At 47.6% G+C, this 67992-nt stretch overlaps 6 protein-coding genes and 1 long non-coding RNA gene across 27 annotated transcripts in view; 3 read left to right on the top strand and 4 right to left on the bottom strand.

Moving 5' to 3' along the window:
• The window catches only part of Usp39 (ubiquitin specific peptidase 39), a 26533-nt gene extending 25859 nt beyond the window's left edge, over positions 1 to 674 (bottom strand). Inside the window, exon 1 of one of the 3 annotated variants that reach the window (NM_138592.4) lies at positions 351 to 641. In NM_138592.4, the coding sequence (NP_613058.1) occupies positions 351 to 615 (265 nt within the window). In that variant the 5' untranslated portion in view covers positions 616 to 641. Of the gene's footprint in view, positions 1 to 350 lie in introns of all 3 variants that reach the window. The other 2 variants (XM_006506216.4, XM_017321609.2) reach the window with 2 other exon arrangements.
• Positions 675 to 2499: 1825 nt separating this feature from the next.
• On the top strand, positions 2500 to 8628 carry 0610030E20Rik (RIKEN cDNA 0610030E20 gene). Of its 2 annotated transcripts, NM_026696.1 has the most exons (4): positions 2783 to 2981; positions 3059 to 3177; positions 3995 to 4146; positions 4463 to 8628. In NM_026696.1, exons 1-4 carry the CDS (start codon positions 2875 to 2877, stop codon positions 4583 to 4585), a joined length of 501 nt encoding a protein of 166 aa, NP_080972.1. In that variant the 5' UTR covers positions 2783 to 2874; the 3' UTR covers positions 4586 to 8628. The 2 variants fall into 2 exon arrangements, with proteins under 2 accessions (XP_006506597.1, NP_080972.1); XM_006506534.4 differs by having other exon boundaries at positions 2500 to 3177; positions 4463 to 8620.
• Positions 8629 to 10948: 2320 nt separating this feature from the next.
• Positions 10949 to 15228, top strand: Tmem150a (transmembrane protein 150A). Its single transcript, NM_144916.3, has 8 exons — positions 10949 to 11010; positions 11597 to 11778; positions 12188 to 12235; positions 12516 to 12602; positions 13415 to 13482; positions 13774 to 13901; positions 14045 to 14222; positions 14472 to 15228. The coding sequence occupies exons 2-8, from the start codon at positions 11714 to 11716 to the stop codon at positions 14711 to 14713; spliced, it is 816 nt and encodes a 271-aa protein (NP_659165.1). The 5' UTR covers positions 10949 to 11010; positions 11597 to 11713; the 3' UTR covers positions 14714 to 15228.
• Rnf181 (ring finger protein 181) lies at positions 15178 to 22460 on the bottom strand. Of its 15 annotated transcripts, none has more exons than NM_001331167.1 (6): positions 22366 to 22438; positions 17987 to 18187; positions 16878 to 17005; positions 16583 to 16692; positions 16341 to 16415; positions 15178 to 16108 (listed from the first exon to the last, which is right to left on the bottom strand). In NM_001331167.1, the coding sequence occupies exons 3-6, from the start codon at positions 16987 to 16989 to the stop codon at positions 16049 to 16051; spliced, it is 357 nt and encodes a 118-aa protein (NP_001318096.1). In that variant the 5' UTR covers positions 16990 to 17005; positions 17987 to 18187; positions 22366 to 22438; the 3' UTR covers positions 15178 to 16048. The 15 variants fall into 15 exon arrangements, 12 of the variants coding, with proteins under 12 accessions (NP_001318096.1, NP_001318098.1, NP_001318099.1 ...); XM_030255540.1 differs by having other exon boundaries at positions 15180 to 16108; positions 17707 to 18187; positions 22366 to 22460; XM_030255542.1 differs by having other exon boundaries at positions 15180 to 16108; positions 17742 to 18187; positions 22366 to 22437.
• Positions 22461 to 23514: 1054 nt separating this feature from the next.
• On the bottom strand, positions 23515 to 35934 carry Vamp5 (vesicle-associated membrane protein 5). Of its 2 annotated transcripts, NM_001080742.2 has the most exons (4): positions 35847 to 35934; positions 25660 to 25797; positions 24756 to 24936; positions 23515 to 24645 (listed from the first exon to the last, which is right to left on the bottom strand). In NM_001080742.2, exons 1-3 carry the CDS (start codon positions 35847 to 35849, stop codon positions 24769 to 24771), a joined length of 309 nt encoding a protein of 102 aa, NP_001074211.1. In that variant the 5' UTR covers positions 35850 to 35934; the 3' UTR covers positions 23515 to 24645; positions 24756 to 24768. The 2 variants fall into 2 exon arrangements, with proteins under 2 accessions (NP_001074211.1, NP_058568.1); NM_016872.4 differs by having other exon boundaries at positions 23515 to 24936.
• Positions 34747 to 40684, top strand: Gm52494. Of its 3 annotated transcripts, none has more exons than XR_003956311.1 (3): positions 34747 to 35239; positions 35363 to 35570; positions 38706 to 40210. It is a non-coding gene; the product is annotated as a predicted gene, 52494 (long non-coding RNA). The 3 variants fall into 3 exon arrangements; XR_003956312.1 differs by having other exon boundaries at positions 38727 to 40210; XR_003956310.1 differs by lacking the exon at positions 38706 to 40210 and adding an exon at positions 40610 to 40684 and having other exon boundaries at positions 34748 to 35239.
• Positions 40685 to 40686: 2 nt separating this feature from the next.
• Positions 40687 to 46133, bottom strand: Vamp8 (vesicle-associated membrane protein 8). Its single transcript, NM_016794.3, has 3 exons — positions 45940 to 46133; positions 43728 to 43886; positions 40687 to 41119 (listed from the first exon to the last, which is right to left on the bottom strand). The coding sequence occupies exons 1-3, from the start codon at positions 45940 to 45942 to the stop codon at positions 40976 to 40978; spliced, it is 306 nt and encodes a 101-aa protein (NP_058074.2). The 5' UTR covers positions 45943 to 46133; the 3' UTR covers positions 40687 to 40975.
• Between the last annotated feature and the right edge of the window lie 21859 nt (positions 46134 to 67992).

A 67992-nucleotide genomic window follows, 5' to 3' on the forward strand; every position in this document is an offset into this window, starting at 1 on the left:
CTGACTCTTAGGAATTTGTGGGGGGTGGGGGGGAACGGAGAAGGGTCCATCTGTACAGTCGTCAGTAGAGCACCTGACCCACGTAGGCTATACGTGAATAGGGAGATGCTGTGATGTATTATGACAGGCAATCCAGCCTGCTGGATTCAAGCCTGGTCAGGGAGGCAGAAGAAAGGAAAAGTAAAAAGCAGACAAAAACTGGGCATCTCAGACTTCAAGAAGGGGAAGCAAGAGTCTAAGGCCATCTCTGGTTACAACTTCAAGTTCCTGAGACCCGTCTTTAAAAATATAGGAGGAGAAAGAAGAAAGCAGGCGAAGGAAGAGGACGCGCCCGGCCCGGCCCCGCGCACCTCGCACCTCCCGCTCGGGCTCCGAGTCTTCATCGGCCTCGCGCTCACGCTTCACCCGCACGACCGGGAGCGCGGGCGCCGGGACCTCTCGCGCAGCCGGCTCGGCCTCCCGCTTCACGCGGACCGGGCTACCCCGGGAGCTCGCCGCCTCGGGCTCCTTCTCACGGTCTCGCTCCTTCTTGATGCGACCCGAGCTGCCACGAGACTCGGACTCACGCTTCCCGCGGGTGGAACCATGGGACTGCCGCTTGGACCGGCTAGACATCGCCACCACCAGTTAGGAGCTTCCGCGCCGGCGCCGAGCACGGGCAGCAAGCAGCCAATCAGAAGTCGAGATGGCCTCATAGAAACGCAGCGCGCTACGAGTCGCTGTGAGGGACAATACAGGCTTATAAAACGTTATAAGCGCTGCTGGCCCAACCGAGATAGTTTCGAACATATTGTGTCCTTGTCCAACATCTCTTCACGGCTTAAATAGGAACCTTTCACAGGCTACTTTCATTTTAGGGAAAAGGAAGCTAGCACTCCACCCGAGATAGCTTCAGGACAATTTGTGTCTCGAAACGACGATCCAGAGATGTCCCCTGATCAGGGACTGATGACCTACACAGGAAAAGGAGTCAGTATTCCCAAATTAACTCCTTCATTCAGGCTTGTACCTGGGAACTTCAATTAGTATCATATTTAAAGGGCTCTTGAAATGAGTTTGCAAATACTCTGCTAAGGCGCATTTATTGTTTAGCTAATAAAACTTCAAATTCAGCCTTACCACTGAGTCATGCCTTAGTCCCTGCCTATTTGAACAGTTCCATCGAAGTATAATTGATATACAAGATAGTACACGTTTGATGTGTCTAATTTGCTAAATTGCGATGTATGAACACTTACAGATTCAAGAGAAGAAACTTGTCTCACCCCAGAAATGTCCTGTGCCCACGTGGAATCCCACCCAAACCACAATAGTGACTACATTTCCTAGAATTTTATGTTCAAGTATGAGTCGGTGTTTCCTCTTTCTGACCAGGTCTCATTCACGTCTAGGGTAAGGCAGTCTGTTCCTTTACTTTCAATATAACAATTCCATCAAGCAGATGCACTTGATTCTGTCACTGCTCTAATAAGTTTCTGATGTTTACATTTTAAACTGAAAACTTGGAAAGCTATACTCTCAGGATCAGGCAAAACAAATCCCAAAGTTTAAGGCCAACTGAGCTACATAGTTAATTCAAGACTATCCTAGGCTACATGCCAGAAGGAAAGAAACAAGAGAAGGCTATGCACTATTAGACCCTCAAAAGCCTTGGTTCCTCTCATGGTCAGTTAAGCAAGTGGTCTGGACACCAGCAGTGCAGCTCCAATGTGGCTGAAATAGGGACTGGGTATGGGTGGGGAAAACTTACCTACGTGAGCACTTGTCTGCCTCATTGCCTATCAGAGACAGATGTTTTTAGTATGTCCACTAATAAGCAAACAAACGGAGGAGATTGGCTCAATTGGTGAGAAAGCTTACTGTCCAAGCATGAGTCCAAAACTCCAGCACCCGTGGAAAAAGCTGACAGTGGGCTCATGCCTATAGTCCTAGCCATGTGGGAAATGGAGACAGGAGGACCACTAGGGCTTGGTGGCTGTCAGCTGAATTACAGGTTAAGTGAGAGGCCCTATCTCAAAGGAACAGGTAGAGAATACAGACAAGAGCACCCAGTGTCGTCCTCTTGCCTATACACACACACTACAAAAACAAAATTAAGGAAACCTAGGCACATTTAGATTAAAGAGTCAACCAAGTGGCATATATTAACATGTCTTCTTTAATTCTGCCATAAAGAAATGTCATTTGTAGGGAAATGGTGAACCTAAAGATGTTAAGCGAATTCAGTATAATTTAGAAAGAGTAATCACCAATATTGCATGTTTTTCCCATATGTAGGACCTAGATTTTAAGTGTGTATGTGTGTGTGTGTGTGTGTGTGTGTGTGTGTGTGTGTGTAAGAGGGGAGAGAAGGGGAGAGAACTATAGGAGGCAAGGAGGGGGTCTAAAAGAAGATGGAGCAGAGGTGATGGAGATGACAAAATATTTCTCATGAGCAGAATCTAGCTTTAAAGACAGGAGCAAAGTAGATACACACAACACATAGACACACGCATATGATCTCATAGTGAAGTTTATTATACTAAAGGGCTAGGAAAAGAAAGTCAACATCTCTAGACTAATAGAATGCATTTTCAGTATTCGTGGATGACTCGAATTTTTAAAAATAATTTCCTGGTATTAGCTATATATACTCCTTCTTTCGTTCAGGTGATACCACAAAGTAAGAGGACCTCCAGCTCTACGGGCGCTCACAGATGAAGGTTCTCAAATTTCGAAAGCATCTCTGCTCCGCTGCGCCTGGCCCTACGCAACCGGAAAAAGGGCATCGGAGCCGGAAGCCGAGGTCGGCGGCCGGAAGTCATGGTCCGCAGCCGAAGGCCCTAATTCCGCGGCAGTTGTGGCGGTTACGGCGGTTCTGTACCCAGCATACGAATGGAGGCGGCCCAGGATCACGGGCCGGGGTTGTGCTGCAAGCCCGGCGGGCGTCTGGACATGAGCCACGGCTTCGTACACCACATCCGTCGGAACCAGCTCGATCGGTACCGCCCCGCCCCAGGCCCGGCCCGGCCCGATTCGGCCGGGTGACAGCGCCTGACTCCCGCTCGGCTCCCCGCAGGGACGACTACGACAAGAAGGTGAAGCAGGCGGCCAAGGAGAAGGCGAGGAGGCGCCACACGCCCGCGCCCACGCGGCCCCGCAAGCCAGACCTACAAGTGTACCTGCCGCGCCACCGAGGTGAGCCGCCGCCTGTCGCCCGCCCGCCCGCGGTCCCGCCCCCGGGCAAGCCCCTCTCTCTGCGTCAGGGCTCCTGCCCACCTGGCCCTTACAGCAGCCACTGCATCAATAGCAGCGCCCCCTGGGCCAGTGACCCCAGTTAAACTGCACTGTTATATAAGGTAGCTGGGACCCGGCCAGGAAACGCTGTCCACCAGTGTGATCTATCAGGCTGGGTTTTAATATTTCTGCCACCTGGAAGAGAAAGTGTGGCAGGGATTTAAAAAAAAAGAAAAGAAAAGAAAGATCAGTACATAAAATGAAACAAACCCAGTAAATGGCCTTTTCTTGGGCTTTCTGTGACCATGAACTCATGTTGACTAACATATGACACTAAGTTTGTGGGCTGTTCTTTACAGAGGGGTTAGATCTTGAGTACATTATTGAGTCCGTAGGACGCTGTTAAGCTGAGGACTCTTATGTCTGTTTCCCTAGCCAGAGAGGTGAATAAGGTGTCCAACATCACAGACCTAGTAAATGGCAGAGCCTGGATTTGAACTGAGGCAGAGCTCTGTCCATCCTTTCAGCAGCTTCCAGTGATATTTGCAGGAGACATATGCAGCTTATACTTACTTTTTAACAGATTGTGCTGGAGTGGAGGGAAGAAGTTAAAATCCTGATTGACAGCTACATACATAACACACACACACACACATACACACCCAGGGTCTGTTGGAAGCTTGGAGGCTTTCTTGGTGCTGTTTTTCTGATCATTTCTGTGGGCAGGGGTTTTAGCAGCATACCCCCTCTTCCCTCTCACTCTGGTTTGCCCTTACAGATGGCTCCACCCACCCCGTGAACCCAGACTGTGAGGAAGCCAGTGAAAGCAGCAGTAGTGGAAGCTCCGAGCTAGAGCCTCCTGGCCGCCAGCTCTTCTGTTTAGACTATGAGGCGGACAGTGGCGAGGTCACTTCAGTTATTGTCTATCAGGTACGCCTTTTGGAAACAGCTGCAGCGTGACCGTCCTGGGCCATGACGGAAACTACCACCAGTTCCTGAACCGCTGTTAATCTCAGGGCCAGTGGGAAAATATGTCTTCCCAGCAGATAGTCTCAGCACATAGAGATTCCTAGTTGGGGGAACAGGGAAAACTTGTGACCCTCAGTTGAGAATCACTGTTACAGGGGACTCCTGAGAAACAGAAGCCTTAAGCCAAACAGTTCTGTGAGCGTGCTGTCTAGGAACAGAGCAGCACTTGTTTGAGGGAGAACCAGGCTCTGAGCTTCCTGACTCTTCCTCCACGTAGGACGATGATCCTGGAAGGGTGAGTGAGGCAGTATCAGCACACACACCTCTGGATCCAGCCATGCGGGAGGCCCTCAGATCGCGAATCCAGGAGGAACTTGCAAAACGCCAGAGCCGGCACTGACGGGGCGGAGGCAGGATTCACTGCACTTGGCAGAATTTTGCCCAAGGAGCTCACCCCTAGTTTGGGGGGTGTCAGGATGAGTCCATGTGATCTTCAGGGAGCCTGTCCTCCTTCTCTAAGCTGCTGTATCCACAAAGGTCTTGCAGGACCACATCTGACCTGTCTCTCAGCAGCCATTTTTCTTGTCTCATTCATCTAACCTAACATTCTGGAATTTTATGACAGCTTTGGCTAACTTGGTGTTTTGGGAGCAGAGACTTTAGGGAGAGCCAGGCTTTCTGAAGCTTTTGCCTGTGTGGTGCTGTCTTGATGAGGTCGTTTGTCAGGCCCCTTCATGTTTCTGCTTTCTTCCACTCATCTTTGCCTAGGCCTGTTTTCAGCTGTCACTTTTCCTTTCTCCTATCTTTTTGCCTTAGGTAGAATCTATGTCCCCCACCCCCAGCATGACTGTTTCTCTGCCACTCAGGAATTTAGCATGGGACTTCTGGGAGCCTGCCTTCCTAACAAGGTCTCCAAGTACTTCTGATGCCAATAAACAGGAGAGCTTTGGTTTTGAGGCCTCTTTGGAAGCACATGTCCTTCCCCTTTTGTGGCTTGCCCAAGCTCCTCATAGGCCTCACTGCTTAAAACTGTCTACGTAGGAGACCCAGGAAGAAGATGCTGAGCTAAGCTGCAGTCCTTAGTTGAAAAACCTGTCCTGCTACTCGTGGTGGCACATGCCTTTAGTCCCAGTACTCAGGACTCAGGAGGTAGAGATGGGTAGATCTCTGTGAGTTCAAAGCCAGCCTGGTCATATCAACACATCTAGTTCCAGGACAGACAGTGGTTGAGAGAGCCTATCTCAAAACAAAACAAAAAAAGAAGAAGAAGAAGAAGATGAACCCGCCTTGGCTAGGCTTACCAAATTCACCATCTAGCTGTAAAGCAACTACCTTCTGCTCAGACTAAAGGGGAATTATCAAAGCAGTCTTAAAAGTAACTCTTCAATTGTAGTTTAGCAATCTTGAATGAATGAAGTTGAGAGAGTTGACAATAGCTATAATTGTTCTGGGGCAGGAGGGCTCTAGTTGCAAAAAAGAGAGAGTTGTGAAGAACATCACAGAGGAAGTGAAATGGCCCTTTCTCTGCCCCATGCTTTCTTTCCTACCTCCCAAGAATATGTCTGAGCCTGATGAGACACACTTTAACCCCAGCATGAAAGAGGCCAAAGTATGAGGACTGCTGCAAGTTAAAGACCAACCTAAGCTGTCTCAAGAAAAAACTAAATAAATGTAACTTAGGTCCTTTGGGTAAAGATCCCCAGACATAGCATTTTTCCAACGGGGGACATGTTTTTCAACACAAGCTTAGGCTAAGGTCTGAAGTCCACAAGACATCCTGTTCACAGAATTCAGGTGCACCTACGATTTCCTGACATAGGAACCTAACTTCAGCATCTTGAAACATGAATCATAAAACAGCCTACAAGCCCTGAGACTGCCCACAACCAAACCTCCTACCCCAGGGCTTTGTCTTCTAGGATTTCAAGATCATTCTGACTGTATGAGTTCAGTAGCTTTCTCTTCAGGGACACTTGCGATCCCTCCTGTGTTTTATCCCACTCTGCTGAAAACATGTAATATAGTTGGCCATCTGCTTTACGCCATTAAAACAGTGAGTCACAGCTTGCCATGCCAGAACTCTGGGACTTGAGTTAGGTGGTAAGTTAGAAGGGCCTGGTTCTAGAGGTGGCCGGAGACCTGAATGCTCTAAACCAGGAGAGCTGGTCTCAGGGTTCAGTGCCTTAAGCATTGTCAGTCCTAATCCCAGGATGCTGTCAAAGGGAAAAGCCTTCATCCTGTACTTGTGCACTAGTGCTGTAAGTGCCTGTGGACTTACATGGTTAGATACCATCAGAGCCTCCCGGGTGAAGGAGGGTCTGCCAAACTCCATGCTCTTCATCCTGCAAGTCACTATAGTCTCCAGTTAATCAGTCCATATTCTGACTTGAAACACAGGATTCACTGGAACGCTGGTCGGGACAAAGAACATTGGAACTTTTTGGGGGTCTGTGTTCTTAGAGCTGTGCTTCCTATATCCTGATTCTGTTATTGAACCAAAAAACACCTGAAGAATCTGAGGACCCGACACCTACAAATTTGCCGTTATTCCCACTTCTTGATGAAGGAATAGCTAGATGAACAAAGTGTTCTGCAGAGGCCTTTTATGTGTTTATGTGGTCCTCAAAGACCTCAGATAGGAGACTGGTGGAAACTTCTCTAAGTTCTTTTTCCAGAAGCACTTTGCTTATCAGTGTGTATGAAAGATTTTCTAGCTAAGAAAGCTCTCTTGATTCTTGCTAGTTTATCCTGTATGACTACCTAAAGCCCCAAGCCTGTGCCTAAATGAAGAGTGGTCATTCTGAGCCAGCCTGTTAGAGCTGATGTTTCTAGGCCTCCTCCCTAAAATGCCTCTTGGGGCTGCCCTCAGCCTTATGGCTTAGCTTGATTGCTCTGCTGGCCTATTCTGGGGTCTGTAATAATACTGGCCAGTTTATTTGGCAGACCTGCTTCCAGATAGATGTCTCTTAACCTATTTCAAAACTCACGGGCCATAGTGAGTTCTCAGAACTGCCCAGTGTTTTTGCACAGTAGGCAGGACTTAACTACAAACTGCCTCAGAATCAACATTCATTTGAATAGATAAGTTCTTATCTGTCTTTTGTGTGTGTGTGGGGGGGGGGGAGATGGGGGCAAGGGAGACTGGGCTACAGGTATGACGGTACATGCCAGTAATCCCAGCATTTGAAAGGCTGAGATAAAAGGTTTGCCCCATGTCCCAGAGGCAGGAAGGTCTTTTAGTTTGAGGCCAGCCTTATCTACAAAGCAAGTTCCAGACAACCAGGACTATGTAGAGAGACCCTGTCTCAAACCCCTACCCCCATTTCTTTCTTTCTTTCTTTCTTTCTTTCTTTCTTTCTTTCTTTCTTTCTTTCTTTCTTTCTCTCTCTCTCTCTCTCTCTCTCTCTCTCTCTCTCTCTCTCTCTCTCTCTCCTCTCCTCTCCTCTCCTCTCCTCTCCTCTCCTCTCTCTCCTCTCTCTCTCTTCTCTTCCTTCTCCTCTTCTCTCTCTCCCCTCTCTCTCTTCTCTCTCTGGAATGGTTTTTTCCCCTCAGTTCTTAACTAGAATTAAGCCTGTATTTTACAGTTTTGTGATTCCTGAACTGAGTATATATTATTTATAAGAGAGAATTGGTTTTGCAAGGGGGTTTGGGCTGTGCAAGAATAATGATAAAAACTGGGGTTGTACCCCACTGACAAGCATGAATGACTTTGAAGAGTGTGGAGCAAGAAGGGAAAAGATATATAAGTGTATATGATGAGAATAAAGTATATACTGGCTGCAGTCTAGCCAGCAGGGGTGGATCTAAAATAAATGTGAAAGAACATTCCATCTCTCTGATCATCTGGGGTGCATTGCTAACTAGAGAGCAGCCCAGACAGGTGGGAAGCTCTTTGGGTGGTGAGTATCTAGCCTGCTGTGTGTTTGACAAGACCTGTGTCAGGGTGGTGCTTCCCAGATAACTCGAATTTAAATGAGACCTTTGTATAATGAGCATTCGACTTTCCTACCTCTGAGCCTTTTGAAGAAATTGCATATGGAATGTTGACAGTTATTTGAAACCTTAACTCTTTTGAATTCCTGAGGAGCTGTTGGCATCCAGCCCAAATTTCCTTGGTGTTAGAGTACTGCTAGAAGTGAAAGCCTTCCTAGTTAGGGGTTCCTCCTTTCCCAGAGCAAACAGAACAAGAGGTTGGGAATGGTGGTGAACAGCTCAAGAGACAGAGATAGGAGGATCACTGTATGTTTGAGAGTAGCCTAAGCTACACAGCAAGCATCAGCGTGTCCTGGCTATGTCATGGTGCTAAATGCAGAAAAAGCCATACATTCTTTTTCTCATTTCCAGTGTTTCTGTATAAAAAAATGAATTATGCAAACTGTTTGAAAATCATGGACGGTACTTTTTAAACCAATAAACTATTTTTACAGCATTTTTTTGCCAAAAGTTGTGAAATCACTTGTGTACTTGGGGGGAAGGGAGATTAAGTGCCTGCCCTAAAGTTACTCTGCTACCCAGTCAGCACTGGAAATCTCTCCTCTTGCTGTGCTGATTATTTTAAGAGCTGTTCTGGTTGGAGTGTAACGGCTAGACTCATGTAACCTAAGAGTTGAAACTTTGAAAGACATCTGGTCTCACTTTTGTCCTCTTAGGCAGCTTCCTCTTTCAGGTGTCCTTAAAGCCTGGGCTTCATTAGACCTTCATCTTAAGAGAGTTGTTTTAGGGATTATTCAGGTTGGCATATTAAACCTAAAAGTGCCTGCAACACCACCGCCCGGGAATTCTAACACCTAACAAGTCAGGAGAATCAGTAGAGCTCGTGAACAATCTTCCAAGACCTTCCCCTAAAGGTGAAACAGAGAGACAAACCCAGCTCAGTAGGATACAATCAATAAGTTAGGAACCACAAAGTGAAACGGTGTACCTATATAGGCCTATAATGGCAGTACCAAGGCAGAGGCAGGATGAGAATCAAAAGACTAAGCTGAGCTTGGTGGAGCACACTTTTAATCCCAGCACTGGGGAGCCAGGCAAATCCAGCCTGAGGTATGTAGTGAGACCTTGTCTCATTCGTGTGTGTGTGTGTGTGTGTGTGTGTGTGTGTGTGTGTGTGTGTGTGTATGTATGCTCGCGCACGTGTGTGCCTAGAGAAATGGCTCCGCTGTTAAAAAGCACTTGGTATTCTAACCGCAGGACTATATATTCCCTCTCTTGAGGGGAAGAAAACAAGCTAACCAGGCGTGTTGCCTGTAATCCTAGCACTCTGGAGGCTAAAGTCAGAAGGATCATTAGTATGAGGTTAATCTGAATTATATAATAGGACACTAATCCCCCTGCACCCCAAGATAGCTTTCAATGATGGTTCACAGCCTCACATAAAAGAGAAAAAGGTACCTGGTTAGTTGTAATGTAGTGGGACAGGAAGATGTTCTGTTACTGAGAGAGTCACCTTTGTCCCAAAGGTCAGAAGCTGGCCTGGATTTTATACCCACCTCCACCCCTGTCAATTCAGCCAGCTAGTCTTGTCCAGTGATCATTGCACAGCCATATTTCTTGGCCCTGTTTTCACTAAAGTTCTGATGGTAGGCGAGAAAAGGCCATTAGTAGTTTCTGTACCATTCCTGCCCTCCATTTGGATCCCCCAAAAGGTTTCTCCTCTTAAAGGTCCAGTTCACCACTTGTTTGGCTCTGTTTTGTTTCAGCACAGGACTTTGTGCAGCTAGCCCTGGTTTCACTAGGGGTGGCTATCTCCCACTCTTACCAGCCTGGGATCATATCCCCTTGGGATAATGATTCGCTGTCTCATGGGGGTCCCACTGCTTATAGGGAGAACCAGGAACAATTGTCCTATGTAAGCAGAAGTAGCCATGCCCTTTCCATCAAGAAAAGAATATCCAGGGAGCACACTCTTTCCATTAAGGAGAGACTAATAAATAACTTATCCCCACATAGTCCTGTTTTCTCTTCCTAGATTCCACTTGAGTCCCTCACCTTCCCTCTGCTAATGAACACCTGGCTGCTTTAATCTTTATCCGCCCTACACAGGCACCTGCATGTATTTAGAATGGATATCCTTTAGGACCCTATACCATATTTTAAGTAAGTGTTGTTGAGTCAGGAAACATCTTGGACACCGTGACTTATGGCCAGTTCTCGTGTGTCCCCAAAATAAAATCAAAGCCAGCCCTTTCCAGAGTTTGCTAAAAGGGACGGGCCGGAGGGTACAGAGTTGGGTAGCAGAACCCAGCCAGCTTTGGGTTTCCCAAGCCAAGCCTAGGCTCGGTGCTTGGCTTCTCACCCACCAGCCTCATGCCTGTTCAGACAGTGGCAGGCTTGGGGCGCCACACTGAGAGAGTTGAAGGAGCTTCCCCCAAAGTCATATAGTCCACTGAGACAGTGGAAAGCTTCTTCAAGCCACGTGCACGATGACAGCCACAGGCGACATGCACAGGCAGAGCTGCCGGGCTAGCCCGCCCGCACTCCCTCCGCAGGAATGACAACTGCCCTCTAGATCTTAAGTGTCAGAGGTGTCCGGGTCATAGCCTCGGGCGCCCAGGTCCCTTAGACTTGGGGCACCGCCCATGTTTCCCCCGTGACATTGCCGCGGGGGCTCGGGAGTTGTAGTCTCGGGCGGGGCTCTGGCACCCGGGCCCGGGCTGCGCGGACTCCACGTCCCGGCGGGCGGCGCGGCGGGCCTGGGGCCGCCAGGGGCGGGGCCGTTCGGCCCTTTAAACCTTTCAGGGCTGCTCCGAGGGCCGCAGCTGGAGACGCGGCCACGAGGGGGCCGAGCAGGGAGAGGCGGCAGCGGCGGCGGGGAGCTCCGGGGAGGTGCGTACCGGATTCCTTTTCTCCCGCGGCCTCCGAGGGATCGCCTTGGGGAGCAGGGCTCTGGAGGGAGGGGGTATTGTCGCTGGCTGCACACTCCTACCTAAATTGGGGTCCCCGTACCCACGCGAACTGGACCCGGTCAAGCTTCCCTCGAGAACCCGCCCCTTTGCCGGGGCGCGGTGGTCAGGTGGTTTGCCCGCCCGGCAACGACTCAGAGCCGCTCTCTCGGCCCGGCGCACCCTCCCAGGCTTTCCTTGGCATGATCCCCTTGATTGTCCTAGCTCCAGCCTTCACCAAGCCGACGTCCCTCAGGCCGGGGAGCGTGGCTCTCTTTCCAGATGTTACAGCCCTGCCCGAGTCTCTCAGCGCGCCCGTGGCATTTGGGTAGACCGCGGAGGCCCCAGATGGATAAGCCAGAGGGTGCCACGTTCCTGCCGGGGCTCATCCCAAAGTCTGGACAATCAAACGCCCAAGGAGAGCTCTGGATGAAGTGTTGCCCACCATCCCCATCCCCCTCCCAACCCCCCCCCCCCGCCCGCCCTGGTCAGTCACCAGACCCTGGACCTTGATCTCTCTCCCCAACCAGGCCAGGGCAGCTGATGATTGTGACCGAAATATCTCAAAGTAGCTGGGCCTGCCCCCTTTTCCCCACCTACCTGTTGTCCTTACCCCCAAACTACCACCACCCTGGCTCCACTCCCTCATGACCGCCTGGATCCTCCTTCCTGTCAGCCTGTCAGCCTTCTCCATCACCGGCATATGGACTGTGTGAGTAAGAGGGGTGTGGAGGGGGGGGTCTAATAGAAACTTGATGGCACACACACAAAGTCCCTTGTCCCGTTTGCAGGCTCCAGAATGGTACCCAGGGTCACTCTTTCTGTCTCCAAAGCTTGGCCTGATTCCTGGGCACACAGCCTCTTGGGACAAGCTGGCACCACTGCGGTCCAGCAGGACAGCTCTGACATACACTTGTAGACAGGGCAACTTCCAGAGGCTCTCTAGTGGAGGCAATTGTGCAGGGTCTGCTCCAGCATCAGTAACTACCTCCCTCTTCACCCCACCAAATAAATTCCCAGCCAGGGCATTGAGGCTGAATGAGGTCAAAAGTCAAAGAGCCAGGAGGTGGTGGTGGGGTCTGAAGAGCCATGAGGACAGGGTGACAGTTGTGCTCCCACAGGTATGCCATGGCCGTGATGAACCGCCACGTGTGCCCAGTGGAGAACTGGTATGGAGCACTCTACAGATGGCCTCACTCTAAAGCTCCCTTCATCTCTGTCCCTCCTTGAGCTCACAAGCTACACGGAGACCATAGGCTGTTCTCTGACATTGGTCTCCAGGCATGACATCCTGTTCATCTGCCCACTTCCCACCATCCCCTCATCTTCTTTGCTTCTGCTTCAGGAAGGTCCTGGGGATGTCTGAAAGATTTCCTCTTTGGAAAAAAAAAAGTTCTAAGATGCTCCTTCCCCCAATCTCCCCCCCCACCCCCGTGTCCCACCTGCCAGGTCCTACAATGAATCCTGCTCTCCTGACCCTGCTGAACAAGGGGGCCCTAAGAGCTGCTGCACCCTGGATGATGTTCCTCTCATCAGGTAGGTCCCTCCAGACTGTCAGAAATCCCCTCGGAGCTGTCTCTGGATCTTAAGAAGAAACATTAATATAATGTCAATTAATACTGCCAGGCCAGGCTTAGTGCCAAAGCTATAATCCTAGCTCTTGGAAAGCAGTAGGAAGATGAGCTCAAGGCCTGCCTGTGCTATATGAAACCCTGTCTGGAGAGGAGAAAAGTGGGAGCCTGGGCATCGGGCATGTGGTTCAGTTGGCAGAATGCCTGCCTAGCGTGCACATAAAAGCCCAGCACCACATAAAACTAGGTGTGGTAGCACATGCCTGCAATCCCAGCAAGAGCATCAGACATTCAAGATCACCCCCCAGCTAGTTTTTGGCCAGCCTGAGCAATGTAAGGCTGTTTCAAAGAAATAAGTGCACTACTTGCTATTTCTAGGAGCTGGGCATCCCACTGAGTTTTATATGCCAGTGGTGCCTTTTAATCCATCCTGCAGGTTAGGCTCTGTTCTTTTCACCCCCTTTAGCTGTGGAAACAGGCTTGGAGACACTTATTCAGGTCACACAGTCAATGAAAGTATGTGCATTTAAGCTCAGCACCTCTGAGTGGCCAGCACAAGTTCAAGAAAATCAGAGCAGCTGCAGGCCTCAGCAAAGGAGGCTGAGAGCTGCCAGCCACACTAGGGCATGTCTTTATCTCTCATACATATGTGCTCTTTAAATCAGAGGCTTGCCTGCTGCTGACCAAACACAGATAAAGCCCGGGAGAGGGGAGGAGCTGGGAGGGGTGTGGAGGGCCCCTGGTATGCCTGCCTCATTGTCCCTACCCCTCCCTCAGCAAGTGTGGCACATACCCCCCGGAGAGCTGCCTCTTCAGCCTCATTGGCAACATGGGTGCTGTTATGGGTGAGTGATACCATCAGACCCCTACCCCTCACCAGAAAAGCCCCACAACCTGTACTCTGCCCCATCTCCAAGGGTTAAGGTAAGAGGAACAACTTATCTTCTGTTCACTGAAGGTGGTAGTTTGTGGGCAGGACCAAACAGGTAGGTGGGAAGAGGGGGCAGGCCCAACTACCTTGCTATTTAGGCCCCAATCAGCTAGATGCTAACTAGTTTTCCAGGGTAACAGCTGTCCTGGGTAAAAGCCTGGGAGGAAGGCAGAGAACTGGCCCCATCACTACTGTCTTCTCCTAGTGGCCCTCATCTGCCTCCTTCGGTACGGGCAGCTCCTGGAACAGAGCCGGCACTCCTGGATCAATACCACTGCACTCATCACTGGTTGCACCAACGCTGCAGGCCTCGTGGTGGTCGGCAATTTTCAGGTGCCCCCGCCCCACCCTCCCTTAATAGGGCCTGGATGCCTGTAAGGGCAACACCTGGAGGTTGACCAAGGAAGGAAGGGAGAAGTGATGGATGGGGCAGGAGAGGTGGGGCTGCTTCATGGATTGGCCTCTGTCTGGGCCAGGTGGACCATGCCAAGTCTCTACACTACATCGGAACTGGTGTGGCCTTCACTGCTGGGCTGCTCTTTGTGTGCCTGCACTGTGTTCTCTTCTACCATGGGGCCACCACCCCCCTGGACATGGCTATGGCCTACCTTCGAAGTGTGCTGGCTGTCATCGCCTTCATCACCCTGGTCCTTAGTATCCTTTTGGGATAGGGAAGCCAGGAACTCATCCCCTAGCTGAATCCTTCTCTCCCAGGTTGGGGTAGGGGTGGGACCTTGAGTCCAGTGACCACTGCCCTAGTCCTAGTCTGATGCGGCCCGGTCCTTTACCTCTTCTACTTGCTTGGGATGGCCTACAGGTGTTGCTGGGTGCACACACCCTCTAGGTGCACACACCCTCTTAGGTGCACACACCCTCTCGAACCTTTCCTTAGCTCTGCTCCAGGTGGAGTCTTCTTCCTCCACGAGAGTTCTCAGCTCCAGCATGGAGCTGCTCTGTGTGAATGGGTGTTTGTCCTCGATATCCTCATTTTCTATGGCACCTTCAGCTATGAGTTCGGGACAATCTCCTCAGACACACTGGTGGCCGCACTACAGCCTGCCCCGGGCAGGGCCTGTAAGTCCTCTGGGAGCAGCAGCACCTCTACCCACCTCAACTGTGCTCCCGAGAGTATTGCCATGATCTGAGGTCTGGAGGGTGGCTGGCCCAGCCTCCAAAACACCCGCACCCTCTACCTTCTTTGCATTTATTTTGTACCAAAAACAAGTTTTAGAGAGTATTGTTGGGATCTAGGCTTCCTTACTTCTGGAGAAGTGGCCATCCAACACCCACCTGTGCCATAGAGGGACAGGGCCTCCACAGCTGCCTCTGCTGCTTGTCCTGTCCCCTCATACCAGAGTAGTATTCTGTGTTAAAGGTCACCTGTCCTCCCTTGCCCAGCCAGCCCTTCAGGTGCCTTCTACTCCCAGTGCCAGAGCCAGACCACTGGGGCCTTCTGCTGCAGGAATTGGGGCTGGGGTGGCAGGGGCTCACGAGTCTGGATGATGGGAGGAGCATGCCTTAGCCTAAGGGAAGGCCCACCCAGCTGCACTTGGGTTCTTCACTCTGCCCCTCACTTCCTTTAGGGCAAATAACACAGCAGAACCACACGAGTATTTTAGTACTTTTTTATATCTATTAAAAGAATTCTAATTTGCACGTCTGCAGTGTGTTCTGGAGAATCACGGAGGGTCCGATCCAGTGGGCAGGGATGGACAGAAGTCCTTTCCCCCAGGAAAGATTCTTGAGGTTGCCAGAAACTAAGAGTGACAGATGCCATTCAGATACATCGTAAGGGTGTGTACATACCAGTAATCCCAACACTGGGAAGACAGAGCAGAAGGATGTCCTAAGTACAAGGCGAGCCTGGTCTATATAGTGGGTTCCAAGACAGCCAAGGTCACATAGTGAATGAAACCCACTTTCAAAACTTCCACAAGGACTGTCCCCCTTTGAAGAGTCTCTAAACAGCCTTGCCCTACTTGGGCTGGCTTGACCTTTGATTCCTTGATAATGGCGCCTACAGGAGTGGGATACAGAGAGCAACTTTTACAATGTTAAAAGTTTTCTATGTGGAAATAAAGAACACCCCCAGGATTCCACGGTTAACTAAAGGTTCCAAGGTTAACTAGAGATTTCCGGAGTGGGGTGGTGCAAGTTAATTTATCAGTTTTAAACAGCTACAAAGCGCCAGGCTCTGACACAGTTTGACTTCTAAAAGAACACTCAGACCCAAGCCCTGGTTGTTCTAGGGCCCCACCACCCAGAGTCTAGAGGCTGGCAGAGGGAATTGCAGCCTGGCACCTTCGGACATTTGACACCTTTGACATCTTTCTGGCTAGCAGCAGGGTGGAGGATTCGGAAGGAGCCCCTGCTTCGGCTGGTGAGCCGTGCAGCTGCAGGGTGGGTAAAGAAACCTTTAATGATTCAGAGTGCAGAGGGAAGGTATCAGAGAGGCTGAGCGCTCAGCCCTGGCAGCTGCCTCACGTGTACATGGCTCCGTGGAGGTTCTCCAGGCGGTGCTGCTGCTGCTGCCTGCGAGCCTAGAAGAAAGACGCCAGGCTTAGGCAAGGCTGGGTCTGAATACTCATGGATAGGACCATGCAGAGAGCAGCTGTCACGGGGTCTCTTTTCAGGCTTCTAACATTAACAATGCTGAGACCTTTGCCCTCACCACACTGACTTGGAAGGGAGCCCAAGTGAGGGGGGCGTTCAGAGGCCTAGCCAAGCCTGCTGAGGAGTGGGGAGTGTGCAGCAGGGGTGGGGTGACCAGACCTTGTCTTTCTTGTGCTCTTCATAGCTGTCATCATCAGTGGGCAGCTCATGGCGGCACAGAGGGCAGGAATTTGTCTAGAGAAATCAAGAGCGGTATTCCGGTCCTTTCCTGCTCCTGCCTTCCAGCCCTGCTCTCTCCCTTGATTTCACCCCAGTCCATTACCAAAAAAAAAAAAAAAAAAAAAGCCGCTTAGGAACTGGCGGGAACTGGTGTTGGGGCCGGGAAGGGATGGACCGAGTACCTTACTTAGCCAGGGCAGAATGCAGTTGGAATGGAAGAGATGATGGCAGGGCATCTCAATCACAGTCTCCTCCGCCTCAAATTCCAAAAGGCACACGGGGCACTTGAGATCTTGAAGAGGAAGTGTCGATCAGGAGAGCAGTTAAGGCCCAACCCAACCTCCCACTCAGACACAGGCTTGGCCTAGAACACTAACAGGCCAGATTGTTGGTGGCTAGGGGGAGTCGGCAGGCAGGCAGGTCTGGCTTATCTGCCCTAAACAGAAAAAAAAAACAAAAAAGGCCTTGTGTCCTCACCAGCCTTGGCGCTACTGATGACTGTTCTAGGGAGGCTCTCCACCACAGCCTTGGCAGCTGGTGGGGGAAGGTGGTGTTCCCAATCTACCAATCCCAGGTCCTCAAAGTCCATCCTATTAAAGAGTGATCTGAGGGAGAAAGTATAAATCAGAACTAAGGAAATCATCTAGTTCCGGCCCCCATAATCCACTGGGAAATACCTGTCCTGGCTAAAATAGTAATAATAACGAATAGTGCACAAGAGCTCCTCAGTAGGGTGGGAGCCAGAGGTGGTGGCCCATGCATTTAGTCACAACACTTGGGAGGCTGTGAGTTCGAGGCCAGTCAGGGATACATAGTGAGATTGTCTCTAAGCAAAACACACACACACGAAACAAACCCACCAGCACAGCTCTCAATCAACCCCGGCTCGCTTTTCCCTTTTTCTTTCTACCTCCCAAGTAGTTGGATTAAAGGTGTGCACTATCACTCCAGGCAACTTTCCCATTTTACTAGAAATAGCAGTCTCAAAGAAGTCGTTCAGGAATAAGCCAAAGTTGATTCCAGGACAGCAGTGAGTTTCTCTCCTTGCTTATTACTAGCAAAACACTACCCAGTTTACACACTTGGGCACAGGCCGTGTCCGCCCCCATGACAATCTTGTCCCGTGCCTCCCTTTGCTACACCCACCCTTTCTATCTTCGTCTTTCCCACGATCCCCTGGCGGGCCCTACTCATTAATAGCCCAAATTAACGACTCCGACTCGACTAATCGCGTCGCCCTGACTAACATTATTTACCCCACCTCCCAGGTTAACCCGCCCTCTCCGCCAAACCCCAACCCAGAAACCTGCCGCCCGGGGCCCAGCTCCAAGCCCCGCGCACTCTTCTCGCGAGTTCCAGCAACATATTGTTGCGGGCCTCACGCTCAGGGTTCAACGGCTCGCAGTCGTGCTCATCAAAATAAGACGCCATGGCTCCTGGGCTGCCGGGCTTGTCTGACACAGCTTTAGGTTGCCGCTGGAGAGCCGAATCCAGCGCTGGCCAATAAGCGATCGAATTTCAAGAGGAGAGCCAATCAGAGTGCTCCTGGGGTGGGCATAGTGACTCGCACACAGAGGCGGAAGTACCGATGCAGCCGCCTCTCGTTGGTTGGATAAGTCAGGTGACCAAAGACTAAAGCCAATGGGGTTGGAGAAAGAGGAAATTCCGGGGACTTTTCGGAGCCAGGATCTGAGGGCTCTCGCCGGTTTCTAGAAGTGCCAGTCCAAGCCGGAAGTATCTCTACTGTGTCTCCTTGGCTGAGTTTACCTGCATGTTCCACCTACTCCCTGAAAGGAAAATTCCCACGCATTGATTATGTTTTATGCATAAAAATGGGTGAAGGGCCTGGAGAGATGGCTCAGCGCACCCAAGTTTTAGTCCCAGCACCCACTGGATGGCGCACAACACTATTTCCAGAGGGTCTGATGCTCTGCGGGCACCAGGCAAATAAGTGACAGACAGACAGACATGCAGCAAGACACCCACTCGTATTATAAATAAATAAAGCAATCGATGGTGCATGTCTTTAAGTCTGGCACTCAGGAGGCAGAGCCAGGTGTTTTTCTGTGAGTGGGAGGCCAGCCAAGGCTAAAAAGTTGAGACCTTGTCTCAATCAATAAAAATAAAAATTAAAACAAATAAATATAAACAATAAAAGAAGGAAAATAGACAAAACCATGCATGATTAGGAGTTCAACTTGGGCAGTTTACTGTAATTCCAGCTCCAGGTAATGCCTCTTTGCTCCTCCTCCCCGGTACCTACATTCACCTGACAAAGCACACATAGTTATAAAATAAATTTTTTTGAAATTTTTGAAAAGGGGGGGAGTGACCGCCAGAGGATTGCAAACTTAAGACCAGCGTGGGCTACATAGTAAAATCCTGTCTTTAAAAAAATTCAAAGGAGAGGCATATTCAGGAAAAGAGCATTCCATAAATACCTGATTGTAATTGTCTAGTACTGTAGTGCGGCACCTCAGAGGGGCCTTAGAGTTCATGCTGAGCATCTGCTCTACCACTGACCTGGGTCTCAGAAGTAGCTTGCCCAAAGTGAGTGCTGCTGACCCACCTAGCAGGGCAAAGTGCTATCCCCCCATCTTTCTCAGAAGAGGAAGATGATAATAAACCCAAGGAAGGTAACAAGTGCTTAGAGCTCTCAAGGTGGCATACACCCATCGTCTCAGAATTTAAGAGGCCACTGGGCTTTTAGGGAAACACTGCCTCTAACAAACAAACAAACAAACAAACAGTATTGTCTTAAGCCCTGTATGTTTGTTATCTTTTTGTCAACTTGACATAAGCTAAGATCATCTGGGAAGAAGGACCCTCAAACCCTGAGAAAATGCCTCCATTCCATTGGCCTGTAGACTAGTCATTTTCTTGATTAATGACTGATATAGACGGGCCCAGCTCACAGTGGGAAGTAACACCCCAGGGCAGGTCCTGGGGTGTATAGGAAGCAGGATGAAAGAGCCGGTCAGCAGTGTTCTTCCATAGCCTCTGCTGCAGCTCTTGCCTCATGTTCTTGCCATGATTTTCCGTCCTGACTTACCTTCATGGTGGAGTATAATTTTAAGATGAAATAAACCCTCTCCTCCACAAGTTGCTTTTGGTCATGGTGTTTTAACACACAAAACAAAAAGGAAACCGAGTACCAGGACTGGGGTATTGCTGTGGACATATTATTCTTAGGAAGACCGGGAAGGATGACGAAGAGGAGCTGGGAAAGTTGTTCAAGTGCTTAGATCGAGCTGTCTTCAGGCGCACCAGAAGAGGGCATCAGATCCCATTTCTGATGGGTGTGAGCCACCGTGTGGTTGCTGAAATTGAACTCAGGACCTCTAGAAGAGCAATCAGTGCTCTTAACTGCTGAGCCATCTCTCTAACCCAAGTGCTTAGACCTTAATGAACTGTTGTGGGAACTTGGAAGATAATGCTGAGAGCACTGCAGATGACGGAGGCCTGGCTTAATGACGTTTCAGAGGGAAGCTTGTGAGTCCTTTAAAGACTCTGTTGGGGCTATTTATGAGATATATTTTCATTGAGAATCGGTGGCTCTGGGAAGCTGGTGCTAAAGAATCAGCCATGACTGCCAAAAGGCCAGTACCATTAAAAAGTGAAACCTTAGCTCTACTGGGACAATCCATGCTGGTTAGCTAGAGATGAGAAATCAGCAGTGATTAAGAAGATGGGGTCTGGAGAAATGGCTCAGAGGTCAAGAGCACTGATTCTTCTTCCTGAAGTCCTGAGTTCAATTCCCATCAAGCAGTTGGTGGCTCACACCCATCTGTATGGGATCTGATGCCCTCTTCTGGTGTGTCTGAAGTCAGCTACAGTGTACTCATATACATAAAATAAATAAAATCTTTAGAAGAAGAGACAAGCATCATTGAGGTGAAATCTGAGAGTATTTCCTCAGAGTTAGCACACAGAAGCTATGTCCCCAAGAGAGGGCCAAGGCTCCATCTCATGGTGGCAGCCAAACTTGGGAATGTGGAAGGGTCAACCCAAGTGGAACTGATTTTGAAGACTGAAGGGGTCGTGGGGAGTGGCTGAAGTTTGGTTCCATGTGGCAAGAGACTGGCAAGGTCAGAGTCCCTAAAGGGAGATGGAGAGGTCGTTGATGAAGATCACACGTGGAGATCCCATAGTATTGGAGATGCCAGGGCTGTGGAATGACTGCCCAGGGCAGCAGCAGCTGTGCATTGGAGTCCGTCTGAGCCTGGAAGATGAGCTATGTGGGCTGTGGACTGCAGAGCCCGAGCTTCACAGGCCCTTTGGAACCCAAGTGATTGTGGGTGGGTCCCAGACGTCAAGCACTGGACTTTAGACAGTGTTGAATGTGGGTTTGATTTGATTGTCACTATGTCCTGGCTCTTTTCTCTAAGTGTGAACTTATAAACTGTGAGTAAGAAAGTATGTAACTTATTTTGATTTGACGGGCCCACAGTAAAAAAAAACTTTGCATATTTTAAAGAGACTCAACATTTTGTAGTATTTTTCTAAAGACCATGAGACATTTAATCCTTCTAAGGAGTTAAGCTCTGTATGATTCTGAGATCTCCTTTTCTTGCTTTTCTTGGTAAAACCTCCGTCACCTTAGCAAGACCTGCTTATTTTATACACTTGACATTGAATTGCCCTTGACCTTCACACTTGTTTGAACGGCAATGAAGTTACACAAACAAGCCTAGTGTAGGGGCACACGCCTTTAATCCCAGCATTCAGGAAGGCAGAGGCAGGCAGATCTCTGTGAGTTCAAAGCCAGCCTGGTCTACAGTGTGAGTTTCAGGACAGCCAGAGCTCCATAGTGAGACACTGTCTCAAGAAAAAGGAGGGGGTGGCTGGAGAGGTGGCTTAGCGGTTAAGAGCACTGACTGCTCTTCCAAAGGTCCTGAGTTCAATTCCCAGCAACCACATGGTGGCTTGCAACCATCTGTAATGGGAATCTGATGTCCCCTTCTGATGTGTCTGAAGACAGTGACAGTGTACTCACATACATAAAATAGATTTTAAAAAAGGAAAGAAAGAAGCCGGGCTGTGGTGGTACACACCTTTAATCCCAGTACTCGGGAGGCAGAGGCAGGCAGATTTCTGAGTTGGAGGCCAGCCTGGTCTACAGAGTGAGTTCCAGGACAGCCAGGACTATACAGAGAAACCCTGTCTCAGAAAACAAAACAAAATAAAACAGAACAAAGCACCAAAACTCAAACAGGATTGGTGGGCCTTCTTATCTTCTTTCATGTCTTTCTTAGCCCAGTGAATGATTGTTTTGTTTTTTAAGGGGTGCCTTTCCACTTTGTGTGTGTGTGTGTGTGTGTGTGTGTGTGTGTGTGTGTGTGTGTGTGTGCCACAACACTCATGTGGAGGTCAGGGGACAACTTTGGGGATCAGTTTCCTCCTCCCACCATATGAGTCCCAGGAATCAAACTCAGCTCATCAGTTTTGGTGTCCCATTTAGGTTTCTCTTACCTGCAGGTTTACCTGCCAAGCCATCGTGCCAGCCCCACGTGAGTGATCCTTCCTATGCCATTGAAGGCACTGGCACCATGGTAACTATGCTAAACACTCTGGCCAAGGCAATTGAGGGAGTAAAGGGCTCATTTCAAGTTACAACTTCCAGGTCACAGTTCATCACTGAGGGAAGTCAGGGCAGGAAACTGTAGGAGGGAACTGAAGCAGAGAGTACAGAAGAAAGCGACTTACTGGCTTTCTTCCCATGGCTTACTCAGCTTGTTTTTTATATAAGCTGGGACACCTGTCCAGGGTGGCTACATCAATGGTGGGCTGGGCTCTTCTACATCAATGATTAGTCAAGACAGTGCTACATGGACGGCCTACAGGATGATCTGGTTGAGACATCTTCTCAACCCAAGTTCCCTCTTCCTGGAAGACTCTTGTGTCAAACTAACAACACACACATACAGAGCCCTAACCAGTAATAGTTGACAACAAGTACCTTTACCTGCCAAGCCATCGTGCCAGCCCCACATGAGTGATCCTTCCTATGGCATTGAAGGCACTGGCTTTGTAGTCCTGTGCAACATGGAACACTAGACTGCCTTAATTCTTTCCTAAAGGGAAACCTTTATGACTCTGTTTATAGCACCATGGAAGCAGTAAAGGCTTTTGAGTGTAGTGTGGTGGTATGTAACATTCAACTAAGAATAACACACAGATTAAGAAGTTAGGAAGAAATATCAGGTGATAAACCCTTCCTTTGTCTTGTCTCACGTATGTGAGTATGTGTACTCATGTCTGTGTGTGTGCATCTATGTGTCGAGCCCAGAGACCCACCTCAGTTGTTGTTCATGCAGGAATTGTCTGTCGTTTCTCTTCTGTTTTCTACCCCACCTTTCTTTTCTTTTCCTTTCTTTTCTTTTCTTTTTTCTTTTTTTCTTTTTTCTTTTTCTTCTTTCCTTTTCTTTCTTCTTCTCTTCTCTTCTCTTCTCTTTTCTTTTCTTTTCTGAGACAATTTCTCACTATGTAACTGAGACTAGCCTCAAACTCAGAGAAATCCACCTGCTTCTGCCTCCAAAGTGCTGGGATTCAAGGCATGCACCAGCATACCAGCCCACCCCCAACTCCACAGTCTTTATTTCCAGCTAACTTTCTGTTTTTGAGACATCTCTTATTGGACTAGAGCTCACCCAGGCTGGTGGCTAGTGATCCCCAGGACTCTGCCTCTCTCTACCTTCCCAATTCTGGAAATACAAGAAGGCCACCACATTAGGGGCTTTTGTTTATGTGTTTTTGAGAAAGGGTCATTGTGCAGACCAGGTTAGCCTCAATCTAACAGAGATCTGCCTGTCCCTACTTTGCCAGTGCTTGAATCAAAAGTTAATGCTACCACATTGGACCACACACCTGGCATTTAAAGATGGGTTCTGGGGAGTAACTCCGGGCCTTGTGCTCGAAAGGCAAACACTTTGTGGGATTATCTCTCTGTCATGTTTTTTGTTGTTTCTAAATGTTTTATTTTATAAAATGGTGTGTGCGTGTGTGTGTGTGTGTGTGTGTGTGTGCGTGTGCACAAGTAAGTGCAGGTGCCCACAGAGGATGATCTCCCTGAAGCTGGATTTACAGTAGTTATGAAGTGCCTGACTTGAGAGATGGAAACTGAACTTGCAGACTTGGATCCTCTGTAGAGCAGTACACCTTTTTTTTTTTTTTTTTAACTTCATGTTTGTTTTTTTTTTTGTTTGTTTGTTGAATTTATTTTTATTTTATGATTGTTGATGTTTTATCTGCATGTGTGTCTGTGTGAGGGTGTCAGATCCTTTGGAACTAGAGTTAAAGACAGCTGTGAGCTGCCATGTGGGTGCTGGGAACTGAACCTGGATCCTCTAGAAGAATAGCCAGTGCTCTTAATCTCTGGACCAGCTCTCCAACCATTTTTTTTCCTTTTAAGACAGGGTCTCTCATATAGCCCAGAATAGCTCCTAACTAACTGTAGCCAAGGATGATCTTGAATTTGTATTCCTCCTGTCTCTACTTCCTGAGTGCTGAAACTATAGATGTATGCACCACCATCAACCCCAGGACTTTGTTCATACAGGGCAGGCATTTCTGTCAACTGAGTTATACTCCCAGCAAGCCCTTTCCTTTTTATCCTTCTATCTGGAGTTCCATTGGTCCTCTGAGAATGTTCAAGATATCAAAGATGATGGATTTCATTTTCATGGGAATGGGTGCAAAGGTCTGGTTTGTGGACTACTGTGCCCTTGGCCCACATTCCTTAAAGGTCCATCTGTGTAGGACAGGATCAAGTTGGAAAAGGAGAGGAAGGGGCTGTCTCCTGAAATATAGTCCTTTGGATGAGGTGATAGGTTTTCTTTTCTTTTCTTTCTTTTTTTTTTAAGAGATTACATTAATTTGGGGGGGGGTCATATAGTATGTTTGTGCTACAGGGTCTGTGTCTGTAGTGTATATGTGTGTATGTGTATCTGTGTGTGTGTGGGGGGGGTGTATATGTGTAATGCCTATGTCTGGTGTCTGTAGGGTGTGTGTATGTATATGATATACTTTTGTGTCTGTGGTGTGTGTGTGAGTGAGAGAGAGAGAGAGAGAGAGAGAGAGAGAGAGAGAGAGCATTTTTAACCAAAGAGCAGCTTTTACTGAGCTCCAGTGGTGTGGCCTAATAGGGCCAGTGCAGCAGTCCACTCTCAAGGGCCAGTCCATGGCATGATGGGAGATGCAGAGGTGCACATAATCCTGGATGCCCTTCAGCAGTCATTTGGGTGTCCTAGATGGAAGCAAACACCAGGATTCTCTGGAGACCAAAACAGGCCAGTGCAGTCATTCAGCCTTCCCTTCAGGCCGGGCTGGGTCAGTCCCCAGTCCCTAAGGCATCACCTGCATCCTAGGCCTATGGTTTACTACTGTCCCCACCACTCGGAAGAAAGACGACCAGCAACACAATCAGGATGATGAGCAGGCCAACAGCCACTGCTAGCCCCAAGTAGACCCGGCACCGGATATTTTCCCAGCGCTTCTGCTGGGCTAAAGTCTTGGTTGTCTTGCTGAAGGCCGAACTCTGCAGATACCAAGAGATATGGGGAGGGAGTGAGGGAAGAGGGTGGGGGGAGGAGAGAGAGAGAGGAGAGAGAGAGTGTTAATGGTTCCCACAGGGCCTTAAAGCCAGCTCTCCATTCCCATGCCTTCCCGTGCTAGGATGAACTATTCCTACACCCTCCACATCCTGTCTGCTGCCTCTCCTCCACTCACTGTTCCCTGTAACCATTCTAGCCTGGCTCTTGATCTCAGTCACTGCTATAACACTTGACTCTCCATCCTGCTAGCTCACACCCACTTAGCAATACCAGGCCGTGACCACTAGGGATGCACACATCTCCAAAGACTTATTTGTTTATTTCTGTTTGGGTGTTATTGTTTGTAAGACAGGGTCTCATGTATCTCAGCTTAGACTTACTGTGCACCGGAGAATGAGCTTCTGAGCCTCTGGCCTGTCTCCTGAGTGCCGGGATCCTAGGTATACTACCACTCATGATCCATGCCACAGTGGGGTGTGAGCCCAGGGCTGTGCATGCTAAGTAAGCACTCTATCAGCTGAGCTACAGCCCCAACCCAAAGGCATCTTGGTGAAACCGACTTGTAGGAAACCCGGAAGTTGCACACTGATAAGCAGGCAAGCCTAGGAGCCCACCTAGGGCCTCACCTCCCCAGCAAAGCCTAAGCGCTCCCTCTAAGGGTCAAACTTCTCCTGTCTCTCCTCCCCCTGCTCCCATCGGTCACACACCATGTCCAGGAGCTGGTCTGAACGCTGCTCCAACTCCGCCAGCTTGCCGTGACGCTCCAGGACCTTGTCGAAATTGTTGAGCATGATTTCCGTCACTTCGTCCGCCTGCTGCTGGCATTGCTTCAGTTCTTTCCCTGCCTGAGCACCAAGCCCAAGGTCAAGGCTGCGAGGGTTCCCCACCCAGCCTTCCTCTGGCACAAAAGACCTAAAAATCCCCTACAATGTCTGTGTGTGGTGGATGAGTAATAGCCTCCTTGGTGTGTAACGACATGAGATATTCAGGTTAAAGGGCTGCCTTCTGAGCAGTTTGCTTCCAGGTTCCTACCCTTATCCGTCCACCCTGGATTTCAGCATCTCAGCTTCTTCCATGTTACCCCAAACTGGGAGCTTCCCAGGTCCTCACCTTCCCACAAAGCAGACACTTTGCTCATCTGCTCCAAGATGGCATCTACCCCATGTTCACCTTTCCTATGGCTTCCTACTGACCCCCAAGAAGTAGTGAAGACCAGGGAGCCAGGCAGGAAAACAGTCTGCTCCACAGAACTAGGAAAGTCATTGGAGACCAGATCACAGCTGAGTCTCTAGAAGTGCTCACAAACTCAGCAGCTCAGCTCTCCCTCTTTGGACCTCTGACCAGTCAGGCCAGTTCTGCCTCTGAGCTAAGCTGCTCTCCACCTTCTAGTGACCACCTTCTAGTTCCTCTCCTGGGAACCTCAGATCCTCTGGCCTTTGGCTCCCAGCCTACTAGTCAGCTGGGATACCGTCTTTAATAGGACCCAAGTGACAGACTGGCTTCTGAACCTGGGCAGCACAGCTTCACCTAACCAAGGAACCCAATCTGTTTTGAAGGGTTGCGGGGAGGTGAATACAAGTTTCAATCTGGGGGAGGTGAAAGGGAAAGAGGAGGAGAGGGGCAGAGGGAAAGAGGGTGCGGCAAAAGCCCGCTGCCTCTAGATGCTATGTGCTAAGACCATGAGCAGGTCTATTCAGGAAGATGAATTCCAGAGGATTAGCAAACCACAATTCCCTTCCCTCAGCCTCGTCCTTCCCAGCCTATCCCTATTCTGTCTCCTGTGCATAGCAACTGTCACCCACTACCCCGCCCCCCTTTCCGGTTGGCCCATATCTCCAACTGTTTGCAGCAGACAGTTTGGCACTTAACAGAATTCCACCTAAAACCAGAGGATTTCTGTTGGAAGGGACCTGGTAGTCACAGAGGATTCCCTCCTACTCAAGCAAGAATCCTCGCCCAGGATCTTTGCAGCTGCCTTATACACAGCCTCAGAGCATTCCCAGGGCGTGAGTCCTGTCTAGATCACAAGCTCCCAGTGGGAGGGCAGGGGGCAGCTCCATCCTTCAGCATCCAGAAGCCCGGGAGGCCAACACAGGGACCCAGTAAAGGGACCAGTTGCTTCATTGCCTATCCTAAAGGAACTCTGTCTCAAGAGAGGTTCTCCTGGTTTGCCTATCTAGCCCAGCAAGAGTTTCAGGGGACAGGCATCTGAAACCCAAACAGGTCAATATTTACCCAAGAGCTAGAAAAACAGCCTGTTTTAAGTGTGGGGCAGGCAAACCAAGGAGGCAGAGGGTGTTCAGACGCTGGGACACAGGGCAGCAGAGAAGAGAACAGGGAATTCATACTTCCTCCCATTCCTGAGTCACTTGTCATCCCCACTGTGGTGGCTGCATGGTTAGACAAGGCTCCATTGTTTGAACTTCTCCCACATTGCAGGACTCCACAGCATAGACTTGGGAATAGACAAAGATTTAAGCATGAGAACCATTACTAGAGATTGGTGGAAATCTGAGGGCTTTTTTGTTCTTTTTTATTGTAGAGGGACACAAATGTGGAAGCCAGAGGACAACTTTGTGGAGTCAGTTCTTTTTTTTTTTTTTTTTTTTCCTTTTCCTTTTCCTTTGAGACAGGGTTTCTCTCTATAGCCCTGGCTGTCCTGGAACTCACTCTGTAGACCAGGCTGTCCTGGAACTCAGAAATTCGCCTGCCTCTGCCTTCCAGTGCTGGGATTAAAGACGTGCGCCACCACACCGGGCTAGTGGAGTCAGTTCTTGCCTTCCGTTTTTACAATGGATTCTAGGGATTGAACTCAGGCCAGCAGGCTTGTATGTAAAGCACTTTACCTGTTAAGCCATCACACTGGCCCTTGTCTGTCTGTCTCTCTCTCTCTCTCTGTGTCTCTCTCTCTCTGTCTCTGTCTCTGTGTGTGTGTGTGTGTGTGTCTCTCTGTATGTGTACAGCGTATGAGTGTGTAGTGAACATTAGCATGTGCTTGCTGGGATGCCTGCCTGTAATGCACCCAGATGCCAACAGATGATGCCCCGCTCCATCACAACCTATCTTAACTCCCTTGAGAGTTGGTCTCTCACTGAACCTGGAAGAGTCTGGCAGCCAGAAAGCCCCACCAACATTTCTGTCTCTTTTCCTGTCCCCCAGGCACTAAGATTATAGGCATGTGCAGCTATACCTAGCTTTTCACATGGGTTCTGGACATGTGACCTCAGGTTCTCTTGTGTCAGTGACAAGTGCAGATAACCACTGAGCCATCACCCCAGCAACCTCCTCCTTTATCTTTTCTTTTCTTTTCTCTTCTCTTCTCTTCTCTTCTCTTCTCTTATTTTCTTTCTTTTTTCTTCTTTTTGACAAGGTTCTGACCCAGATTGGCTTCTGAAATGACCTTGAACATCTGATCTTATTAGTTTCATTTCCTGGTACTATATTACAAGTGTACCATGCCCTGTTTATGTGGTGCTAGCGATTAAAGCCCAGGGCTCCATTCCTGCTTAGGTAAGCACTCTACCTACTGAACTACATCTCTAGCTCTGTCCTTCTGTTCTGGATGCTACAGCTGTTGCTATCTTATTCCAATATAAGGGTCACGTTCTATGGAGAGTGACTGTGCCGCTAGCTGCAGTCTGGAGCCTTTTCCCTTCACAGAGAAGCCAGGCCTATTGCCTATTGGGAACCAAGATAGGCTCCAGGAAACACAGCCACCAGATCCCAGATCACATTGTTCCCCTCAGCCAAAGGAGAAAGGACCCTGACTATGTGCACAGGTTTCTGCTGGCAGTATAAAAGTTAAATTGCTAGGGAATGTTTTAGGGAAGAGCTGAGCAAACAGAGGGCAAGGGCCAGGCTGCCACTTGTAACGCAGCCAACGGCCTGGCATCTGGGAGACATGTGACATTTTCTGAATGAATCGTACCTGTTTCCAGGGAGATCTCTCTCCACCAGATACCATTGGAGAATTACACAGAGACATAAAGTGCCCTAGCCATGAAGTGAGTAGATTACAGCGGTCAGAGAATTGTAATCAAAAGGGCAGTTGTTGGGTTAGAACTCAGCTATTCTGCAGAGACAGGGACATGGCCCACTAGTGAAGAGATGTGACAGAAGGTGGAGAGGCTGGGTGGGGCTAGGGAAAGCAGTGGAAGTCAAGGGGTAGAAACTAGTACAGCAGAAGTGATGATAAAAGCCAACCAAGCCAGGTGAGGCACCTCTGAGTTCCAGGCCAGCCTGAGTCTCAAAAAGCATCAGGCGTGACACAACTGTAATCCCAACATTCCACAGGCAGAGGCAAGAGAATGAGAGAAATTCCAGTCCAACTTTGGCCTGGCCTACATGAGACCAGATCAAGGTCAGGGCTGGGGCTGCATGGGCTATGAAGATGGCTCAGTGGGTAATAAGAGTGCTTGCTGTATATTCATAAGCTCCTGAGTTCGGATCCCAAGCACCCATGGAAAAGGCTAGTCGTGGCTGCACACCCCAATAACCACGGCTCTGGGAGAGCAAAGACAGAGGATCATTGGGTCTTACTGGCTGCCATTCTGGCTCCAGGCTTGGTGAGAAACCTTGTCTCAAGAGAATTTGGCAGAGAGTGATAGAGCAAGGTAACACACACACACACACACACACACACACACACACACACACACACTCCTCACAATACACATGAGTGGATAGACGTGAGAAGTCCAGACGGTGAAGCCCAGCCAACAGGGAGAAGCCATGCATTAGCAAGGATATGAAGCGATGCCTACAGGGTCAGGAAAGCACCGAGGGAGAAGAGGAAGGGGGTGGGTGAGAAAAGTATTTCTGAGACCTGCCAGAATCCAGCAGGACTTGGGGGTTTTGAGCCAAAGGGAAGCAGAGGGGAGTGGTTATGAGATATCGGGCGCTAAGTACACAGGGAATGTTCTTGTCAGACTGGTACCATCTGCACAGGCTACCCCCCTGCAGCACGTGTGCACACCACACACAGCCCATGCTAAGAAGTAAGCCCAGAGCCACAAAACACGACATAACAGGGCAGTTGCTCTGACAGCGAGTGACATACTTGACACTCTAGAATCCCTTTCTGGATTTTCTGGGCTCATGTGAAAACACACTCTCAATCCTCTGTGTTGAACTAGACCTGCTCAGGGACAGCACTCACCTTGTGTGTGTGGTTATAGGGTCAACTGCCAACATTGCAAAAAAAAAAAAAAAAAAAAAAAAAGAAAGAAAGAAAGAAAGAAAGAAAGAAAGAAAGAAAGAAAGAAAGAAAGGGAGAAAACAGAAAAATACACTTCCTGTTGCTGAGGCAGGAGGAACAGTTTAGCCCTTAAATTCCAGCAACATATTGCAAGTCAGCACTCCCAACTCCCCTGTTTTAGTTTGTCTTATATACACCTGGTTTTCAGGGAATTCAATATATCGACCAGCTAGGCTGCTTGAACTCACAGATATCTCCGTGCCTCTGCCTGAGACCATGTCTCTTAAAAATCAAGAAGTAGGGTGTGGTCGTGCTTGCACATAACCCTAGCACAGCGGAGGGCAGAGCACGTGACACGACAGAGGAAGATTCCCAGGACTTGCCCATGTGAAAACTGTGTGTACTGGTGAGCACTTGTAACCTCGATGCTCGAAGCATTGCTTGGGCCACGGGAGACAGGAGGACCCCTGAACCTGACAGAGGATGAGGCCTGGCTTCAGCAAGCAAGCCCCTGTCTCAAAAACAAAACAAAACAAAACAAAACAAAACAAAACAAAACAAACAAAAAACAAAACAAAACAAAACAAAGAACCCAAGATGTGCTGCCTCCCTCCCTCGCTTCAGATTCCGCCTCCGCCACTTTCCATCCTGTAACCGACACTGGGAAAAGTTACCTCTCTGACCAGTCACTTCCTCTTTTGTAACGTTGTGGTGATAACAGTGCCTACCTCATAAACCTCATCATATTAGCTCAGATTATGTGACACGGTATAGACAAAAGCCTTAACAATACCTCACCTGACTGAATGCTAAGTAAATAGCAGCAATTAATATTCACATAGACCAAATTTTCATCTCTTTTTCTATTAAGGACTTATTTATTTATTTATTTATTTATTTATTTATTTTCAGGATGGGTTTTTTTTGGAATAGCCCTGCTTGTCCTGGACATCTCTCTGTAGACCAGGCTGACCTCAGAGATCTGCCTGCCTCTGCCTCCAGAACACGAGGCTTAAAGGCATGAGCCATCACAGCCCAGCTGACTTTTTTTTTTTTTTCGATCCAGGGTTTCTCTGTGTAGCCCTGGCTGTCCTGCTGTCCTCGAATTCACTCTGTAGACAAGGCTGGCCTCGAACTCAGAAGTCCCCCTGCCTCTGCCTCCCGAGTGCTGCGATTAAAGGCATGTGACACTACTGCCAGGCTTCCAGCTGACTTTTTTTAAACGTGAATTTTTTTTTTTTTTTTTAGATTTATTTACTTTACGTGAGTGAGTGTTTTCCCTGCACATGTGTATGTGTACAGTGTGTGTGCCTGGTGCCCAAGAAAGTCAGAAGAGGCTGTCAGATGTCCACAGACCTGGAATTATGGTTTGTTGTTGGCCACCATGTAGGTTCTGGGAATCAAATCCAGGTCTTCTGCAGGAACAGTCATCTCTTCAGCCCTAAAATTTATCTTTAAAAAAAATATTTATGGGTGCTGGAGAGTTGTCTCAACAGTTAGGAGCACTGGTTGCTCTTCCAGAGGGCCTTGGTTTCTTTCCCAGCACCCACATCCGTAACTGCAGTTCAGGGGATCTGACTGTGCTCTGGCTCTTCAGTCACCTACCATGTGGACCACCCATAGTGACTACTGAAGGCTGGATGCAGGTCCTCTGGAGGAGCAGCAGTTGCCTTTAACTAATAAGCCATTCTGCAGCCCATGCTTTTTTTTTTTTTTCTTCTTGAGACAGGTCTAAGGTAGTCCTGTTTGCAGCTGGTCTTGAACTAATTTCATAGCTGAATACAATCTTGAACTCCCAAACTTCCTGCTCTACCTCACAAGTGCTCGGAGAACAGATGTACACCATCATAAATACTTGGTTCCCCTTACACCTCACCTCTTTTTTCCCCCCAAGCTTTATTTATTTTTATTTTATGGGTGTGGCTGTTTTGTCTGTATATATGTCTGTGCACCAGGTGCATACAGGGTCTGAGGAAGCCAGAAAAAAGTGACCAACCCTCTGGAACTAAACTTTCAGACAGCTGTTTGCTGTTGTGAAATCTGTTGTGGAAATCAAACCTGGGGCCCCTGTAAGAGCAGCCAATTTTTAAAAATATGTATTTTATCTATGAGTAAGTTGCTTACATGCTGGTATGCACACCACATGTATGCCCAAAGAAGTCAGTGTACCAAGGCTGCTTGGAACTAGGGATCTGGAGTTAGGGATGGCTGGGGGCCACCATCTGGGTGCAGGGAATCCAACTCAGGTTCTCTGAAGTCGCAACAAATGCTCTTAACCACTGAGCCACTGCTCCAGCCGACCCCTCCACCCCCTGCTTACACAGAAGTGTTGGAGACCTTAGGAAGGGTTTCTCACGTGTGGAATATATATATATAAGTTCCTCAAGAGAGTCATCTTTTCTCTCTCATGGGATCCACAACCAGCCAAGGTCTCTCTGTTGCACACTCAGGCTTTTACTTCCTCCTTATTTTCATAAGGAGTTGGCTGTAGATCTTTGAGAATTAGCCTTTAGCCCAGTGGTTCTCAACCTCCCTGTTACCCTTTAATACAGTTCCTCATGTATGGTGACCCCCCAGTCATAGAAATTATTTTTGTTGCTACTTCATAACTTTAATGTTGCTACTGTTATGAATCATAATGTGAATATTTTTGGAGACAGAAGTTTGCCAAAGGGGTGGAGGCGCACAGGTTGAGAATCAGTGCTCTAGCTCCAATCTCTGCTGTCTTCATCGGATGCTACAGGCTACCGAAATCTGTGTTTATTTGTGTAGCACTGGAATTTGAACCATGTACGATGACCCATACTGCAGTCCTTTCAGAAATTTTAAATTTCTATTTAAAAAAAAAAAAGCTGGGCGTGGTGGCGCACGCCTTTCATCCCAGCACTCGGGAGGCAGAGGCAGGCAGATTTCTGAGTTCGAGGCCAGCCTGGTGTACAAAGTGAGCTCCAGGACAGCCAGGGCTATACAGAGAAACCCTGTTTCGAAAAACCTAAATAAACAAACAAACAAACAAACAAACAAACAAACATGAAACAGACTCCCATTAAATTGTACAGCCTGGCCGGGGACTTGGGGGTCCTCCTGCCTCTGCCCACAAGTGTTGGGACTACAGGCCTTAAGTGTTGATCAATAGTAACAGCTGCTACCTTTCCGTGGTCACAGGAACCTGACCCAGCACTGAGCTAGCTGTGCATGTGGGTATCTGGCTAAACCTTTACAATAACCCACTGAAGATAGTATTATTGTCCTTGTCTAGAGTAAGTAGGTAACCAACCTGAGGGTAGAATGGACAGAGATTCCACATGTCTAATCCCTGTGCTAAACCAGACGCACAGAAAGTGTGAGGTCTGGTGCCCCTGATGACTGGCTAAAGAGTACTAGCCACTGGATGCCAACTCTGCTTGTGTTCAAAGGAGAAAGGCCCGTGACTACAAGCACAAGTTCTGCCAGACAAATGATTCTGAGGATTATTTTAGGCTGAGCATAGGCCTATGAACCTACCTAATCCCAGTACTCAGTAGGCAGAGTTCGAGGCCAATCACGTCTATATAGTATCTAGTCGGACCTTGTCTAAAAAAATTTATTCTATATCTGGACATGGTGTCAAATACTTGTAATCCTAGCACTTGGGAGGCAGAGGCAGGAGCATTGCTGCAACTTCAAGGCCAGCTTTGTTTACTTAGGTCATTTAAGGGCAGGGTATATAGCAAGACTGCCTCAAAAAAATAGTTAACTCCATTCAGGCACTGTGGCTCAGCGACATCGTGAGTTCTGCATCAATCTGATCTACATGAGACCTTGTCCCCCAAAACCAAACAAGCAGGCTAAATAATTTTTAGTTATTTATGGTGGGGCTGGAGAGGTGGCTCAGCATTTAAGAGCACTTGCTGCTTTTCTAGAAGATCTGGGTTCCTAGCACCCACTTGGCGGCTCACGGGTGCCTAAAATTCCAGTACAAGGTGAAATTCCCTCTTCTGGCCTCCACAGGCACTGCACACACATGGTACCCCGCACACATACATGCAGGGGAAAATTCATACACATGAATAAAATCTTTTAAAATGATCTATGGTGCTAGGAAGATGCCTCCATAAATAAATCCCCTGTTGCACAAGTTTGGGGACCAGAGTCTGACTCCCTAGCACCCACATAAAAGCCAGGCAGTCTGCCTGTAATCCTAGGGGCAGGAAGAAGGGGCCGGTCCCAAGGACAAGCTGGCAGCTAGACGAGACAAACTGGTGAGCTCCAGGTTGAACCAGAGATCCCGTCTCCAAAAATAAAGTGGAAAGCTGTTTAATAAGACACCTGACATCAGCCTCTGACTTCCACATGTATCTAAACAGGCATGTGCCCAGACACGTGAACAAGCGTGCATACCACACATGCAAAAAAATATTGCTCATTTCCATCTCTCATTTTCATCTCCTCCATCACTGTTTTGTGCTATTCCAATGGCAAAAAAGAATTTTTTTCTTAAATCATTTTGACTGAATGAGTCCCAGTGAAGAAAAGGGAAAGGAAAGGGAAATCAGTTGGGGGTGGGGGTATATATGGTAGTCAGAGGGATGGGATGCAGGAGGAAAGAGCTGGAGACAGAAAGGGGGACAAGGGAAGAAGAGATAGATGATGGAGCTGGAGACAGGCTGAAGGGATAAAATTAATGCATCCCCCAGACTCTGAACCCCCAAGGTTCTCCTGAACAGCCAGATAACCTAACCTGGCGCAGCCTTCTTTTCAGAACTTCTCCTCAAGAGCTGAGAGCCAGTTGAAAGACCATCTCTGCCCTGTACTCTCGGAAGTGGGCTCTCAGCTCCAGCCCATTCTCAGAGCCTCCCTCGGTTTCCTGGTGTGGCCTCAAAGCTTAGGGCTACCTTCCTGCCACACTTCCCTTTCCTGCCTCCAGTTCCCTAGAGATGAGGCCATCCAGGCATTGCCACCCCTAGCCAGGCCACATCCATCCCATCTTAGAGTACTAAACTTGCTTCCAGTCTGGCCACCTTCCCAGGAGCCCTGGAAGGTGGGATCCAGGCATCAGTGGTCCCTGACACTTTTGTCTTGGAAATGGCAAGTCTGCAGCAGGAGTGAATGTAGGTGACTCAACTCATGATTATGTTACTAGGTAGAGGTTAGGAAAGAGTCAGCAGGCTGGGTCACAGGGATAACTTCATGGAACTTTTATAGTAAACAACTTATTTTCTCTTTTCCCCCAGGGAAGTGTTTATCTGTCAGCACGTCAGCACGGGGCCTCTACCAGGCATCTGCTCAGGTTTCCAACCCTTGGGCCAGCTCTGGCTCCTCTTAGCCTGGGGAAGAGCTGGAGAGGTCATCGCATTACCTACCACTTCTCAGCAAAGGGTTCTGAGTGCCTGGCAGCAGCGACCATAAACATCTTCTTTAACCTCTCAAGGACCCACCAAGGTAAGTATTGCTGCCCCTACTTCACTGCGCGGAAAAGGAGGCTCGTGGAGGTTAAGTAACTTGCCCGGTATTGCCGGGAGCTGATAACTGCTCCAGGAGCGTGGGAAGCTGTAGCACCGCTCACTCTGCCCCGACGGGGCGCACTCCGAAGTCTCCCTCCCCGGTTGCCTGCAAAGTTGGGGACTAGTCCGTGCGACCAGCGTGACCTATGCCCCTGGGGTTCAGAATCCTGCTTTTTGCCCCTGCACAATCGCCCTCTGCCCCTGCCCGTCTCACCATTGCCTCCGCAGCCGCCGCCGCTGCCTGCTCGCCGGCTCCGATTCCTCTGCCCCGAGCGGCCTCAGTGCCCGCGGCCCGGGAGGAAGCCGTGGGGCGGGGCGGGCCCGCAGCCCAAGAGGGAGGGGGGCGCGCCTTCTCAGAGGTGCCCGTCCCGGGCAAACCGAAAGCGGTGACAGGACCCGTGGGGCGCCTCCTACCGGGCCACAGGCGTCCGATTTCCGATGACACCCCAGCCTGGTGAATTGGGGACCGATGTCTCTTGGATCTGGGGCTGCATCAGGAGTTAGCCCAGGAGGCGTCATTCCGTCATGCAAAAAGCATCTGTGGGAGCTATGTGCTGGAGCTGACATGAACAAGCCAGAAGTATTTGCCACCTTGGTGAGTGCGTCTCACCCGAAATTAAAAACACACCAACCACTCCAAAGTTCTGATTATTTACAGACGGAACAGGCAGTATTCTGAATACATTGTATGTCACCGAGTTATACCCTTAAAAATGGTAAGCTAGGGCTGGTGAGATGGCTCAGTGGGTAAGAGCACCCGACTGCTCTTCCGAAGGTCCGGAGTTCAAATCCCAGCAACCACATGGTGGCTCACAACCATCTGTAACAAGATCTGACGCCCTCTTCTGGAGTGTCTGAAGACAGCTACAGTGTACTTACATATAATAAATAAATAAATCTTTTTAAAAAATGGACTCGCGTTGTGGAAAGAACCAACTCCTGCAAGTTGGCCTCTGATCTCCATACATTGGGGGAGGAAGATTTTTAAAATGCTAAAGTGTTGCAGACATTTCTGTGAGCTAAAAGTCTCAATGGTGTGTGGATGGATCTCAAGTTTTGAACCAACAAGAGGCAGAAGAGGCAAAGGAGAAGATGGGAGCCAGCTTCCAAAGTGGTACTCAAGCAGAGACCATCTCTTTTGGATAAGAATAAAATACAAACTACACAGACTGTCTTGAAGAGTTTCACAGCATGAGTTTAGGACAGAGTTGCAAGCTGCTGCAAGGAAAACAAACAGGTGTTGCCCAGCCTGAGAACACACACTTTCTCTTAGATTCCTGGTGTGGGCCTTGCGGGATGGTCCTCTAACAGGTGAGGAAGATGGAGTTCTTGACGAAGAGAGATGCCGAGGAAACTGCGGCTTTTCTTGCAGAACTGGGAACTGAGAAGTCCTTTCCTTAATCTCATTGGCCCGTCCCAGCCTCAGGCCAACTTCAAGGTTAAAATGAGGTTGTTTGTAAAGAACTGTGCAAAAGGTGCAGAAAGCCTGAAGACTTGTAAAGGATACGCTGTGCTCTGAATTCCACAAAAAGCTCACGGAGGAATATATTAAGTGGTGCTGTTTTATGTGCTTAATCGAAGGCTAAAATGTGAGACCGCAGAGACGGCTCAGCAGTTAAGAGTCCTGGCTGCCCCTCCAGAGGACTGAGGTTTAATTGTCAGCACCTACATGCCAGCTCACTACATGCCAGCTCACTACATGCCAGCTCACTACATGCCAGCTCACTGCGGTCTGTTAACTCCAGCTCCGGGGGATCCGATGCCCTGTTCTGGCCTCCAAGGACACGTGTCACACATGGTCACAGTCACACATGCAGAGGAAGCATCTTTACACATAAAATAAAAATAATTTAAAGAACAAAGAGTTTTTAAAAAGACTTTAGTTTTAAGGCAAAAACTCAATTGTAAATGGATGCTGGGGATGGGCTTGCCTGTTTTGCCCCAAGCCCTGGGTTTGATGTCCCGCATCATACAAACCAGACTTGGTGGTAGATGGCAGCATCGGCGAGCCAGCAGCAGAAGGGTCAAGGTTCACAGCCATGGCCTGCTGTCTAATGAATGTGAGCAGTTACTACATGAGAGCCTGCCCGAAGACAAAATAAAACAAAACCAAACAGAAAACTGAGCTGGCTCTGTAGCTATGGTTGTGATCCTAACACTTAAGAGGATGAGGCAGGAGGATTGACTGAGTTTGAGACCAGCCTGGGTCATATATAGTAAATTCCAGGACAGCTTAACCTAGGCTTCAAGGCTACAAAGTAAGACTTTGTCTATTAAAAGAAAGAAAGAAAGAAAGAAAGAAAGAAAGAAAGAAAGAAAGAAAGAAAGAAAGAAAGGAAGAAAGGAAGAAAGAGAAAAGAGAAGAAAACAACAGAAAAGAAAAGAAAGGAAAAGAAAAGAGGAGAAAAGAAGAGAAAAAAGAAGGCCATGTGAATTTGACTCCAATGTAAAATGAAAGCAGCCTCTTACAGGAAGTGCTGACTCTGGCTTTTCTCTGTTCTAAACTCTTTTTTTTTTTCCTTTCCGAGACAGGGTTTCTCCGTATAGTCTTGGCTGTCCTGGAACTCATTCTGTAAACCAGGCTGGCCTCACACTCAGAAATCCACCTGCCTCTGCTTCCCGAGTGCTGGGATTAAAGGCGTGCGCCACCACTGCCCAGCTGTTCTAAACGCTTGTAGGCCTGTTCCTTTGCTGGAGATGCTGGTGTGCTTCTAGATTTGTGTAGCCTTCCTGAGCTGCTGTGGAGAAATAGTTAAAGCCATCTTCCACCTTCCAGGCTGCCCTTGACATCCTAAATGTGGCTTCTCTTAACCAAAATGCCAGGGGCTTTTGTCCCTGGGTTGAGCCACTGTGAGGATAGACCACTGGTTTCCATGCTTGGACACATTACCTCAGAATGGGCTGGGGGTGAAGAGGGTAGGCTCACTCATGTCAAAGTAGATGGAGAGGGGCTGTTTGGTACTTTCCCTGCCCTCTGTGGAATCGAGAGCATGATCCAAAATCTGGCCTGTATTTAGTATCCCACATTTTTGACTCTCAACCCATCCCTTTCCTCACATGCTCCCAACAACAGGTTGTTTCTAATTCTGGAAAGGTTGTGTAGGAACCAAGGACAGAGGAAGCCAAGAACCACAAGCCAAGGCAGACTGGGCTCTGGAAAGAACCGCAGTGATGAAGAACCTGGTGGGAAGGAGGAGTCCAGAAGACAGAAAGCTCATTGTGCTGTCAGCCTGGTCCTGTGACATTGACTCTGACTAGCCATGGGACTCTGGGGAGGGAGAGATGCTCACCACCACTCCCTCAGAACAGCTGAGATCCAGGCCTCTATAAAGACCCAGAAAAGCAAGGATAGACAAAAGACAAACAGAACAACCCACAAAGGATACGCTGACTAGCTCCTTCAGCCTCTCTCTGGCTCTGAGTCATACCTAGGCCATAGACGAGACATGGCAGAAGTGACAAGAGCCCTTGAACCAGGTCTTACATGACCCATCATCATATCCTTGCAAGCGTATCCAGGAGGTCAGTTAAGGGACATGGCAGGGTCCCAGGAGGGCGCTGAATCCTGCATCCCACTCTAAAGTGCTATGAAGTTCTAATCCTCCTTATGGTAAGAGCTCTAGGAAATCCTTGTTCTTGTGAGTTGTGACAATGAACAGTGTGGTACAAAGAAAAACAGGAGGGCTCAGGAGAGGGCTCAGCAGGGAAAGCACTTGTTATGCAAGCATGGGACCTGAGTCCAAATCTCTAGGACCCATATAAAAGTTTTATGTGTGCTTCTTTCTGTAACCTCAGCACTGTGGAGATGGATCCCTAAGCCAAACTGATGAGCTCCAGGCTTAGTGAGTGACTGTTTCAAAAAGTGGGGTGAGGGCTGGAGCTGTACCTCAGTACAGACTCTTATCTCACAGACCTTATGCTGTAGGCTCAACCGTCAGGAAGAAGAGTCCACTAGGTAGTAAGACAGAGAGCGATAAAGACATCCAACATTGACCTCCGGCGTGCACACACTTGCACACATAGATGCACAAGCACCGGCATTCACCGATGCAGATATACACATACACATCTATACAAGAGAGAGGGAGAGAGATGGAAAGATGGCTCGTTGTTTAAGAGTGCAAACTGTTCAACAATATGGCTGCCTAAACAAGATCTGAGCAAGGACATCAACAGGCATGCTAGCACAGAGGGGGGAGGAACAACAATTCTCCAGAGTTGAGATTCTTAATTGGTTATCAACACCAAGTACTCAGCCCTGTAATTATTTACATGCGAGCAAAACCAAACACAAATCTGCACACTGTGTATGCGTGTGTGTGTGTAAAACAATGAAAGAAAGAGGCCGTGAATTTGAGAGGAAGTGAAGGGAGGATGATGAGTTGAGGGGTGTTAAGAGAGGAAAGGGAAGGGGCAACACAATATAATTATATTTTAATTAATAATCAAACATAAACTTTTACCTAAGGGGAAGGGGGGAAGAGTGCAAACTGTTCTTGCAGAGGACTCCAGTTTGGTTCCAAGCGCCCATGTTGGGCTTGTAACTCCAGGGGAACCAACATCCTCTTCTGGCCTCTGCAGGCTCTTCATTCACATACTCATACTTATTTTTTTAAATAATTTTCTTTATTTTTTTTAGTGTCTATGAGTACACTGTAGCTGTCTTCAGACACACCACAAGAGGGTATCAGATCCCATTACAGAATGGTTGTGAGCCACCATGTGGTTGCTGGGAATTGAACTCAGGACTTCTGGAAGAGCAGTCAGTGCTCTCAACCTCTGAGCCATCTCTCTAAACCCATACTCATTCTTCTTAAAAAATAAAAGTCCTTTTAAAGACAGACAGACAGACTGACTGACTTATTGATTCTAGCTGGGTCTAGTGATTGGCATATCTAATTCAGGTATGCAAAGCCTCTGAGCTGCCATCTTTCTTCACTAAACCTGTGCTCAATCCTTGCACTATCTTGGTTCTAGATTGGGAGAAACCAGCCTGGAGGGGTTCCTCAGAAAGAAAGAAACAGACACTTGAAAGACACAGGAGTAAAGCGCCTCGTACACTTAGGGATACCAAGAGGTCTTTATTGCCCACCAGCCACCAACAGTTTCCCAGCCACAGACAGGGTCCTCTGGGTCTCTGTAACCCACTCTCAGGACCATGAGATGCAGCTACAGTCCAGCTGTCTCCTCCCAGGGGATCAAGGTGCGTCTGGGGCATCTGATGCAGCAGAAGGCCCTCACAGGGACTGAGCAGCACTTGGGTGGAGGAGGACAGGAGAGGGCTCCTCTTGGCACATATTAGGGAGGTCACCCCTGAGGAGTAGGGTGGGATGGAAGGGACTCTTAAGTGGGGATGGTACCAGTGGCAAAAAGTATAATGAGGATGACGATGATAAGGACAATCACACAGATGATGACAATCATCTTCACATTCTTCCACCAGAACTTCCGGGCCACCTTCTGGGACGTTGTCTTGAAGTGTTCAGACTGTTGGGGATAAGATAAAGTCGTGAGCTCCTGCCCTCAGACTGAGAGTACAGACGGACACCACATGCCATAGTATAGATGTTTACATTACATTATAAATCGAAGTAGGAAACGGAAAAAAAGACGCTGGAGCTGGAGGATAGCCACTTCGAAATAAAAACACAAATAAGTGAACAATTCTTTCCTCTTACAATAGGAATGGAAAGGTTCTTAAAAATACTTTATAACATGTATTTGTGCCTCTGCCTTATGTGCCACACTGCCCACGTGGTGGAGAGGGGTCGACTTGCAGGAAATGGTTCTCTCTTCTCCTCTGTATGTCCTGGGGATTGAACCCACGCAGCCAGGCTCGCTGACAAAAGTCTTTACCCACTGATCTCTCTCTGGTTTTTTTTTTTTTTGTTTGTTTGTTTTGTTTTGTTTTGTTTTACTTTTGAGACAGGGCCTCACTAAGTATGCCTGGATGGCCAGGAGCTTCAGAGATCTGTCTATCTCTGGCTGCTTCACAAATGTCTTTCTACAACAATCTGTAAGCCAAGTTCTAGTTTAGAATTCTTGAACTCATAAAACTTCCCTCTGAGCATAGCAGGGTCCCTTCCTTTTCTGTTTCTATCTTTCTAGTCGGGATCTCATACAGCAAAGCCTGGCCTCCACTCCTTGTAGCAAAGGATGACCTTGAACTTTTGTTTGTTTGTTTGTTTGTTTGTTGTTTGGTTTTTCGAGACAGGGTTTCTCTGTGTAGTCCTGGCTGTCCTGGAACTCACTCTGTAGACCAGGCTGGCCTCGAACTCAGAAATCCACCTGCCTCTGCCTCCCGAGTGCTGGGATTAATCCACCATGCCCGGCGACCTTGAACTTTTAAAAACAATATTTATTTGTTTGTTTGTTTATGTGTGTGGTGTGCACAAGCCACAGTGGAGGTCAGAGGTCATTTTATAGGAATCAAGACTACCAACCATATGAATCCCACAAATGGAACTCAAATCCTTAGGCTTGGTACCAAGTGTCTTTACCTTTTGAGCCATCTCAATGGCCTGGCTTTGAACTTCTGATCCACTTGCCTCTACCTTCAAAGAGTTCAGATTACAGGCGTGTGCCACAATACCATATTTATATAGTGCCAGGGACTGAACCCAGGGCTTCGTGAAGTCTAGTGAAGTACTCTACCACCTGAGTCTTATGTCCAGTCTCCCTTCTTTTTCTTGCCCCTGCACTAACCTGCATACTAAGGGGTCTTTTACAGATATATGCTCACAATTGGAGTTTGTTTGACTGGTAGAGAAATCTGGCCTTTGGAGCACAGACCCACAAGCTAAGGGGTACAGGAATGTGCTCCAGATGGGCACATGTCCTGGCTCAATGATACTTTGCTTTGTCTTCTGAGTTCTGTAGAAGCTGAAGGAAGAACCAAAGCACTGCAGAAACTTAAAAGAAAGAGCTGGGCGTGGTTGCGCACGCCTTTAATCCCAGCATTTGGGAGGCAGAGGCAGGTGGATTTCTGAGTTCGAGGCCAGCCTGGTCTACAAAGTGAGTTCCAGGACAGCCAGGGCTACACAGAGAAACCCTGTCTTGAGAAAGAAAGAAAGAAAGAAAGAAAGAAAGAAAGAAAGAAAGAAAGAAAGAAAGAAAAGAAAGAAAAGAAAGGAAGAAAGGAAGAAAGGAAGAAAGGAAGAAAGGAAGAAAGGAAGAAAGGAAGAAAGGAAGAAAGGAAGAAAGGAAGAAAGGAAGAAAGGAAGAAAGGAAGAAAGGAAGAAAGGAAGAAAGGAAGAAAGGAAGAAAGGAAGAAAGGAAGAAAGGAAAGGAAAGGAAGAAAGGAAGAAAGGAAGAAAGGAAGAAAGGAAGAAAGGAAGAAAGAAAAAAGCCTCCTGCTTCTCCAAGTTAATACAGACACTAAGTCTCCATGTGCCCAGCTTATGCTGCAGGAGGCACTAGATTCCAAGATAACCCAATGGACCCAGGAAGCCAGTGTACTCCACAGCAAGTGAAAACTGAGGCCCCAGCCTTGGTTTGTGTTAGACTTTCTTCTGCCCTGAGCAGCTTGGCCTCAGTCCATGGCAGCAAAGAGGAGGTCTAAGCAAGATGTGTGGGAGATATTATTTTGGCCTTTGCACACAGGGATCCTGGGGTTAAAGGATTTCATTGGTCTTCCCAGCTGTGCTTTAAAGCGGACTCAGCAAGACGCCCCCCACCAACTTCCAGCCTAATTACACCTGGAGGGAGAATGCTGAAAGGCCAAGGGTTGCCCGGAACTCATAACTTTGCCTTTGGGACATCAACTCCAAATGGTTGCCAAGGGCAAGCTTTGAGACAAAAATCAGTTTCATACCCCAATGAAGCTTAGGAATGGAGCAGTTGACTGAACTGTCTCAGAAATGGCTCTGTGGGTGGGCCCCTCACCCAAGCTCAAATCCAACCACTCACTGGGCTCTCTACCAGCCAGCAGAGTAGCAAGGAAGCAGAGGTGGAACCTCAGCCATCTCCTGCATAGGCAAAAGGGCAGTAGACATGACAGTCTGCAGTCCCTTCTGTTCACTTTGCCTCCCCACCCAAACTTCTCCCCCTCCCCGAGATCTGCCCCCACCAACTCCCAGTTTTCTCCCAATCTCACCGTGGCTTCCAAGTCCTCTGTCTTGTTTCGGAGGTGGTCCAGGTTCTCCCCTCTGGCCAAGATCCGCTCCACATTCTGGGTCATAATATTCTTGACTCCCTCCACCTCACTCTGCAGGTTCCTAACTCGGTCATTTCCGGCACTCCCACTGGCCTCCTCCTGGATGTCAATAAGGGGTTAATTAGGCCGGGCAGCAGAGGATCCAAGAGGCCAGAGGAGGTTGGAAGAACTAAAGTAGATTTTAGCCGTTTCTGATGCTTCAACTGTTTACCAGGAGAATGTTCTACGTAAATGTTCACTTCGATGCAAGCACGTTTATATCCCAGATCAGCCTCGGGTGGTCAGGTGTCACTCCTCCCTTGTTTTTTCCCCCACAGGCTGGGTCTCCTGTTGGCCTGAGGCTCTGAGATTAGAGTGGACAAAAAGCCCCAGGGCTCAGCCTTCTCCACCACCCTAGCACTAGGAGCCACCTAAGTGCTTGCTTGCACCACCACACCTGGAATTTTTTTCCTTCTAAATGGGTCTAGGGATCCAATGCAAATCTTCATGCTTGCGTAGCAAGCCCACTGAGCCACCTCCCCAGATTTATTTATCTGAGGCAGGTTCTCATATAACCTAGGCAGGCCATAGGCTTCCTAAGTAGGATGGCCTTAAACATCTGACCCCCTGTCTCTACTTACCCTGGGCTGGGATTCCAGGTGTGTACCATTATCCTTGTTTTATGAGGTGCTGGGGATGAAACCCAGAGCTTGACGCTTGCCAGGCAAACACTCTATCAGCTGAACCACATCCTTAGTCTGTCATAAGTGCATTGTGTGTGTGTGTGTGTGCTGGGGAATATACGTGTATGCACATGCCACGGCACGCATGTGGAGGTGAGAGGACAACTTTCATGAGTGGATTGTCTCCTCCAGTTGGATGGGCAGGAGAGAGCAGGATACTGAATTCAGGCAGGCAGGCTTGCTCTGCAAACACTTGTACCTGCCCAGCCATCTCGGCTGCCAGCCATGTAAGTGCATTTTTTAAGTCCCAGAAGATGAGGTTTGACCCTGGATTCTCATCCACCTTCTTTGGAGGATTTTCAGCGTGACAAGGAAAAACAAAAAAAAACAAAAAACAAAAAACAAACAAACAAAAAAACAGCACACGACTGCCCCTGTCTTGACTCCACAAAGAGGGTCAAGGAGAAAACCCAGCTGACGTTTCCTCAGCAGAGCACAGCCAAGAACTATTAACTGGTTCCTGTAGCCTCCCTCGGCTCAATCCTAGTGGGTTCTCTCTAAAACTGTGAGAGTTGACCAGCAGCACACTCTTGCCCGGCCCAACCCAAATAAATGCCCTTCTCCAGACAGCTGTTGGTGAGTTCTGGTTCCAGCCTACTGGGCAGTGTAGCCCCGGTTCAGTGGATGTGGCCCCCAGAAGGCATCATGTGCCGTTGGACCATATACTTCTGCTTTCCCCACAATTTAACGCCTGGTAGGCCGCACACCACCGCCTGCTTATGCAGATATTAATAAAAGTCCTTCCTGCTGCGGTCGCTCTATCCAGGAGGCCTCTAGATAAGGCTTTTGAACAAGGAGGGAAGAGGCCTGACTCCTCCCTTAGGGACCCAGGGGGCCTCAGGTACCGGCCACGGGTGTGGGCTGAAGCTAGATTATCGGGAAGAACCGCCATCTGGCTGCTTTACAAACCCTTGGCACTGTTGCTAATGTTTCTAGAAAAGGGTGGTGCTTTTGGTGGCCAGGCAGATAGATCCTCTGGGTGTCTGCATAGATACAGTGCGAGGGTAAGGGGGAGAACTCCAGTCCGCGGGGCTGGAATCTGAGCCCCAAAGAGCAGGAACGCTTGTGGCCCGGTAATGTCACAACACCGGGCTCAGGCCCAGCTGGAGGAGGCGGAGGAGGGGGAGGGCGCGGCGCAGCAGCTCGGCTTGGAATTTGGGTCCCCCAACCCCCACCGAAATCCTGATCGGATCCAGCACCGAGGTCACGGGAGGAAGGAGGTGGAGAAGTGTCAGGAACCCCTGGCCCGGAGTGCGGAGCTATTTGTGGAGGAGTTGTCAAAAGTAAGGAGACAGAGGCAGCGCTGGCCCAACCCCGCCAGCCCTCTGACTGCCGCCAACTTACCTTTCTCGACACAGGCAACCCCCAGGCCCGATCCCCCTCTGGCAGCTGCTCTAACTCGCTCTTTTCTTGGTCCCCACGTCACTCACCATGTCTCGGAGCACTTGGGCCTCTCAAAGCAGAACTTCGCCTAGTCTGTTTCCACCCAAGGCAGCCACAGCTTCACTTCCTGCTTACTCCAACTTTCAGCCCGCCTCCTGACCATCCCGCGACTCCAGCCACTCCGGCTCCTGCCACACACGTAACTGCAGGTTTCTCCAGGTAGGCGGCTGCCCTCTGCTGCCGTCCTCCTAGTCTCCTCCCAAACAAAAGCTTAAGCAACAGGGTTGGGGGAGGGGGGAAGGAGAAAAGAAGGATCAACAGTCCTCCTAAGTTTTCAGAAACTTCTTTTATGCTTCAAAGAAGTAATTCTAGTTTTTCAGGGACTTACATTAGCATTATTTAGATAGAAACGAATGTACAGGCGAAGATACCTTGTTGGGCAACCTTTGTCCCCAAGGGCCATCCTGTATGAGAAGAGAGCTCTAAGATCCCCCAGAAAACGGGGGCTAGGGAGATGGGTCAGCAGTTGGGATCACCCGCTGCTTTTGCAGTAACCCAGGTTCAGGTCCCTACACCCACCCCTGGCTGCTCACAGACACCTGTATCTGCATCTCGGGGGGGGGGGGGGGGCAGGGGCGGTCCAGATGCCCTCTTCTGGCCTCTGTGGGTATGTGAACATACGTGTGCATACATACACACACATACACATAATTAAAGTCTTTAAAATCTCCAGGAAAATTCCAAGTTGGCCCTGGGGGTGGGATCTTTGTCCCCCTCTAATGTTCTTCGGGTGCTAAGGCTGACCTCAGGCAGTGGGAGGAGTGCAAACAGCAGGGGCAGGGCACCTTATCCTTGTCACAGGACACAGGACAGTCGGGGAAATGGCTCACTCACCAGCCCCTCCTTTCCTTCTGGAGTTGAGCAGTCCTACACTTCCTTCCAAAGGTCACCGTGGGGGTTGGTGACCCTGGTCAGTTGTCAGAGGGTTGTCAGACAGATTAGGATGGGGGCCTAAGAGTAAAGGGTTTTTCCACCACATGTGGCTCTCCGCCAGAGAAAATCTGCTCTTCTCCGGATGGAGTTTGTCAAGACAGAACAATAACAGGGCAGAAAGAGAACAGACATTCTTTCCCACCCCAGAGTAAATAACACCGTCAAGGAGGAAATCTTAGCTCCTCCAACAAATAAGAGGGGTTTTGTTTTGTTTCATTTTGTTGGCTATAATAAATTTAGAATCCCGGAATCATTTTGGGACACTTATGTGTTTTCCCTCGTGCCTGCTCAGGCAGCCATGGAGGAGCTATATCTACAAACACTGCACGCTTAGTTTTACAGAAGCAAATTAAAGCAACTAGTAACACTTTAAAAAAATCTTTAAAAATTTTTTTTGTTGTTGTTGGTTTTTTTGGGTTTTTTTTTTGGGTTTTTTTTTTTTTTGTTTATTTGTTTGTTTTTTTTTTCCGAGACAGGGTTTCTCTGTATATCCCTGGCTGTCCTGGAACTCACTTTGTAGACCAGGCTGGCCTCGAACTCAGAAATCCACTTGCCTCTGCCTCCCAAGTGCTGGGATTAAAGGTGTGCATCACCACTCCCGGCTAAAAGTTTTTATCTTATTATCTTTAAGTGTGTGTGTGTGTGTCTGTGTGTGTGTCTGTGTGTGTGTGTGTGTGTGTGTGTGCCTGAGGGCAGAGGGGTTAGGTTCTCTGGTGAGTTGCAGACAGTTGTGAGACACCTGATGTGGGTGCTGGGAGCTGGACCCTTCTATGCAAGAGTAGCACGTGCTCTTAGCTGTAGAGCTCTCTCTCTAGCCCCTAGTAACACCTTAAAGCGGCACAACTCCTTTCCTTTCCTATAAAGCAAAAGAAAAATCTAGAATAAAGAGGAATGAGATCACAACAGAGAATGTCTGTACTACACTTGATCTTAGGCAAAAGGTCAAGAGGCCTTGAGAATGTCCCCATCCTGCTGATCAAGGGCTCAGTGGTCACAAAGAAAGAACTGGGTCCTGGAGAGATGGCCCTTTGGTTAAAAGCATGTATTGTTCTTCCAGAGAACCCAAATTTGATTCCCAGCACCTGGGTCAGGCAACTCATTACTTGTAACTCTAGCTCCAGGGATCTGACGCCCTCTTCTGGCCCCACAGACCCTATTCATACACACAAACACAGACATACATAGTTAAAAGGTAACAGTAGCTGGGCAGTGGTGGTGCACGCCTTTAAACCCAGCACTTGGGAGGCGGAGGCAGGCGGATTTCTGAGTTCGAGGCCAGCCTGGTCTACAAAGTGAGTTCCAGGACAGCCAGGGCTACACAGAGAAACCCTGTCTCGAAAAAAACAAAAAACAGAAACAAAAAACCATAAAAAAAAAAAAAAAACTCTATATTTTAAAAGATTCATCTTAAATCACAAGGAGGTTTATAAGACAGAACCTGCCTGGGCCAGTGTGGTGACGAATGCCTTTAACATCTTGGGAGGCAGAGGCAGGGGGATCTCTGGGAGGCCAGCTAGTCTACAAAATGAGATACAGGACAGGCAGGACTACGTCTCAAGACCCTGTCTCAGTGTCGAAGGCTCTCTCAGTAGCAACAGAGTTTGCCTAGAATCGCCAAAGCCCTGGGTTCTGTCCCAAGACCTCCCACCCCCAAATGCTTGCTCTGTTCTTTTGCTGCCCAGTACAACGCTGACTCCATACGGCCAGTGAGCTCTCCCAGCGCTGCTAGTGAGAACGGAGGCTGGAAAATGCACAACAGATTACAGCAACTTAGTTCGAAAAGAAGAACGCTACTTTCATAAATGTCATGAACGTTTTACAGCCTTGTGCAGTGCTGCTCCAGAACTCAGGAATCTGAGCCGGGGCAATCACACATTCAAGGCTACCTTGGGCTACAAAGCCAGACTGTGTCTCCAGTCAATCATTCATCAATCAATCAGTCAGTCAGTTAATCAATCAGCCAGTCAGCCACATTTTCTTTCCTAGCTGGAAAGAGAGTCCAGTGCTCCCTGCAGTGCCAGAGGAGCCCTCGACCTCCCGAGCCACATTCACACTGCACCTCCAGCCTCTCTGCTAGAAAATGTAAACTACACAACTAATAACAACTTTACTCTTTTGTCTTTGGATTCCAGTGCTGGGGGAACCCAGGGGTTTGTGCACCATTAGGGAAGAATCTACTGTGGAGCATAGCCCCAGTCTCATTCTGTTTTTGTTTGTTTGTTTTAAGGACTTAAAGATGTTGGAATCCTGGGACTGTTGTGAGTCACCTGACATGGGTGTGGATGACCAAACTCAGGTTCTTCTGCAAAGGCAGATTGTACTCTCAACTGCTGAGCAACCTCCCCAGCTTTCTCTTTGGATTTTTATTTTATTTTATTTTATTTTATTTTATTTTATTTTATTTTATTTTTTGAGATGGAATCTCATAACGTAGCTCAGGTGGCCTGGAACATGATATGTAGTCCACGGCGGCTCAAACTCACAATTATCTTCCTCCTCAGATTCTAAATTTGGGGATTACAAGTGTGAGCCAAAATGTCCAACTGTCCTTTTTCCTCCCTCCCTCCCTCCCTTCCTCTCTTTCTCCCTTCCTTCCTTTCTTCCCCCTTTTCTCCCTCCCTACCTCCCTTCTTTCCTTCTTCCCTCCCCCATTTCCTCCCTTCCTTTCTTTGCTAAGGACTGAACCAAGAACTCTGAGGTAGACTCTGGGTTGGGTGTGACCCACTCAGGTTGTTTTTCTGTGAGGTTTTTGTTTCTAGAAAGAAGAGGTTTTTGTTTTTGTTTTGTTTCTAGAACTTCAGAAGAAATTAAAAGCTCAGTGGCTTTTCTGAGCCTGGGTTGTTACAAAAGTGTGATTTTTCCCCCCTTGAGACAAGATCTCATGTAACCCAGACTGGCATGGTACTCGCTATGTAGCTGACAACGATCCTGCTGTCCTCAGCTCACTGGTGCCCGGCTCACAGGCTCACAGGCTCACAGTACCATACTTGGGAGTGGGAACTCACCTTTGAGTTACAGTCCCTTTGTAAGGAATGAGGGAATAGGCTGGAAGCTGTGGCTGGAAGCTGTGGCTGGATGCTGTGGCTGGATGCTGTGGCAGGATGCAAGCCATGGCAGTGTGTTAAGGATGCTCTCAGTATCTAGTGAATTGGGCTTGGGCTTGGGCTCTCCTGATGTATGTGCTGGGCAGCTTTGGGCAAGTTTTCCTCTGGAACTTTCAGTTTCTGGTTCCCGAAATAGGAATGAGAATGAAGGCTACTTGCAAAGTCACGTTTTATGCCAGCATATGGCTCACTCCTGTAATCTCATCCTGAGAAAGCCAAGCAGGAGCCAGCCTGGACTACACGGTGAGCTTGGCGCCAGCCTTGGCTAACAGAGTCTCAAAAAGAAAAATGACAATAAAATAAAAAGTCAGGCATAGCACGACACTCCCATACTCTTTATACTTGGGAAGCAGATTGAACATGATCAGGAGTTCAAGGCCAGCCTCAGCTATATAGCTATAGACAGAATCTATCTCAAAAACAAAGCAAAACAAAAGCAAGTAAGAAAAAAAAACACAAGTAAGAAAAAAAAAGAGAGAAAATGGAATGAGGAACTAGGAAAGAGGGATATTGCAGTCTGAAGAGGCAGCTAGTTTCAGCTGGCTGGGTTATATGTCAGGACTTCATCTCTAAAATGAACAAAGAGAAGTTGGATGTAATGGTTCATGCTTTTAATTCTAGCAATTGATCAACACTGGAAACGGATCACTTTGAGCTGGAGGCTAGCCTAGGCTATATAGTGAGTTCCAGGCTGGAGTGAGAGAGTGAGTCTTATCTCACAATTTCAACCAAACAATTGCGCTTTAGACTAGATGTTGGGGAGAACCAAAAAGCATAGTCTCCTTTGGGTGACAAGCTCTCAGTCCCCTGAATGCCGTGCAGGAAGGCCTTTTGTTCAGGAGAAACGTGGTGGGTCTGCGGCATTTGGGGCTCTTGGTGGCCTTTACATGCTTTTGTTGTGCTGCTTTGTAGGGTAGCCTTGTTTTTTGCTTGACATTTAAAAATAAAACTATCTTGGGGAAAAAAATTAAACAACATAAGAACAAGGAAGCCGGTGCCAGACATGGTCACACATACCTGTAAAGCTGGAACTGAAGGGTGGAGTGGTGAGGCAGGAGAGCTAGCCTGGGCTACCAAGTGAGCCAGCACACAACACAAAATCAAGCAAGCATAAAAGTAAGGGCCCGGCTGTCGTTCTGTGATTCTCACCTCGCCTGACCAGGTCCAGCTTTGATCCCCGCACCACAGCTCGAGTTGTTCCATATCTTTATGCATTCTGGGTCATTTTACGATGTTTTTTTTTTTTTTTTTTTTTCTTGTCACCAACTCCAGCTTCCTAGTGGATGCCAGCACGGTCTCTTCTCTAGATGCATCCATTTCCAAACTCACCTGTCTGGTCCCATCCATTCCTTTGGAAAGTGCTTGTTGTGTTCCCCAAACACATTTGAGTAAACTCACCTTACCTCCAGGCTAAAGCCAGCCTCCCTATGCAGGCAATCCAAGTGTTCACCCACTTTCCCAAGCCCTCGTGAGGCAGCTTCAGCCCTACCCATGCCCGTCCCCTTCAGTTCTACCCATGCCCAGCCCCAGGCACCCATTTTTGCTTAATGGCTCCTTAACTTCTTGGACCTGTGGGAATTTCTCATATTTCTCTATGTCTGGAATTCCCCACAGAATTAAACTCTCTTCTTCCTCCCCCATCTCCGTCAGTTCCCTTTGGCACAGCATCTGTCATATGCGTGCACATAGCTGCATACACATTCTGCTTCCTCAAGACTTACATTTAAAAAAAAAATTACTGTTGTTTAAGAGAGTATTTTGTAATCTTAGTTAGCCTTAAATTTATGATAATCCTCCTGTCTCAACCTTGCCAGTCCTGGGTTTTACAGACACTGGGTGCCACACCCAATTTAGACATAAACTCTGAAATGTAATACTAGTTTTTAAAAAATTAAAAAGATGGATCTCTACATTTGAAGCCAGGCTGACCTACACAGTAAGCTCCTGGGCGCCAAAGCTACATACTAAGCCCATCTCAAAAACCAAACCAAGGGCTGGTGAGATGGCTCAGTGGGTAAGAGCACCCGACTGCTCTTCCAAAGGTCCGAAGTTCAAATCCCAGCAACCACATGGTGGCTCACAACCACCCGTAATGAGATCTGATGCCCTCTTCTGGTGCTGTCTGAAGACAGCTACAGTGTACTTACATATAATAAATAAATAAATCTTTAAAAAAAAAAAAAAAAACCAAACCAAACAAACCCCCACAAAACACAAAAGTCCAAGGAAGTAGCTTTTATCTAGGAACAGTTTGGACACACTGAATCAGAGTACCCTAAAACAGTGCATAAGGCACAGGGAGGGGTTTCTTTTGCTTGGTTTTTAAGTGGGGGTTTCCAGAGTAGCTTTTGGAGGCAGCATTGCCTGGGCACACACCCTGAATCGCGAACCTGCCTGTTAGTTATTGAGGGTACTCCAACTGAGAAATGTGGAAGGCCAGCAGACACTGGCTTTAATTGTTTACCCAAGCCTATTGGAACATTCTGTGGTTTAACCTTTAGCAGGTCTGAGTGCAGGCCTCTTGCAACCTCCCAACTCCGTTTTAGAAAAAATCTTAATGGCCAGAAGTGGGTGGTGAATGGCACCTGTCATCCCAACTGCTTGGGAAGCTGAGTCAGCCTGCGTAACATAGAAAAACCCCATCTCAAACGTAAAAAGAGTGAAACGTCTAGCGGAAGAGTGGTGGTACACACTCGCAATCTCAAGCTCTCCCGAGCCCCGAGCCACAAGATAATTAAGTACCAGGCTAGCCTGGGCTACACAGTGAGGCTCTGCCTGGAAAAAAAAAATTAGTTTTAATGATTTCATTTCCCTTGGCAGCTTGCAGGGGCTTGTCCTCACTCTGTGTTGTATAACATAGCCTCACCTTAAAGCAACTTTGTGAATGTTATGAGTGTTAGAGCAGAATAAGAGTTTGTTTATTATTTTTTATTTATTTATTTATTTATTTATTTATTTATTTATTTTGAGACAGGGTTTCTCTGTGTAGCCCTGGCTGTCCTGGAACTCACTTTGTAGACCAGGCTGGCCTCGAACTCAGAAATCTGCCTGCCTCTGCCTCCCAAGTGCTGGGATTAAAGGCGTGCGCCACCACTGCATTGCTTCCCGTTTATTTTTATTTGGTGTTTGCCTGTATGTATGTCTGTGCACTACGTGGTGGTAGTTACAGAGGCCAGAGAGGTATTGGATCCCCTAGGTATGGAGGTGGTGACAGTTGTGAGCGGCCATGTAGGTGCTGGGACTTGAACCAGATCCTCTGGAAAAGCAAGGAGCTAGAGCTCTTATCCTTAGAGACATCTCTCCAACACAAACTGTACTTACATTTTAAAACTAGCTCAAATACTACTGGTGTGTGTGGTGTGGTGTGTGTGTGTGTGTGTGTGTGTGTGTGTGTGTGTGTGTGTGTGGCATTGGGGAGTGAAGGTCAGAGGACAATCTGGGTATGACTGTTCTCAAACAACATACCCTTTTTTTCCTTCTGGTTTTTTGAGATAGGGTTCCTCTGTGTAGCCTTGGCTGTCCTGGAACTCTCTCTATAGACAAGGCTGGCCTTGAACTCAAATTTCCACCTGCTTTGTCTCCCAAGTTCTGGAATTAAAGGCATGCACTGTCACTGCTACTGATTGGACTTCACCAAATGGACTACATTAGCAGACCAATAAGCTCCAGGGAGTGGCCTATCTCCATCTCCCTGTTCCTGAGACTACAAGTCTATTCCACATCATTTTTTGGCTGCAGTCAAAGTTAGAGCCCTGTGTATGCCAGGGAAGCACTCTTGCCGCTGAGCTACACCATCAGCTCAAGTTCAAAACAAACACACACACACACACACACACACACACACACTTCCTGGGCTTTTCTAGTCCTAATTCATTTCCCCAAAGCTCCCATAGAATTTATTTCATACTTATGACTTTCTACAGCACAATAGTGGTGCCATTAGAGTTCTTAGGGCTAAAGCCTGGATTCTAAAAACCCAAGGTAGGCTTGTCCATCTATCCCCAATTAAAGAGACAGGTCATAGACACAGAAAAAGGAGGGTGTTTCAGTGTACCTTCATTGGAGAGAGGAGCACATAAAGAGGCCAGTGACCCCCAAGTCCACCGCTAGGGCACTGATGTGAGGTTTAGATTTGGATAGAGGGCAAGAGGCCTAAATAACTAAGCAGTCTTGGTCAGTGTGCCTTCCCCCTCAGTATGGACCCTTCACTGCCTCTGCTCAAGTCCGGCCTGCAGTGAGGTCTGGGAAGTCAGAATTCTGTGTAATCTCTCTTGGGGGAACAAGGCAGTTTCTTCCTCTGTCTGACAGCAGACTTCAGCCTCTCACTTGCTCCAGCATAGAAATCCTGGGGGATTTTTAGTTCTTTGAACCCAATAGTTTAATAGCCTGGGGAGGAGTACAAATAGAACATTTTCAGTCCTATTAGATGGTTACAGAAGTGGTCTGTTGTTTCCACGTAGTTACGTTTTTACATCTGTGTGTGTGTGTGTGTGTGTGTGTGTGTGTGTGTGTGTGTGTGTGTTTGTCTGTCTGTCTGAGTGGAGGTCATAGTTCAGCTTGCAGGAGTTGACTGTTTCCTTCCACCAGGTGGGTCTCAAGGATCAAACTCAGGTCTGGGTTTGGTGGCAGTTACTAAGCCATCCTGCCAGCCATTGTCATTGTCTTAGTCTGTGTTCTATTGTTGTGAAAAGACAACATGGCCACTGCAAACCTTATAAAGGAAAACATTTAACTGGGAGACCACCTGCAGCCTCAGAGGCTCAGTCCATCATCACAGGGGAGTCCACATGGTTGTCAGGCAGGCATGGTCCTGGAGAAGCGCTTTATATCCTGAGCCTCAAGCAGCAGGCAAAGCCACCAGGCCTGGCATGGGCATGTGAACCTATTTCCTCCCACAGGAACACACCTCCTAATCCTTCCCAACAGTTCTCCAACAGGAAACCACATATTCAAGTACATGAGCGTCTAGGGGCCATTCCTATTCACACCACCAGTTAATTATTATTATAATTAGTCTTGCAATAGAACCTAGGACTTATGTTTGCTAAGTACACGCTTCCTCTGCTCAACTCCTCTTTCCATCCCTCCCTTCTATTGTATTGCTACTGTCCTCCTCCTCCTCCTCCCCCTCCCCACTTCTTCTAGTAGACAGAGTCTCATATAGTCCAGGTTGGTCTCCAATTTAGTATGTAGCCAAGAATGACCTTGAACTCCTAACCCTCCTGCCTCTACCTGCCAAGTGCTGGGATTACAAGAGCGAGCCTCTTGTACATAACACACCAGAATGTTAAACCTGATGGAATGAACTTTGGGGGTGGGGTACATCTGAAGACCAAACTCATGGCCTCATGCATGTGAGGCAAGTAAGTACCTAACCACTGAGCTCCACGGCCCAGAACCATCACTGTGCACGGTCCTGCAAGAGTCAATTCAAACTTCACAAGCTGCACAGACTCTCTCTGAGCCACGGGTTCTTATTTTTTGTTTTCTGTATAGGGATGTTCTGCCTGCTGGGCCACAGTTTGATAGTAATTGCAAGACCCATCTCTTATACATCTGTAGCTTCCAAAGTGACATGGCCTGCCTTGCCTGTTAGGATAACCTAGCAGTGGACATGTCCTCAACAGCAGGAGCACTATTGGCCTAGTGATTCCAGCTGCTAAACACATCTGGCCCCAGTGACCCCTGCTTTTATGTCTACATCTGCCGGCAGTGGAGCTCAGTGTGCCTCAGAACTCCTACAGACTTCAAGGACAGCAGCTACAATAACATTGAGATATTTGCCCTTTTAGCCATGTTGATATTTGCACTAAAGCTGGCAACTTAGTGGGAGGGAAGAGGGAGGTGAGAAGCCAAACCTCCACCTTGAGACTGGCCTCCATCTTAAAGAGAAAAAAGAAAAAAGCTGCACCCACGTACTAGGAAAGACCCCACAGCTTGTCCTTGGCCAGATCTACTACTACCTAGCTACTTCCTAGCAACAGTTAATCAAAGATTAGTCTTGGGGCTGGAGAGATGGCTCAGCAGTTAAGAGCACTGGCTGCTTTTTCAGAGGTCCTGAGTTCAATTCCCAGCAACCACATGGTGGCTCACAACCATCTGTAATAGGATCAGATGCCCTCTGCTGAGTGTCTGAAGACAGCTACAGTGTACTCACATACATAAAATAAATAAATAAATCTTAAAAAGATAATAATTATGAGTGTTTAAAAAAATCAAAGATCCGGGGGTCCATCCTATAATCAGCCACCAAACGCTGACACTATTGCATATGCCAGCAAGATTTTGCTGAAAGGACCCTGATATAGCTGTCTCTTGTGAGGCTATGGCAGTGCCTGGCAAATACAGAAGTGGATACTCACAGTCAGCTATTGGATGGAACACAGGGCCCCCAATGGAGAAGCTAGAGAAAGCACCCAAGGTGCTGAAGGGGTCTGCAACCCTATAGGTGGAACAATAGGAACTAATCAGTACCCCCAGAGCTCATGTCTGCATATGAATCAGAAAATGGCCTAGTCAGCCATCATTGGGAAGAGAGGCCCCTTGGTCTTGCAAACTTTATATGCCCCAGTACAGGGGAACACCAGGGCCAAGAAGTGTGAGTGAGTGGGTAGGGGAGCAGGGCAGGGGGAGGGTATAGGGGACTTTTGGGATAGCATTTGAAATGTAAATGAAGAAAATATCTAATAAAAAAGTAAAACAAAAATCAAAGATCAGTCTGATTGTTTCAGATGTACTTTCAAACCATTTGTGATTGTGTACAATCTTGCGTCAGAACACCCACTCGTAGGTTTACAATAGCCATTCAGTTAGATGCTTGCCAGTCTGGGCCCCCTGCTTCCATTTTCTATAACACCTCATCCCGATGAGAGTTCCGGCTGCTTCACAAAATGGTCCTGGGCATAGGCGACGAGAAAGCCCAAACTCAATTTTGTAATAAAGAGACCCTAACGTGATCACATGGGAAACGGCTCCTGGGTGGTCTTTTGGGATTCACAAACACTTCCTGGCACAACATTTGGCACAACAGAGGCAGCAAATTGTAACAGTATCCAATCGTATTCCTCACGGCCACATATTGTCAATAGTTAGCCATTTACTTGTTTGTTCATTCATCGATTTTATGTTTTATGGAGACTGTCACATGTAGTCTAGGCTGGCCTCAAACTTTCTACTCAGCTAAGAGTGGCCTTGAACTCTTCCTCCTCCTGCTTCCACCTCCCAAGTATCAGGATTACAGGGATGTATGCACCAACATGCCTGGCTTGATAAAAACTTTTTATTTTACTTATTTTACCTTTATTTATTAAAAATTTTAAACAATGTATTTTAGTGTTAGAACTGATGGCACTTAAATCCCAGTACTTTGGAAGTACATGCAGGTGGATTGCCGCGAATTCAAGGCCAGCTCTGTCTATGCAGCGCATTCTAAGAAATTTAGACCTACCTAGAGAGATTTTATGTTGTGTGATTGTGTGATGCCGCTGGAGGCCAGAAGGGGGCACCAGATCCCTTAGAACTGAAGATGCCGGTGTTTGTGAGCCAAACTCTGAACCTCTGGTAGAGCAATAAATGCTAGTAATTACCTAATCGTATTTACCCTCAGAGGCCAGACCCATTGGATCACCCTGGAGCCAGAATAGCAATGTTTGCGAACCACTCAATGTAGGTGCTGGGACTCAAACTTGGGGCCTCTGAAAGAGAAGCAAGTGCTCTTAACTGATGAGAAATAGCTCCATACTCTCTATTGATTTTTCTTGAAAAAATAATTTATTCATATTTAATTTTTAAATGTGTATGAATGTTTTGCCTGAGTGTATCTCTTTCTTCCTTCCTTCCTTCCTTCCTTCCTTCCTTCCTTCCTTCCTTTCTTTCTTTTTCTTTCTTTTTTTTTTGTTTTTGTTTTTGTTTTTTTTTTGTTTTTTTGTTTTTCGTGAGACAGGGTTTCTCTGTATAGCCCTGGCTGTCCTGGAACTCACTTTGTAGACCAGGCTGGCCTCAAACTCAGAAATCCACCTGCCTCTGCCTCCCGAGTGCTGGGATTAAAGGCACCACCACGCCCAGCCTGAATGTATTTCTGTGCACCATGTGTGAGCCTGGATCCCACAGGGGCCAGAAATGGGTCTTGGATATCCTAGAACTAGAGTTTTAGATGGTTGTGAGCTTCCAAGAAGGTGCTAGGAATTAAACCCTTTGGAAAAATTATCATTGCTCTTAACTGCTGAACTATCTCTCCAGTCCCCTTTATTTTTAATTGGTGGGGAGAGATGGGAGGGTATGTGCACGTGACTGCAGGTGCACAGGGAGACCAGAAGCATCAGAGTTGGAGTTATAGGCTATAAAAGTATTTTTGATTTTCCTGATACGATTGTCTTCAAGGCTTACTGCCTTTGTATATAAACCTAAGCCTAGACATGGAACCTTCTAGCCTCTGTATAATCTTATCTAAGTCTAGAACGTTTTCAGCCTCTGAGATTTGCCTCTGAATAAATGCACCCCTTTCTAGCCCTGGCTGGCTGGTTCAACTTAGCTGTTCTGGCTCAAATCCTGATTCGATCTGGCTTCTCTGTTGGTCTCTGACTGAATAGCTCGGCCTGACCTCATACTAACTTTAGTAATATGTTCTAATCTTCTGGCTTCTCATTCTCTGGCTCGAGTTCTGTTTTCACCTGTGTCTAGCTTGTTCTCTCTGCAGCCTGTCTCTGTAAAACTCTCTGAGTAAAACTGTCTCCTCTCTCTGCACTGTTCTCTCAAGTAGCTTCCCCCTCCTCTCTCATCTCGTAAGCGTTGGGCGTACCCTACTCTGTCAAATCTTTCTCTGGTTCATCACTTTTTTTTTTTTTCAAGACAGGGTTTCTCTGTGTAGCCCTGGCTGTCCTGGAACTCACTTTGTAGATCAGGCTGGCCTTGAACTCAGAACTCCCAAGTGCTGGGATTAAAGGCATGTGCCACCAAGCCCGGCATGGTTCATCACTTTTTCTGCCACTTAATTAGACAACACTTTTAAACCTGGCTGCTTCCTTTTACAAACTAACTTTGCCTTCGTCGTTTGGGGTTAAAGATGTGTATTAAGGGTGTGTCTGCATTCCAGCCAGAGCGATTAAAGTTGTATGATAAGTGCTGAGCCATACCACAACTAGAAACGCATTTATTTTTCAGTAAATAACACAATTTTGGGGTTCCCAATGTGATCCTGCAACAATAGGCAGTTGTGAACTGCCCAACTTGGGTGGAAGGAATTGAACTCAGGACCTATGAAAGAGCAGTATGTGTTCTCAACCACTAAGCCATCTTTCTATGCCTTTATTTATTTTAGAAACAGGGAATTATGGATCTCGGGCTGTTTCATTAAGTAATTAGGATGATGGTGAACATTTTCCTGCATCCACCTCCTAGGATTACAAATGTGTGCCACCAGACCTTATTTTCTGTAGTGCTGAGGACAGAACCCAGGGTTTCATGCATGTGAAGCAAACTTGCTATCAGCTGAGCTACATCCCCGGCTCACCAGATTACAATGTAGGTGTGTGATTGTGCCTGTTCACATGTGTGGGGGTGTGCACATGCCATGGTGTACATGTGGAGGTCAAAGGACAGTCTTGGATATTGGTCCTTGTCATCCATTTTATTTGACAGGATCTCCTTCTGTTCACGGTTGCTCAGGCAGATTAGCTGAGCCTGCAAGCTTCCAGGAGTTCTCTGGTTTGCATTTCTCATATCTTCTTAGAGCCATTGGGATTAGAGATGCATACAGATGCTTCTAGGTTTTACATGTGTTTAAGGAATCCAAACTCAAGCCCTCAGGTGTCCCACTGAGCTTCAGTTTGTGACTTTGGGAGGCTTGTTTGGGGGTCTCTCACTAAGTAGCCTTGGTTGCCTGGAGCATGCTACATAGACCAGACTGCCCTCAAATTTATAGAGATCTGCCTGCTTCTGCTTCCTAAGTGCTGGGATTAAAGGCCAGCTCTCACCTTGCAATTTTTAGATGTACCATTTGAATTTTCTTGGTCTTGAACTTTTGAGACGGAGTTTCATGATGCAGCCCTGGCTATCCTGAAACTGCATAAGTAGGCCTGGCTTTCGTAGAACCTGCAACAGCCAACCCTGCCTCTATCTCGTGTGTGCAAGGATTATCATATGCAACCCATTGCCATTTTTGTTTGTTTGTTTGTTTTGGTTTTTTTTTTTTTTTATTTTTTGAGACAGGGTTTCTCTGTATAGCCCTGGCTGTCCTGGAACTCACTTTGTAGACCAGGTTGGCCTGGAACTCAGAAATCCGCCTACCTCTGCCTCCCAAGTGCTGGGATTAAAGGTGTGTGCCACCATGCCGGCTCCATTGCTGATTTTAAAAATTACTTTTTTTTTTTTGCCAGACGTCGTGGCCCATGTTTTTAATCCCAGCCCTCAGGAGACAGAGGTAGGTAGATTTTTTTTTTTTTTTTTTTTGAGCCAGGTAGGCTTCCAGTGACAGGATTGTGTTACATTTGATTGGTTGTTGGCCAACAAGTTCTTGTGGAGATCCCTAAACAACCCAGGTTGATGCTTGACCAGAGGGTCTCTCTCTGAAAATTGACAGTGAGCCCCTATTGCCGAGGACAACGTCTACACAGCTCATTGAATGTCGAGAGGTCAAGCTGGTGCAGGCATGGAGCCTTCACTCCTACATTCTAGTCACTTTAGCACAGGAAGGTCCTCTGCAGGCTACAGGAAGAGAAACCTGGACACCACCTCAGCCACAAATCCCTCCACCTTCAACCTGTCCTGCCTGCAAGATGTGCCAGGACAACCGTGGCATAGAACTTGGGGGAGAGCCTGCCAGTGTTAGGTTTAACTTGAGGCTCGTGTTAGGAAAGGGAGTCCATCCCTTACACGGTTTGGATAGCCCAGAACCTTGGGTAGGATCAAATATGACTGGCCAAAAAAGAAGATCAATGAAATGATTCCTGGTGATATTTGGCTATTCTCATAGATCAGTGCCTCGTCCAGTTGTCATCAGAGAGTTGCCTCTTACAGCAGACAGGAGCAGGTGCAGAGACCACAGCCAGACATTATGCAGAGAGAATAAACATGGCCCACGGAATCGAGTAAGAAGGGCTCACATGGGCTCAGAGTCTAAAATGGCAAGTACGGGCCTGCATGAGCCTGCACCAGGCCCTCTGCGGCATGTTATATGGTGTGGCTGTTGGCTTGGTGTTTTTATGAGACTCTCAACAGTAGGAGCAGTCTCAACTCTAACTCTCTTGCCTGCTCTTGAAACTCTTTCTTCTATCATGTTGTCTTATCCAGTGTCAATACAAGGGCTTTTGCCAGGTCTTATTGTACTTTGTTTTGTCCTGTTTGGTTATCATCTCTTGGAGGGGGAAGTGGATCTGGGTAAAGGGGAGGTTGGGGGTGGGGGGAGCTGGGAGAAGTGAAGACCATATTTTTCAATTAAAGGAAGAGAGAAAAAGACTGTGGCTATGTTTAAATAAAAATGTAACAGAACTGTATGTATAACAGCACTGAGTTTTTGTGGGAAATGTATTTTTGGAGGGCTATGGAAGAAAAATAAACCAAGTACTAGCAGAGCTCTTAGCTGATCCACTGACTTTGCTCCATTTGTGTATAATAGGTGCTAGAATAGGCAGTGTATGCAGGCTTTTTTTTTTTTTTTTTTTTTTTTTTGTCAACTTGATACCAGCTAGAGCAACTTGTCCAAGCCTGTGAGGGAATTTTTCTTGATTGATGATTGATCTGGGAGGGCCCCACTCACTGTGGGCAGTGCCACCCCGAGGCAGGTGATTCTGAGGTGTATGAGGAAACAGGATAGCAAGTCAGAAAACAGCATTCCTTCAGGGCGTGTCCTTCAGATCCTACCTTGTGTCCCCAGCCTGACTTCACTCAGTGGTGAACTGTGATGTGGAACTAGGAGATGAAATAAACCCATTCTTCTCCAAGTTGCTCTCGTTCATGGCGTCTTGTCACAGCAATAGAAACCTAACCAAGACACAACGTATTGGAAGATGTGTTACCCAATAGTATCGAGTCTCTTAGCAATTTAAATGAAAATTACCGAATATTTTGAGGCTCAATTTTGAAACACTAAACATGTTTGATTTCTAATTTCTATTCTCTGTAGAATAAAAGCAGGGTGTTCTTTTATTGATATGTATTGCACAATGCATTTTCTGTTCTCTGATATAAATTCAATACTAATTCACCAGATACATCAGCTATGAGCACAAACGTTATCCTGGAACCACAAGCCTCTAACACTAAGACTTAGAGAGGAATGGGTAGCGTTGGAGGAATTCTGCTTCCTTTGATGGACGCTGGGCATCCATCCCTTTCTACCTCAGGTTTGTTCTTCAGCTTGTCAGAGGAGTGAGGAATGCTTATCTCAAAACCAAGTTAGAGTGAAGACATCGGCCACCTAACCCATGTCCCAGTGTGTGTATGTGTGTGCACATGCATGCATGTGGGTATATGTGTGTGCACATGTATGCATGTAGGTGTATCCCGGAGGTTAATGGCTAATGTCTTTTTTTTTTTTTTTTAATTTTTGGTTTTTTGAGACAGGGTTTCTCTGTGTAGCCCTGGCTGTCCTGGAACTCACTTTGTAGACCAGGCTGGCCTCGAACTCAGAAATCCACCTGCCTCTGCCTCCCGAGTGCTAGGATTAAAGATGTGCGCTATCATCTTTGGCTATTTATTATTTTTACTTTATGTGTTTGTGTTGCCTGCATATATGTCCATGCACCAGGTGCATGCAGTGCCCCGGGAGCCCACAAGAGGGAGTCAGGATGCCTTGGAACTAGAGTTACGGATGGTTGGGAGCCACCATGTGGTTGCTCCAAACCTTGGTTTTCTGCAAGAGCAGTAAGAGCCCTTAACCACTGAGTCATCTCTCCAGTCCACCTGATCTCTTTGAGACAGGGCTGAAAATTGCTTAGCTCATTTCTGTGAGCCCAGGCTATCATCTGTCTCTCTCTACCCCTCAGGCCAAGGGTTCAAAGCTTCAGAACCAGGCCTGGTTTTTATCTGAGTGTAAGGGATCCAAGCTCAGGTGCTGTTTGCTCTGCAGATGTCTTACCTCAGACACACATATCCCATTTTTTAAAAGATTTGTCTTATTTTTCAAGGGTGTGTGTAAATATGAATTCAGGTACCTTTGGAGGCCAGAAGAGGACATTCCCTAGAGCTGTTACAGGAAATCGGGACACCCGGATCCAAATTCTGGTCTTGTATAAGAGCAGCAAGTGTTTCTGAGATCTCACTAATCATGATCATCTCGTGAGACGGCAGACGATAAGAGATGAGTGCTGCGATCTCAACGTCTCTCCAGCCACCTCTGTTGCCTTTTAGAAAATGGTGGGTGGGTTTGTTTGCTTCTGAATCTTGGGTAATTGTTCTCTGCAGTTCCTCAAAGCTCTTTTTTCCAAAGCTGGAAGAACTGAGTCTTGTGAATGAATGGGCAGAGATTAACAAAAGCAAAATTTACACAGAGGAGGTTGGATAAAACAGCCAGATAAAAGATTAAAACAGGAATGATGACTTAAAGTTCACTTCATCTGTACTACAGGTTATTCCCACCTATAATTCAGGTTATACCAACTTTAAGGTCTTACCACATGGCATGCCTCTGAGTCCACTCTTGAAATAGTCTATGTACTTAACTGTTTGCCTTACAGATCCCTGCAGTCTCTAAGGGGTCATCTGGGTTTGGATCACAAAGCAGTGAACTGGAAGATTAAAGAACTTCAGAAATGGGCTGGAGAGATGGCTCAGCGGTTAAGCACACTTGCTGCTCTTCCAGAAGCCAAGTTCAGGTGTCAGCACCACACTGGGCAGCTGATAACTGCCTGTGATCCAGCTCCACAGGATCTGTAGGCACACACACACACACACACATACACACATTTAAAAATTAGTTAAAACAGAAAACACCAACTCAACCATCTGTAACGAGATCTGACTCCCTCTTCTGGAGTGTCTGAGGACAGCTACAGTGTGCTTACATGTAATAATAAATAAATCTTTAAAAAAATAACAAAACAAAAAAAGGGGGGGGGGCTGGAGAGATGGCTCAGTGGTTAAGAGCACCGACTGCTCTTCCGAAGGTCCGAAGTTCAAATCCCAGCAACCACATGGTGGCTCACAACCATCTGTAATGAGATCTGATGCCCTCTTCTGGTGTGTCTGAAGACAGCTACAGTGTACTTAGATATAATAATAAATAAATCTTTAAAAAAAAAAAAGAATTCCTTTAAAAAAAAAAAAGAAAACACCAACTCACTGACTTTACAGTGTCGAGCCAAATGCCTCCATAACTATGATTACCCAAATGATACTTCTGTTTTTGTTTCTGTTTATTTATTTGTTTGTTTGATTGGTGACAGGATTTCCCCATGAAGCCCTGGTTATCCTGGAACTCAGGACCTTGAACTCATAGAGATCCTCCTGCCTCTGTCTCCCAAGTGCTAGGACTAAAGGTGTGTACCATCATTACCTAGCCTGATGGAGTTTTGTTATAAATGCAACTTCAGGTAATTAGAAGGGGTAGTCTATAGGGAAATGAATTATCAAAAAGAATATAACACTTTGATATGGACTATCACCATGTCCCATTAATTGTAGCTTGTCAAGAAAACAGATCAACAGGACCTGAAGGGCACCGGGCCAGAGGAGTGCTGGGCAGAAACCCCCTGCCCCAGAGCAGCTCAGGCTTCGGTTCCTCATTAATCCGTTTCAGAGGCATAGTCCGTGCTTCTCACCGGCCTTCGCCATGTCTCAGCGTGTGCTCTGGTTCCGAGGAGGCCTGACTCTTGAGGACCTAGTGGCTGGGTCAAAAATGTACTAATTTTCCACAAAAATTTGGAGTACTTGATGGATGAAACACAAGGCCTCACACATGCGAGACCAGTGAGCTACTGAGTTATGGATGTAATCTACCTAAACACAGAGCACCTTTTTAATTGTATTTGAATAAATCAACACACATTTCTATATTGTATGCTATGTAATGTTGGTTTTTGTTTTTGTTTCTTTGTTTTGTCTGGTCTTGGCCTCCACCTTCTGAGAGTAGGGATTACAGGCTTGCTTGCACCACCACAGTTAGCATTGATGTATATTTTTTTGAAATGTATTTTATATTATTTTAAAGTTATGTGTATATGCCTGTATGAGGAAATGTGCGCATGATTGCAGGTGCCTTCAGAGACCAGAGACCTGGAATCTCCCAGGAACTGGAGTTAAAGACAGTTCTGCGCCACCTAGTGGGGATCCTGGTAACTAAACTCAGTTTCTTTACAAGAGCAAGACCATACATGCATGAGTTGCTTTCTTCTCTCCATCCCTAGATACTTATTTAAAAAGATACTCTTTTTTGTTGTTGTTGTTGTTTGTTTTGTTTTGTTTTTCGAGACAGGGTTTCTCTGTATAGCCCTGGCTGTCCTGGAACTCACTTTGTAGACCAGGCTGGCCTCGAACTCAGAAATCCGCCTCCCTCTGCCTCCCAAGTGCTGGGATTAAAGGCATGCACCACCATGCCCGGCATTTAAAAAGATTCTCAATGCAAAGCTTTTCAAAACAGGGCCAGGAGAGATGCTCAGCTGCCAAAACAGCTTGCAGCTCTTTGGAAGACACAGGTCTTTTCCTAGCACACATCCCAGGGCTCACAACCCATTGCAACTCCAGCTAAAGGGGATCTGCTGCCCTCTTCTGGCCCCTCTGTGGGCACCTGCACACACATGGCATGCAGACACAAATATATACATTAATAAAAATAAATCTTAAAAACTCCTTCAAAGTTGGTGTTGTAGCTCAGTGGTACAGTGCTTGCCCAGTACACTCTAGATCTTCAGCCCCCCTGACAATGGACAGATAAATTGTTTTATGCCTAGGAACATAAGAATCAAATCAAGCCAGGTATGGTGGCGCATGCCTTTAATCCCAGCACTTGGGAGGCAGAGGCAGGTGAATTTCTGAGTTTGAGGCCAGCCTGGTCTACAGAGTGAGTTCCAGCACAGCCAGGGCTACACAGAGAAACCCTGCCTCGAACAAAAAACAAAAATCCACAAACAAACAAAAAGAATCAAATCGAATCTAGAGAGGAGGAAGTCAGAGACCTGCCACATTGTGGGGGCAGGAAAAGGTGACCACAGACCTGCCCTTCCTCCAAAGGCTTAGGCAGGCCATAGACACAGGGAGCCTTGCCTACCACCACACAGTGCAGCGAGGGAGGACGAAGATGAACAGACCTTCGGACTGCCTTGTCACCCACAGATCTGCCCTCCTGTGCACAGCACAGGCCGGCTGCAGATACATGTTTGCCACCACACTGTAGCAGTACAGACAGGATGTCACCCAGTGCTCCCCACCCTCCACGCCCCATCCCAGCTGTGTGGCCAGCCTGCAGCAGAAGCCACCACAATGTGCAAGTATGTAGTGGACAGTTGTTAGAGAAAGGGAAGGGAAGCAACTTGAGTGTTAAGAGGAGAATGGAGCTGGAGTTTGGACAGTAGTCTGTGAGTGGCCAGCCCAGCCACCTGGGCCATGGTGAGGTCCCAGCCCTAGCTACTGCTGAGGATCATGGCTGGGTCCATAGCAACCCAGTGTAAGGGTACCACTAGAAAACATGGGAGGTCTTTGGTTTGGGCAGCCTCGTGGGGACCATGAAAATATCCTAGAATATGCAGAAACAGATATTTACTATAGCATTAATTAGAATAGTAAAAAAAATCAATTAAAAATTTAAATGCCTGGGGCTGGAAAGATGTCTCAGTAGTTAAGAGCACTGGCTGCTCTTCCAAAGGACCTGCTTCAATTCCCAGCAACTACCATCTGTAATGGAATCCAATTCCCTCTTCTGCTGTGTGTGAGAACAGAGCACTCACATACATAAATAAATAATTTTTTTAAGAAAAACAAAAAAAAAAACTACTTTCCTTTATTTCCAACAGTGTAAAAAGTGTCCTGAGACCAAAATATTGAGAACCATTCTGTTCCAGAATGTTCTTTTTCTTCTCCTGTGGGCCAACTTCAGTAGGGAATTAGATATTTCTACTGTGTTCAAGACCCTCTCACAGACGGCTGGACCCACCGCTTACTAGTTATCACCCCTTCAGCACTTCTGTTTTACCTGTCTGCTGTTTTCAAATCTAGGGATTCTTTTAGGTACAGATATGATTGACGCACCAGCGTTAAGCAGAGACAGTTCTTCCAAGTGCATCTTTTTTTTTTTTCCTTTTTTAAAAATTCCTGAATAGAACAGCAATGGCTTGTGCTGTAAGATCAAGAATCGATAAATGGGACCTCATGAAATTGCAAAGCTTCTGCAAGGCAAAAGACACCGTCAATAAGACAAAAAGACCACCAACAGATTGGGAAAGGATCTTTACCTATCCCAAATCGGACAGGGGACTAATATCCAATATATATAAAGAACTCAAGAAGGTAGACTCCATAAAATCAAATAACCCCATTAAAAAATGGGGCTCAGAACTGAACAAAGATTTCTCACCCGAGGAATACCGAATGGCAGAGAAGCACCTGAAAAAATGTTCAACATCCTTAATCATCAGGGAAATGCAAATCAAAACAACCCTGAGATTCCACCTCACACCAGTCAGAATGGCTAAGATGAAAAATTCAGGTGACAGTAGATGCTGGCGAGGATGTGGAGAAAGAGGAACACTCCTCCATTGTTGGTGGGATTGCAAGCTTGTACAACCACTCTGGAAGTCAGTCTGGCGGTTCCTCAGAAAACTGGACATAGTACTACCGGAAGATCCAGCAATACCTCTTCTGGGCATATATCCAGAAGATGCCCCAACCAGTAAGAAGGACACATGCTCCACTATGCTCATAGCAGCCTTATTTATAATAGCCAGAAGCTGGAAAGAACCTAGATGCCCCTCAACAGAGGAATGAATACAGAAAATGTGGTACATTTACACAATGGAGTACTACTCAGCTATTAAAAAGAATGAATTTATGAAATTCCTAGGCAAATGGATGGACCTG

This window comes from Mus musculus, chromosome 6 (assembly GCF_000001635.26).
Source record: "Mus musculus strain C57BL/6J chromosome 6, GRCm38.p6 C57BL/6J".
Lineage (NCBI taxonomy): Eukaryota > Metazoa > Chordata > Mammalia > Rodentia > Muridae > Mus > Mus musculus.

Coding starts and splice junctions, on each gene's coding strand:
- Vamp8 (NM_016794.3), bottom strand. Junction 41,120..43,727: donor CAGAGGACTTGGAAGCCACG/GTGAGATTGGGA, acceptor TATCCCCAACAG/TCTGAACACTTCAAGACAAC.
- Tmem150a (NM_144916.3), top strand. CDS start 11,714: ATGACCGCCTGGATCCTCCTTCCTGTCAGCCTGTCAGCCTTCTCCATC. Junction 11,779..12,187: donor ATCACCGGCATATGGACTGT/GTGAGTAAGAGG, acceptor GTGCTCCCACAG/GTATGCCATGGCCGTGATGA. Junction 12,603..13,414: donor GATGATGTTCCTCTCATCAG/GTAGGTCCCTCC, acceptor CCCCTCCCTCAG/CAAGTGTGGCACATACCCCC.
- Vamp5 (NM_001080742.2), bottom strand. Junction 24,937..25,659: donor CAGACCAGCTCCTGGACATG/GTGTGTGACCGA, acceptor TGGTATCTGCAG/AGTTCGGCCTTCAGCAAGAC.
- Rnf181 (NM_001331171.1), bottom strand. CDS start 17,831: ATGGCGTCTTATTTTGATGAGCACGACTGCGAGCCGTTGAACCCTGAG. Junction 16,693..16,877: donor CATCAGTAGCGCCAAGGCTG/GTGAGGACACAA, acceptor TTCCTCTTCAAG/ATCTCAAGTGCCCCGTGTGC. Junction 16,480..16,587: donor CTGCATTCTGCCCTGGCTAA/GTAAGGTACTCG, acceptor GGTGAAATCAAG/GGAGAGAGCAGGGCTGGAAG.
- 0610030E20Rik (XM_006506534.4), top strand. CDS start 2,697: ATGAAGGTTCTCAAATTTCGAAAGCATCTCTGCTCCGCTGCGCCTGGC. Junction 3,178..3,994: donor GTACCTGCCGCGCCACCGAG/GTGAGCCGCCGC, acceptor TTGCCCTTACAG/ATGGCTCCACCCACCCCGTG. Junction 4,147..4,462: donor CTTCAGTTATTGTCTATCAG/GTACGCCTTTTG, acceptor TCCTCCACGTAG/GACGATGATCCTGGAAGGGT.